The 69,127-nt window shown below is 49.8% G+C and overlaps 3 protein-coding genes across 10 annotated transcripts; 2 read left to right on the forward strand and 1 right to left on the reverse strand.

The window, feature by feature from the left end:
* The first annotated feature begins 930 nt into the window (after positions 1–930).
* SNIP1 (Smad nuclear interacting protein 1) lies at positions 931–13,774 on the forward strand. Its single transcript, XM_025991729.2, has 4 exons — positions 931–1,286; positions 2,547–2,649; positions 8,541–9,139; positions 10,042–13,774. Exons 1-4 carry the CDS (start codon positions 1,060–1,062, stop codon positions 10,304–10,306), a joined length of 1,194 nt encoding a protein of 397 aa, XP_025847514.1. The 5' UTR covers positions 931–1,059; the 3' UTR covers positions 10,307–13,774.
* Positions 13,775–17,793: 4,019 nt separating this feature from the next.
* Positions 17,794–42,980, forward strand: MEAF6 (MYST/Esa1 associated factor 6). 6 transcript variants are annotated; one of them, XR_011994779.1, is made up of 9 exons: positions 17,802–17,958; positions 21,503–21,618; positions 24,946–25,033; positions 25,189–25,234; positions 35,916–36,108; positions 40,012–40,041; positions 40,147–40,204; positions 40,827–40,860; positions 41,405–42,980. XR_011994779.1 is itself a non-coding variant. In XM_072723799.1 (8 exons), exons 1-8 carry the CDS (start codon positions 17,869–17,871, stop codon positions 41,411–41,413), a joined length of 606 nt encoding a protein of 201 aa, XP_072579900.1. In that variant the 5' UTR covers positions 17,794–17,868; the 3' UTR covers positions 41,414–42,980. The 6 variants fall into 6 exon arrangements, 2 of the variants coding, with proteins under 2 accessions (XP_072579900.1, XP_072579899.1); XR_011994782.1 differs by having other exon boundaries at positions 36,741–40,041; positions 41,405–42,264; XM_072723799.1 differs by lacking the exon at positions 40,147–40,204 and having other exon boundaries at positions 17,794–17,958.
* A 6,291-nt stretch (positions 42,981–49,271) lies between these two features.
* Positions 49,272–57,853, reverse strand: ZC3H12A (zinc finger CCCH-type containing 12A). Of its 3 annotated transcripts, none has more exons than XM_072723802.1 (6): positions 57,720–57,853; positions 56,172–56,646; positions 51,873–52,012; positions 51,395–51,629; positions 50,785–50,891; positions 49,272–50,702 (listed from the first exon to the last, which is right to left on the reverse strand). In XM_072723802.1, the coding sequence occupies exons 2-6, from the start codon at positions 56,564–56,566 to the stop codon at positions 49,843–49,845; spliced, it is 1,737 nt and encodes a 578-aa protein (XP_072579903.1). In that variant the 5' UTR covers positions 56,567–56,646; positions 57,720–57,853; the 3' UTR covers positions 49,272–49,842. The 3 variants fall into 3 exon arrangements, with proteins under 3 accessions (XP_072579903.1, XP_072579901.1, XP_072579904.1); XM_072723800.1 differs by having other exon boundaries at positions 57,708–57,843; XM_072723803.1 differs by lacking the exon at positions 57,720–57,853 and adding an exon at positions 56,726–56,873.
* Positions 57,854–69,127: the final 11,274 nt, after the last annotated feature.

Consider the following 69,127-nt stretch of genomic DNA (forward strand, 5'->3'; position numbering starts at 1 on the left):
GCCGCCAACTTTGTCACCTGCAGAATGGGAGCCCTGTGACTCCTCGGTGGAGTCTTGGGAATCTGCAGATTCCCAGACGGAGGCACCTGCAGCTCCCCGTTTTTTTTTTTTTTTTAATTTTATTTATTCATGAGAGAGAGAGAGAGGCAGGGACACAGGCAGAGGGAGAAGCAGGCTCCTTGCAGGGAGCCCGAGGTGGGACTCGATCCCGGGACTCCAGGGTCACGCCCTGGGTCAAAGGCAGGCACTAACCGCTGAGCCACCCGGGGATTCCCGGAGCTCCCTGGTTTTCTTTTTAAAAATTAAAAAAAATTTTTTTTGCTCCCAGTTTTAAAAAGTATTTGTGTTGGGGCGAGGGGCACCTGGCTGGTTCAGTCAGTAGAGGGTGAGACGTCGATCTGGGGGTGGGGAGTTCCAGCCCCACCGCTGGCTCTAGAAAGGACTTGAAAATAAAAAGTAAAAAAAAAAAAAAGAAAAAAAAAGTAAATAAATTAAGAATTCATTTTTTAAATTAAATGGAGAAGTGACAACATAACACGAAGCTCAGGACTAGCAGGGAAGATAGTAATGACTTGCCCCCACTCCCCGGGAGGCTAGTCAGTGATTGCATTTCCTTCTCCATCTGTTTCCTCTTTTTTTTTTTTTTTAATATTTTGTTTATTTATGAGAGACACAGGCAGAGGGAGAAGCAGGCTCCATGGTGGGAGCCCAACGTGGGACTCCATCCCAGGGCTCCAGGATCCCGCCCCGGGCTGCAGGCGGCGCTAACCGCTGAGCCACTCGGGCTGCCCGGAAGTGTCTCTTTGACGTTTAAAACTCCCGCCACCCGAGCGGCTCCCGACAGCCCCTCCCGCTTGCAGGGTCGTGGTCACGTGCTTCGCTCGCCGCCGCAAGGGTTTCTGGGAGAGCGCGCACCCGGAAGCGGAAGTGCGGGGGGTCAGGCCCGTCATTTCCTTTAGCGAGAGGAGCGCAACGGATCTCTCTTTCTCTCTCTCTCTTTTTTTTTTTTTGGTTTGTTTTGTTTCCCTCCCCCGCTTCGCTCTCTGCTCGTATCTCAGCATGAAGGAGGTAAAGAGCGAGCGGGAGCGGGGCAGCCGGCGGAGGCACCGCGACGGGGACGTGGTGGCGGCGGCGATGGTGGTGAAGGTGAAGCAGGAGCGCCTGAGCCCGGAAGCCGCGCCTCCCGCCCACCGCCGCCCCGAGTCCTCGGGCGGGAGCGCGTCCCCGCCGGCCGGCGACCCGGGCCGCCCCGGGCACCGCGGGAGCCGAGCCCGCGGATGCAGCCGGTAAGTGGGGAGGCGCCCGGGATGGGGACTTGGAGGAGGGGCGGGGCTGGCGTCAGAGCCCCGTTTTGGGAGCCGAGCGCGGCTGCTCGGGTTTCATGTCAAAGGGGGTGAGAGGGGTGAGCAGGTGGTGCTGTGCGGGAGAGCGTTTACGGCGGCCCCTGCCTGATGCGCAGGATCCCGCCCCCCTCATCCCTGCGCCCGGCATCTGCCGGGACACCGCGCATATGGACCCGAAATAAAGGCTCCTCCGCATCTGCCCGCACATGGGCTGCCGGCCTACTAGGCCTTCCAGACGTCTGCCCCAGAAGCCCTCCGCCTTGGCAGCCCAGGCGATCCACCTGGTAGGCAGTTGGAAGAAAAACCATCTCTTGCTGGACTGCTCCGTGTATTCCTTCGACTTAAGTTGTGAGCGCGTTGCTAAAGGAAGAAAGACAGCCGTCGCTCCTGGGGCCTCGTGCGGCCTTTGCCCCGGCGAAATGGAGTGGGTGTGCTCCCGCCTCGAGACAGAGTAACAAGGCGGATAAAATAGTTTCCGTATGTAACAAGTATTAAGAAGCGGCTCCAACCGGAGGTGTGAGAGAAAGCCTTGGAAGAAAGCGAGAGAAGGAAGGCCCCTCTGAAAACGTGCGGTTTGCGTTGAGACCCGAACGATAAGGATTGTCCAGGCTGGGGAAACCCATGTGCGCAAAGAAGCTGAAGCCCGGTTAATGTGATTGTTCTAGATGTGGGAGGGCGGGGTGGGGGTGGAGAGGGGTCGTTTAGGGATCAACGGAGGGGAGAGCGGTAGGGGTGAGGCGGGAGAGAGGCGATCTAGAGCCGGAGGACTGACTCGCTGTCGCTGTCGGATTGACGTGGTTGTTGCGGGAGGGTGTTGGGAGCTATTGGTGGGGAGAGGAAAAAGGAGTCAAGGGGGGTTTTCTAGGTTTTTTGGGCTTGAGAAGCAGGGTGGATGGTGGTACCCGTTACTGAGATGGCAGAGGCTGAGGGAGGAAAGGACTTTGAGGGGTTGGGAAGCAAGAGTCAGGCTCTGAGAACGCTCCAGAGGAAGCTGTGTGTGTTGGGGGGGGGGGGGGTTCTGAAGCTCAAGGAGGGTGTCCCCGGCTGGAGAGCGAAGCTCCCCGCCTTCCTTGGTGTGAAAAGCAGAGCCCTTCACGGATGTGCTGTTTGTATTGTTAGTAGGTAAGCCTGACACTTGACCGTGAGTGTATATGGGGTAAGGGAAATTGAGATAAAACCCTGTGTGTACCCTGCTCCGAAAAGGTCTCCAGCCAAGAGGAAAAACAAGTCCTCGGGGAGAAGAAGCAAGTCTCCTCGGAGTAAGAGAAGCCGAAGCCCTCACCACTCGACAGTCAAAGTGAAGCAGGTAAGCGGACCGAGATGTTTTGATACCAAGTCCAAATCTAGAACCTCTTGCCGTCCTGACAAATACATGATCCTAGGTGTTTACCTTTATCCACAGCGGGTTTTTCTAGAAACTGGGTTGTTGTTGTTTTTCTACTTGTTTTGTGACACTTTTTAAAAAAATTTTGAGATAATTGTTGATTTACACACTCAGTTGTTTTAAAAAATAAAAAATACAGAGGTACGTTCTTCACTGTGTTTTTCCCACTGGTAGCATCTTACAGAATTCCAGTGCAGTATCACCGGGAGAATATTGACATCGCGACAGTCAAGATGCGAACATTTCCATCCCCACAAGGACCCATCGGGTTGTCCTTGGATAGTCTCACCCGCCTGTCTCCCATCTTTAACCCCTCAAGTCCTGGTGACTTCTAATCTGCTTTCTGTCCCTATAACGGTTGTCACTTCAAGAACATTATGTAAATGGAATCATGTAAATGGAATCATCCGTCTAACCTTTAGGGATTGGCTTTTTTCACTCAGCACATTTCTTTGGAGATTCATTCAGCTTGTTTCTGTCAGTATTTGATTCCTTTTTTATTGCTGAGTGATACTCAGTGGGGTGGTTTTAAGCCTTTACCCATTAAAGGACAAGTGAGTTGTTACCAGTTTTTGGTTATTGTGTATATAAGGTTGCTCTGTAACATTTGTATACAGGTTTTTGTGTGAGCGGGTCTTCAGTTTTCTGGGACAAGTGCCCAGGTGTGCCATTGTTAGATGGCATGGTGATTGCATGCCAAACTGTGTTCCAGGAGGGCTGTGTTGGTTTTCTAGGGCTTCCATAACCAAATACCACAGACTGGATACCTTAAGCAACAAAAATTAATTTTCTCACAATTCTGGAGGCTAAAGTCCAAGGTCAAGGTGTCAGGAGGTTTTGTTTCTCCTGACGCCTCTTTCCTTGGTTTTCAAATGGCTACCTTCTTGGCTGGGTCCTCACATGGCCTCTCCTCTGTGGGCTTGTATCCCTGGTGTCTCTTCCTCTTCAGATAAGGACACCAGTCATATTGGATTAGGGCTTTGCTGTCAACTTAATCATGTCTTTAAAGACCTTATCTCAAAAAAAAAAAAAAAGAAACCAAAAACGGATGCCTGGCTGTCTCCGTTGGTAGAGCACTTGGCTCTTAATCCTTAATCAGGGTCGTGAGTTCAAGCCCCACATTGGGCACGGCACCTACTTTAAAAACCAAACACACCCCCCCAAATGGTTACATTCTGAGGATGGGAGTTGGAACCTCGACATATGAATGGGGGGAAGGGGCATGATTCAGTCCATGACAGTGGCCGTACCGTTTTCGATCCCTACCTGTATTGTGGGTGAACCACTTTCTCTGCATCCTCACCGGCATTTGGTGTTGACATTATTTTTTTGTTTTAGCTATGTAGATGTGTAGTGATATCTCATTGTGATTTTATTTACGTATTTATTTTTAATTTTAAGCAGGCTCCATGTCTAACATGGGGCTTGAAGTCAGGACCCTGAGATCTAGAGTCCCATGCTCTACCAGCTGAGGCAGCCAGGCACGTCTCTCATTGTGATTTTAATTTGCGTTTTCCTCCTGAGCATCTTTTCATCTTACTTGCCTGCCTTCTTTATGTCTTCTCAGGTGAAATGTTTCTTCATAGTCTTTTGCCTATTTTGTACTTGGCTTTTTTTGTTTTCTTAACTGTTGTGTTTATAGAGTTCTATGTATATTCTAGATACTAGGCCTTTTTGGGTATGTGGTTTGCAAATATTTCTCTCTGGTCTGTAGCTTGTCTTTTCCTTCACTCAGCAGCAGCACTTTTATCAGAGTAAAAATGTTAAATTGTCATGAAATCCAGCTTATCAGCTTTTCCTTTTATGGATTGTGCTTTCAGTGTCATGTCTAAGAACTTTTTGCCTAGCCCTAGATTCCCAAAGATAGGTTTTTTTCCTCAAAGTTTTACATTTAAGTCCGTGACTCATTTTGAGTTTGTTTTTATATAAGGTGTGAGCCTTGGATTGAGGTTCATTTTTTTGCCTATGAATGTTCACTTGCTGTGGCACCATTTTTTGAAAAAGCTGTCTTGTCTACGGCCATACCAGCCTGAACGCAGCCGATCTCGTCTGAAAAAGCTGTCTTTCCTTCCTTGAATTGCTTTGCTTCACCAAAAATCAGTCAGAAATATGTGTGTGGGTTTATTGCTGCCTCTCTATTTTGTTCCATTGATCTCTGTCATTCCGCCAGTAGCATAGTCTTGATTACTGTTGCTGCATAGTAAGTCTTGAAATTGGGTAGATGGATTCTTGTTTTCTTCTTCTTAAAAATCGTTTAGCTATACTAGTTCCTTTGTCTTTCCCTATAAATTTTAGAACAATCTTGTCTCAATCTGCAAAAAATATCTTGCTAGGATTTGGATAGAAATTGCAGGAAGTTATGTTTTGGGGAAAATTAGCTTATTATATCGAATCTTCCACTCCGTGAACACTGTTCAAGTCATTTATTTAGATTTTGGATTTCCTTTTTCAGTGTTTGTAGTTTTTAGGATTTAAGTTCTCTATATATTTTGTTATATTTACACAAAGTTTTTTTGGGGGGGAACTGATTATAACTGATACCTTATTTTTTTAAGATTTTGGTTATTAGAGAGTGTGTATGAGCAGAGGGGAGGGGCAGAGGGAGCTGGACAAGCAGACTCCCTCCTGAGCAGGGAGCCTGATGTGGGACATGGGACTCGAAACCAGGACCCCAGGATCATGACCTGAGCTGAAGGCAGATGCTTAACCGACACTGAGCCACCCAGGTGCCCTATAGGTGATACTTTAAATTTCAATCCACATGTTCATTGCTAATTTGTAGAAATAATAATTGATATTTTTGTCTTTCTTATATCCTATGACCTCACTGAACTCAACTTATTCCAGGCGAGTTTTTTTATAGATTTCTTGAGATATTTTACATAGACAATCATATCTTCACATAGGGATAGTTTTGCTTCTTCCTTTACAGTCTGCATTTTATTTCCTTGACTTGCCTTATTGTACTGGCTAGGACTTCCCGCACTATGTTGAATGAGAGTAGTGAGAGCAGACAACCCTTGCTTTGCCCTCAATCTTTTTTTTTTGCCCTCAATCTTGAGAGACAAGGGTTCAGTCTTTTAAAAGAAACTCTATGTTACAGTGTGCAAAGAGACATTAAGAAAACAGATTTTCCTCTTATTTTGAGAGACTGTGGGCCAGCTTTATAATATCTCAAAGATAGAAAGCCAGACAGCCTTGGTGGTGTGCAGTGTGAGTTGATCAGGTGCTGCTTCAGCTATCTCAGAATGCAGCCCCCAGAACCACACCACCCAGATGGGGCCTGTCCACCACTAGTGGTGGCTTTAGTTTTTGTTTTTTTTTTGTTGTTGTTGTTGTTTTGTTTTGTTTTGTTTTTGGTGTACAACTGGCAGCTCTATATCTGTGGTTTCTTTTTTTTTTTTTTTTTTTTTTTTTATCTGTGGTTTCTAAATGAAAATTTTATAATAAATTCTAGGGCTTTTAGAAGACAACTTGTCTATTTGTTACAGCCTTGATGTCTCTTCATTTGCGTATCTATGCTACTTTCCTCCTGACCTCAAATTATCTCTTTAAAAGCTAATTTCTGTGTGTTAATCAGCTGAAAACTTGGAAATGGCTTTCAAGCAAAAGGGCTTGACAGACAGTTAACACTAAGTGACTTTCACATGGGCTAATCCTAAGGAGGAATGCACACATCCTCTGACCGGAGCATGACTTGTGCTTGCAGACATTCTCTCTCCACACCTGTGCCACCATTTAAAAAATAAGTTTATTGATTGCATGCTCATTGTAATAACAAAGAAGTACATAAAGTGAAAAGTGAGAGTATGGTGTATGTAGTGCATGGTTACTTCTGTTATACCCCCCAAATCACCTGACTCCCCATCAGCAAACATTTCAGTAGTTTGATATTTATATTTCAAGGCTCTATTATGCTTATGTTTGCTTTTTTCCTTTATGTTTTAGTTACGCATCTCTGTTTTCCATGCAAATTTTTTAATTAAAAAAAAAGACCATATTATATATGTTATCTTATTGATAATTGAAATTTAGTTATTTTGTGTTATCCGGTTATATATCTGTCTTTTAAAAAAATATTTAATTTATTTATTCATGAGAGACAGCGAGGCAGAGACATAGCCAGAGGGAGAAGCAGGCTCCCTGTGGGGAGCCCAATTGGGACTCGACCCGGGACCATGACTTGAGCTGAACACAGATGCTCAGCCACGGAGCCATCCAAGCACCCCAGTTTGTCATATTCTTTTCCATAGTTTTCACTAATTTTGCCTGGTCTACACATCTTTTTAAATTTATTTTTACTTACTGTTTTGTGAGAGAGAGCACACGCAAGTGTGTGAAGCAGGGCGGAGGCAGGCAGAGAAAGAGAATCTCCTGCAGACCTCCCCACGGAGGGGGCTCAGTCTCACAACCCTGAGATCATTACCGGAACAGAAATAGAGTGGGATGCTTAACCTACTGAACCAGCCAGGTGCTACATCTTTAAAATGAAGACTGAGAATCAGTTGGTTGTTGGAATAGTGGATGTACAGAGCCTTATCGGGATTAGAATACAAGGGAGTTGAGGATGATGACCCAGAGTCTGTGGCTTCTTGTAGTGACTCATTTAATCAGGGATAAAGGGAATCATGAGATTAGTCCTGGTCAGTGGTGGTGGCAAACTTGGGAGTATCTTAAGGTTGGAGGAATGAGCATCTGATGCTTGTCTTTGGAGGCTACGAAGTCTAGAAAAATTGAGTTCTGCTCTGAGCAAGCAGCTCTGCACTTGACACCTATGTGTAGCAGGGATAAGGCCTTGGGAGCAGGGGAGGCAGTGAGATCTCAGTGCTCAGGATTTCCTCTTTACCCTTTCCAGGTGGGGTAGCCTTGCTCATGGTGTGTAGGGCTCCCTCTTGAACTCTGATGCTTTGGTTATTAGTAAGGATAAGCTTATTATGTTCGTGTGTTCTTTAGATATTTATTTCTTAGGAAAATTGTTACTATCCTTGCTAATTTTTTTTCCTGTTGAGTTGTCTTTCTTATGGATTTATTTTCTTACCATTATATTAATAGATGTTATTGTGTTGCATTTTCTACCAGGCTGATTTTCAATACTGAGTCTTTTTCAAGAAACCATAGTATGTTCATTAATTTTTTCAGATCTATCAGCAAATTTTTATAGGTTTCTTCTTACATGTCTTGGATATTTCTTAAGTGTAATACTAGTTATTGAACAATTTCTGTTAATTGTTGCAGTGAGATCTTTTAATATCATTACATTTTCATTTTGATGTAAGAGAAAACTAGCTTTTTTTCTTTACATGTTTATCTTGTACATGACTACTTAACTCTGTTAGTTACATTTTCTGTATATGCTTCCCTATAAGTGTGCCCCAGCTCCTCTTGTTTCTAGGGCTCTGAACCTGGGCTTGCAGTATTAGAGCTGTAGTCGGGTGACAGCATGGAAATAGTCTATGTAGCCTTGCAAGGGAATATAACTACCACTGGCAACCTTATTTCTGTGGGACATTTTGCTCTAAATGCCAAAGTCCAAGTCCCAAATGGATTTTTTTTTAATTTTTTAAAAATTTTTATTTATTTATGATAGTCTCACACAGAGAGAGAGAGAGGCAGAGACATAGGCAGAGGCAGAAGCAGGCTCCATGCACCGGGAGCCCGATGTGGGATTCGATCCCGGGTCTCCAGGATCGCGCCCTGGGCCAAAGGCAGGCGCTAAACCGCTGAGCCACCCAGGGATCCCCCAAATAGATTTTTGAACGCAGTTGTTCAGAGTGTGGACTGCCTTATATATACTGGATCTGTTTGGATTTCAGGAACGCGAGGATCATCCCCGGAGAGGACGTGAAGAACGGCAGCACCGGGAACCATCGGGCCAGGAGCACAGGCGGGCTAGAAACAGTGACCGCGACAGACACAGGGGCCATTCCCACCAGAGGAGAAGCTCTAACGAGAGGCCTGGGAGTGGGCAGGCTCAGGGACGGGACCGAGACATTCAGAATCTACAGGCTCAGGATGCAGAGCGGGAGTTTTACGATGCCCGACGACGAGAGAATCGCCAGAAGAATGAAGTTAATGCCGGTGGTAAGGAGTCTCAGGAGTTGGTTCCTCGGCCTGGTGGCAACAGTAAGGACAAAGAGGCACCCGCTAAAGAAAAGCCAAGCTTTGAACTTTCTGGGGCACTTCTTGAGGACACTAACACCTTCCGGGGTGTCGTCATTAAATATAGTGAGCCCCCAGAGGCACGTATCCCCAAAAAACGATGGCGCCTCTACCCCTTTAAAAATGACGAGGTGCTTCCTGTCATGTACATCCACCGGCAGAGCGCCTACCTCCTGGGCCGGCACCGCCGCATAGCAGACATCCCAATTGATCATCCCTCCTGCTCCAAGCAGCACGCAGTCTTTCAGTATCGGTGAGTCTGTTTGCGGGAAAAATCAGAAGCGTGGGCAGAGCTGAGAGTTTCAGGATTACTGATATTTGTGTACATGTATTTGCAGAAGAATCCCATATTCAGATCTAATCTTGGTCTTAAGATTACCAATCTAACTGCCCTTTGAATAATCACTTCCATTTCTCTGAGAGCGTCGCATTTGGTGTCCGAAATCCAGATTTTGAATCCTGCCATTGCCACTGCCACCTTCCAGGTGTTTGACCTGGGCAAGCCATTTTCTGGGCCTCAGTTTCTCCCTATCTCATAGGGCTGTTTTTAGGGTTAAATGGAAGTATACCTGAGAGTGTCTGGCATGTGTGCTTTGTTAATCTGTATTTGACAGTTTGTGTAGGACATCTGTTACTGTTTGATCCTCACAACACTCCTATGAGGAGGACAGGTCACTTGTTAATATCCCCATTTGACAAGTGAGAAGACTGAAGCTCAGCAGAGCCTAGTAAATGATCTGGTTCAAAATTAGCTCCCTTGACTCTGAAGTCAAAATCCACTGCTTTATTCTCATTGGGACAGGAGTTAAAATATGTTGAAATACAGGTGAAAGAAGCATTATCTTGATTGTAAACAACACAAATATGTATTTTCTTAATCGTGGCAAGAGATCTTGGATTCTGATTTTAAACTTTTGGTCTTCCATGACTTTCCCCTACCCCCTAGCAAGCAGTTCCAAGTTTTTCTACTAAGTATATTTACTTACTTGCTCCCAATTTCCAAATCCAGGGCCATACTTGCCCCTTGGTTTCCTAGAGTTTGGATTTGAACTGTATCAAGCCAGGTAATTTACATCATCTTGATTGTGTTAGCGAAATATTGGATGGTCTGAGATGGGATTTTGCTCACAAGTTTCTCTCTTTTATCTCTGCTAGGCTTGTGGAATATACCCGTGCTGATGGGACAGTTGGCCGAAGGGTGAGGCCCTACATCATTGACCTTGGCTCAGGCAATGGAACGTTCTTGAACAACAAGCGTATTGAGCCACAGAGATACTATGAACTAAAGGAAAAAGATGTACTTAAATTTGGGTTCAGCAGCAGAGAGTATGTCCTGCTTCACGAGTCCTCTGACACCTCTGAAGTAGACAGGAAAGAAGATGAGGATGACGAGGAGGAGGAGGAAGTATCTGACAGCTAGCAAACTAAGAAACACCCCAAACTCTTGAGACCCTTTCTTTCTTTAAAGGTTTTGGGATTGACTCAGAGCACCATGGTGCTCTCTGTATTGCCTCTTATTGCCTTAAGTCTTTCTTCTGTTGCCGACCATCTTATGTTATAGTATAAGAAAACTGACTTCTATTTGGTTGAACTTTTTTCTGTGGCACGTCAGCCCCTTGCCTGTGGGCATTTGTTTTCAGAACAGTGTCACCAACACATTGTATTTCAGTAGAAGCATTGTGGCTTTAGTTGGTGCTTTCAGAACTGCCGCCTAGGAAACTACAAACCCTTGGTTCAAGGGGCATTGTGGCTTGTTCTCTTTGTACAGTTACTTTATTTATATAGTTGTTAAGCTCTGTGGACTGGGTTTGTTTTTATTTGTGGGGCAAACCCCTGAACAGAGAATCCTATACTAAGCTTTGGTTGTCACCAAAACAGCCTCCAGTATATACCAAAGCTTTGACCTGGTTGAGCTCTTGAGTCACAGAAGTTGATTTTGCACTTCATTTTTGGGGGGGTGGGAATTTACCACATGACCTCATTATTGACTGTTGGACTTAAACAAATGCTTTATGGAAACTGCTTAAGCATACGACTGTACAGGAAGGAAGATCCTGGCTACTGCCAGTGGGTGCTGATTTAACGTCGCAAGAGGCCGAAATGGGTCATGGATCTGTTTCCTTGTGAGACAATTCTGATTTTTCCATAGGGCATGTGCATAACAATTTTGATCATCTTATCTGTTCAACTTTGCATTTTTATTCAAACATTATCTCTCCTCTTTTCAAAACAGTGGCATTTATGTAGCAGGGTCCTTGTTTTATTCTAACAGCATTGTATATGTGTAAAGGAGGTTGTGTAGTTTACACATTTCATCTTTTTAAGAAATGTTCAGAGAGGTTGTATTTACCTTCCCAAGGCCGGAAAGCAAGGGAGTTGCCCTATTTCCTAATTTCCCATCAGAGGAATATGTGTAAGTAGCAAAGTCGTAACTACTTACATATACTGTGTGTATGTGTGTGTGTGTGTGTGTGTGTGTGTATACATAAAAGTGTGAGCGAAAGAACTGCATATACTGATTTTCATACGAGAATGTTTTGTGATGTAAATGTAATACTACATTATAGGCGAAGGCCTCCCTGCATTTGAAGAGCAGGTTTTCATTTATATGTATTTTTGGGATAAAAAAATAATAAAATTTGTAAATATAGCCCCATTTCAAAGGGTTATCCTTTTCCTGGCAGAGAGGACCATGTGTTTATAGGTTCATTTGCAGCTACAGGAATCTTTGTATCAATATTTTTGAGGTAAAAATGGGTCATTGCAGAGGGTGTGCTGGGGCGAAACCAGGAAATGGTGAAGTAGGGCCAGTGGCAGCTCTAAAAGCCAGACCCTCACACCTCGGTGAGTGCTGGTCCTGTTGAAGCAGAGGCGTTTTCACAATTGGCAGTGAAGAGGTTTTCCTTTCCAGAATAGTCCTTTGGGGCTGGTTCTAATAGCAGGTCTTGCACCACTTGATCCCTGGTCCCTGCAGGGTTGCTCTCTGATGGGGGGGAAGGGATGTTGTGATGCAACTTGGTGCTGCTGCCCCCATTCCTCTTGGTAACTTAAGATGTTGTGAGATTGTCTTTCTTACCATTGGTTTTCCTTTAAGGTCCCCCATGTGGACTCTGGGCTAGGTGCTGAGTAGTGTTTATGCAAAAGAAATGAAAAGATCCCCTTGAAGAGTGAATACTTAATGAGATCAGTTAGATGTAGGGAGGCTCCAACAAGGAAAGGGCAGTTAGCATATCCACACCGCGCCCCCCCCCCCTCCCCCCCCCCCGCCCCCAGTGTACTCCACACTGGCTACTGTGACTGCTACTTTCCTAATCTAATTCTCCTATCTGCCATTAGACCTCCTACTACATACATGCATGCCTGAAAAGGTAGGTTTTGCTTAATGGATCTAGACTGATGGCTTTCTCTTGCTCAGATTAGGCACTAACCTGGCCTCCCAGGCCTCCTGTTCATTTTGTGCTCCTACTACTGCTTCCAGATAGCCTTGGGCTTCACTGCAAACACCATCCTGCTGGGCAGCATGATAGATGACCACTTGGCCTAAGTTCTTCAGTAAGAGGTCCGGTTGTGATGTAAATTTGGTTAAGTGAAGGAATAGTTTCCTGCATTAATAGATTCTTTGTGCCAAACATCTGGAAAGGTGCCCCCCCTCCCACATATGGTTTTTGTTTTGTTTTGTTTTGTTTTGTTTAAGACCTGTTGGGTTAGGAGCAGCCCGGGTAACTCAGTGGTTTAGCGCCTCCTCGGCCCAAGGTGTGATCCTGGAGTCCTGGGATCGAGTCCCACATTGGGCTCCCTGCATGGAGCTTGCTTCTCCCTCTGCCTGTGTCTCTGCCTCTCTGTGTGTCTCATGAATAAATAAAATTAAAAAAAAAAAAAAAACCAGGGTCAGGGCACCTGGGTGGCTCAGTCGGTTAAGTGTCTGACTTTGGCTCAGGTCACGATCTCAGGGTCCTAGGATGGAGCCCTGCTTCAGGCTCCCTGCTCAGTGCAGTCAGCTTGCCCCTCTCCCTCCACCCCTCCCTCGCTGCCCCTCCTCCCCTCTGTGCACGCACATGCATGCACGTTCTCTCTCACTCTCATAAATATGGGGGAAAAAAAAAGAGGGTCAAAGATAGCACCCATCTCCAAAGCCAGATATCACTGGTGGACTTGTCATTCAAAGTTGACATAATCCTAAAGCTTTCTTCTTGAATTCTTTCCTTGGAAACTCCTGTTCCTCCTAGCCATTTGCAACTTTCTTTTTCTCCACCTCCCCCCCCCCCCCCACTACAAATCATTGGTGTAAAACCAAGCTATCTGCAGAACAGCCCTTTGTTTCTGAGCCCCTGCCCCAAATCCTTTGTGGTGGTCCACAATTCTGAAGTCTAGGACAGAATCTTCAGGTTTCCCCATCCAACCTCTTTCTAGTCACCTACTTCTCTCATTTGAACATGGACAAAGGACACCTTGTTAAGAGCAACTGGTACTGTAGCTTTCAAATACTTTTATTGTATCCTGGTGATAAGTAAAAGAGTAGTCAATTCAGATAATGAGTTTTTTTTTTTTAACTTGCGTATTAGTGTATGGAGTATGCCAGTATACAATAAAGCTTGGTTTTAAAAGACTTAGAATTGAAATGTATAATTTAGGTTAATAATTATTTGATACAGTGCACACAGTTATATATTTTTTTACTATATTTCCCTTCGTGGAAATTAGTTGTGGACGTGAGGAATGAGGTGAAGGCATGTTCATGAAAGCCACAGTCTGATTTGCACACCGTAGCCAGCAGCGTCTGCTTATGTGATGGCGTTCCGAACCCGTAATGTTGCTGGCTGGGTATGTGCATTTATAAAAGCAGGAAACCTACTTGATTTAAATTAAAGCTTTGGAATTTAAAGCTTCATCTGGTCTCTTGGGTAAATTTTCCATTTATCAAGGGGGAAACAATTGAAAAAGACTGTTGATTTGTTCACATTTAAAGTTCAAATGAGTCAATCCAGCAAATGATTGCGTAAGTTTATTGTGCTAACAGTTGAGTTACAGCTGTAAATTAGAAACGGAGCAGTCATCTGGGATTGGGATGTACTTGTGCAAGAGTTGGTATTTGCGATGTGCTTTGGAGAACAGGTTGATTCTGGACCAGTAGAAGAGGGCACTGTTACAGACTGAGCAGTCTGCAGGACAGCAGGACTGGAGTTGGGGGTATGTGGAAAGAGTTCTGTAAAATGAAGTTGTTTACTTGAAGTCCCACATCAAGGCAGGGGTAGAAGCTAGGATGAGAAACCACCTCAGTCCTGGTTCAGTGGTCTTTGCTCTAGACTGTTCCCTCCCAGCTCCCCAGCAGTGCTTAGTGGACAGATTTGAGGGGAAAGATAGCTGGAAAAGATAGCTGCTTGATTGATCACAGTGGATGGGCCTTTCAGGGCCATTCACCTCACCAAGTCAGAACTGCTTGGAAATCATCATGTTGATTCATAAAAATGTATAAACATTCAATATTCATGTACCTAACAAGTAGCATGAGTGAGACTTTGACAATAAAGCTGGCTAATACTTAGGAGCACTTTCTAGGTACAGGCACAGTTCTCATAGTTTCACATGAGCATTTATGAGGCTTGTATTATTAGTCTATTTTGCAGATGCAAAAACCAGGGCACAAAGAGATTAAGGGATTCAAACTTGCCCTGGGTCCAGGTGCCACGCTCTTAGCCACTGTGATCTACTGCCTCTTATGTAGTTATGAGATGTATAAGGTCTGGCCCTTGCAGAGCCGTTTAACTAGCAGCTACAGACAGTGCTAGATAGGAGAGGCGCTGGGGACTATGGAAGCAGAGAGAAATAGGATTTAACAAAGCCTCACGGGTCAGGGGAGAATGAACAGTTATCCAGAAGAGGTCAGTGGGGTTGGGGAAAAAAAAAAAAGAGTATTTCTAGGCAGAGAGGCTAGCACTTCGAAATGCCTGAGGTGAGAAACTAATGAGGTTTTGGAAGCACTTGAAGTTCAATAGGGGAAACAGTCATGAGACTTCTGGTTTCTGTTAATGATGGACTAAGTTATTTTGTGTATGTATGTGAATCCTCCTGCTGCAAGAAGCCAAAACTTCTGGATAAAATATAAGCAAAAAAATTTATGAAAGCCTCCAAGAACTGACAAATTAGTAAAAATGTTATCAGGCCTAAAGCGAAGATAAACAAGAATTCAGGGAGAAATGGAGCACAGATGCCTGGAAACCACATTTGATTCTAGCAAATCAGACCTGACCCGACGCTGAATGGGACAGAATCAAAACCCAGAGCCCACGTACAATGAATAGACTGTTAGAAGATGTTTCCCACAAAAAGCTGCCATGCCAAATGGGCTATCCTTTTCAGAATAAAAGGGGTGACCAGAAATCAAATCCTCCCAGGGATCTGCAGCCTAGGAGCTCAGGAAAATTCAAGCCTTGAACTTGGTTTAAGATGACCCTGTACTGGGATCCCTGGGTGGCGCAGCGGTTTGGCGCCTGCCTTTGGCTCAGGGCGCAATCCTGGAGACCCGGGATCGGGTCCCACGTCGGGCTCCCGGTGCATGGAGCCTGCTTCTCCCTCTGCCTGTGTCTCTGCCTCTCTCTCTCTCTCTCTGTGACTCTCGTAAATAAATAATAATTAAAAAAAAAATTAAAAAAAAAAAAAAAGATGACTCTGTACTATTGATGCCTCCAGGTATATGATAGAAGTAAATGAAACTACTTTTTGGAGGAAGGGACTTTTTAAATCTGCCCCCCTCGAGTTACTTCCACGTTTCTTTTCCTGTGAAGATACAATTATTTTTTAAAAGCATGCCGGAAAAGGCACTGTAGGTGAAAACCAACAGGAATAACAAACTGAATCTCAAAGACTTCAGATACTTGAATTATACTATAAAACGTTCATGTTACTATTCTCAAAGAAGAAAAACTTGAAAATACATGGAACAAGAAATGGCTTTTAAACATGAAAAATACAACAACTGTAAACCCATCAGTGGGTGGCGTTAACAGAAGCTTGAGGAGAATTAGTGAACTGGAAGATGGAAATTATCCATGCACATAGATTTAACCAATGAAGTGGGCCAACTTCTCAAAAAAGTAAATTACCAAAATTGACCCGATACAAAATAATCTGAATAGTCCTATAATTATTTAAGAAACTGAATTTGTAATTTAAAAAGCTTCCAGGGGTGCCTGGGTGGTACAGTTAAGGGTCAAACTCTTGGTTTCAGCTCAGGGGGAGGTCTCAGGGTTGTGAGATCAAGCCTCACGTCTTGCTCTGTGCTCAGCACAGAGTCCGATTGAGATTCTCTCTCTCTCTCTTCCTCTGCCCCTCCTGCTTGTATTTTCTCTCTAAAACAAATTAATTAAAAATTAAAATAAAAAGCTTCCAAGAAAGAAATATCCAGGCCCAGATGGTGATGGTCTCACTGAAGACACCTACCAAACTTTAAGAAAAATTACCACCATTCTATACCATCTCTGCCAGAAATTAGAATATCAGGCAATACTATTACTTTGATATCAAAGCCAAATAGGACAGTACAAAAAAAGAAAAGAAATAACCAAACTCTACAGACTAATATCCCCAAAAATTTAGCCACAAAAATTCTGGATATTAGCAAATTGAATCCAGCCCATATAAAAAGAATTATACAGGGCAGCCCCGGTTGCCCAGCAGTTAGCGCCGCCTGCAGCTGGGGGTGTAATCCTGGGGACCTGGGGTCAAGTCCTGTGTCGGGCTCCCTGCATGGAGCCTGCTTCTCCCTCTGCCTGTGTCTCTGCCTCTCTCTCTGAATAAATAAATCTTAAAAATATATATATAAAGAATTATACACATGGCCAAGTGAGGTTCAGCCCAGATATGCAAAACTGGTTCATAATGGAAATAAATCTAGATAATCCACTATCCCAAGACACTAGAGAAAAAATGATCGTGTCAATGGCGTAGAAAAAAGCATCTGACAAAGTTCAATACCCATTCATGATAAAAACTCTCAATAAGCCAGAAGTAGAGGGGGAACTTTCTCAGCTTAATAAAGAGCATCTAGAAAAACAGTATAGCTAACGTACTTAATGGTGAAAGACCGTGACCTCTCTTAATGTAGAACTGGAAATCCTGGCCAGCACAGTAAGGCAAGAAAAAGAAATAAGCATACAGATTGAAAAGAAAAGAAAAAAAATCAACCACCTTTATTTGCAAATGAAATTACGTTAAAAAAAAAAATCAAGGAATCTAAAAAAAAAAAAAAAAAAAAATCAAGGAATCTGCAATAAAACCCTCCCAGAATTATAAGGGAGTTCAGCAAGATTTCAGGTTACAAGATCAACATAGGAGAGAAGTTATCCAGAATGCAGCAGAGAGACAAAAAAAAAAAAAAAAAAAAAGGCAACAAAAACCAGTGGGTGAAAAACAATAATAAAGGATTATTACGTTTGATTTGAGTTCCAGAAGGACAGGAAAGTGAGGCCCAGGAATACCTAAAGATGAGAATGTCTCCGAAGCAGAGGAAGATCAGCGACCCACAGGCTGTAGAAGCCCAGACTTCCAAGCAAGGGGGGGTGGGGGGTGGGGAGATGAAAAATGAAAAAAAAAAAAAAAATTCCGGGTCGTGATGGTGACATTGCAGGACCCTGGAAGGTGCCAAAGGCGCCGGTAAGCCCTATTACTACCTGCACTTCGCGGGCCCGGCCTGGACCGCGGGGGAGTCGGCCCCGGCGGGTCGTGACCTCGGCCCTGAGCACGCTGCCCTCCGAGGGGCCGCGGCGAGGTCTACACCCGCGGCGACACCCGCCCGCACTCTCGGGACCCGGTTCTGCGGGGCGGGAGGAGGGCGGAGACCTGGGCGGGGCCCCGGAGGGGGGGCGGGGCCGGCGCGCGCCCCGGAAACCCCGCGCGCAGGCGCAGTGCGGCGCGGGCGCCCCCTGGCGGCGAGGGCGCGTAGGGCCCGCCCCCAGCTCGCCGCCGCCGCCGCCGCCGCAGCCCAACATGGCGATGCACAACAAGGCGGCGCCGCCGCAGATCCCCGACACCCGGCGGGAGCTGGCGGAGCTGGTGAAGCGGAAGCAGGAGCTGGCGGTGAGGCGCCGGCGGCGGGGCGGCCCTCCGGGGCCCCGCGCCCGCCCCCGGCCCCGGGCCCCGGCCCGATCACGCCGCGGCCTTTACTGCCCCTGCGCCGCGGCCGGGAGCGCGGAGCCGGGAGCCCGGAGGCCTGGGGGCGGCTGCGCCTTCCGCGGCCCGAGCGGCCTGGCTGGGGGCGGGGGCGGGGGCGGGGGCAGGGCGGGGGCGGCTGTGCGCTGGGCCTCCTGCGGACCCGGGGCTCGGGGGCGGTGCGCTGGGAGGGGGGCTCGGGGGGGGCCTGCGATGCTGGGGGCAGGTGAGGCCGAGGTCCCGGGGCTCCGGGGGGGGGTCCTGCCTGCGATGCTGGGGGCAGGTGAGGCCGAGGTCCCGGGGCTCCGGGGGGGGGTCCTGCCTGCGATGCTGGGGGCAGGTGAGGCCGAGGTCCCGGGGCTCGGGGGGGGGGGGGGTCCTGCCTGCGATGCTGGGGGCAGGTGAGGCTGAGGTCCGGGGCTGGGGGGGGGGGGTGCCTGCCTGCGATGCTGGGGGCAGGTGAGGCCGAGGTCCGGGGCTCGGGGGGGGGTCCTGCCTGCGATGCTGGGGGGCAGGTGAGGCCGAGGTCCCGGGGCTCAGGGGGGGGGTCCTGCCTGCAATGCTGGGGGGCAGGTGAGGCCGAGGTCCGGGGCTCGGGGCGGGGGGGCGTCCTGCCTGCGATGCTGGGGGCAGGTGAGGCTGAGGTCCGGGGCTGGGGGGGGGGGGGGGCCTGCCTGCGATTCTGGGGGCAGGTGAGGCCGAGGTCCGGGGCTCGGGGGGGGTCCTGCCTGCGATGCTGGGGGGCAGGTGAGGCCGAGGTCCCGGGGCTCAGGGGGGGGGTCCTGCCTGCAATGCTGGGGGGCAGGTGAGGCCGAGGTCCGGGGCTCGGGGGGGGCCTGCGATGCTGGGGGCAGGTGAGGCCGAGGTCCCGGGGCTCCGGGGGGGGGTCCTGCCTGCGATGCTGGGGGCAGGTGAGGCCGAGGTCCCGGGGCTCGGGGGGGGGGGGGGTCCTGCCTGCGATGCTGGGGGCAGGTGAGGCTGAGGTCCGGGGCTGGGGGGGGGGGTGCCTGCCTGCGATGCTGGGGGCAGGTGAGGCCGAGGTCCGGGGCTCGGGGGGGGGTCCTGCCTGCGATGCTGGGGGGCAGGTGAGGCCGAGGTCCCGGGGCTCAGGGGGGGGGGTCCTGCCTGCAATGCTGGGGGGCAGGTGAGGCCGAGGTCCGGGGCTCGGGGCGGGGGGGCGTCCTGCCTGCGATGCTGGGGGCAGGTGAGGCTGAGGTCCGGGGCTGGGGGGGGGGGGGGGCCTGCCTGCGATGCTGGGGGCAGGTGAGGCCGAGGTCCGGGGCTCGGGGGGGGTCCTGCCTGCGATGCTGGGGGGCAGGTGAGGCCGAGGTCCCGGGGCTCAGGGGGGGGGTCCTGCCTGCAATGCTGGGGGGCAGGTGAGGCCGAGGTCCGGGGCTCGGGGCGGGGGGGCGTCCTGCCTGCGATGCTGGGGGCAGGTGAGGCTGAGGTCCGGGGCTGGGGGGGGGGGGGGGGCCTGCCTGCGATGCTGGGGGCAGGTGAGGCCGAGGTCCGGGGCTCGGGGGGGGTCCTGCCTGCGATGCTGGGGGGCAGGTGAGGCCGAGGTCCCGGGGCTCAGGGGGGGGGTCCTGCCTGCAATGCTGGGGGGCAGGTGAGGCCGAGGTCCGGGGCTCGGGGCGGGGGGGCGTCCTGCCTGCGATGCTGGGGGCAGGTGAGGCTGAGGTCCGGGGCTGGGGGGGGGGGCCTGCCTGCGATGCTGGGGGCAGGTGAGGCCGAGGTCCGGGGCTGGGGGGGGGGGGGGCCTGCCTGCGATGCTGGGGGCAGGTGAGGCCGAGGTCCGGGGCTCGGGGGGGGGGGGTCCTGCCTGCGATGCTGGGGGCAGGTGAGGCCGAGGTCCGGGGCTCGGGGGGGGGGTCCTGCCTGCGATGCTGGGGGCAGGTGAGGCCGAGGTCCGGGGCTCGGGGGGGGGGTCCTGCCTGCGATGCTGGGGGGCAGGTGAGGCTGAGGTCCCGGGGCTCAGGGGGGGGGGTCCTGCCTGCAATGCTGGGGGGCAGGTGAGGCCGAGGTCCGGGGCTCGGGGGCGGGGGGGGCGTCCTGCCTGCGATGCTGGGGGCAGGTGAGGCTGAGGTCCGGGGCTGGGGGGGGGGGGGCCTGCCTGCGATGCTGGGGGCAGGTGAGGCTGAGGTCCGGGGCTGGGGGGGGGGGGTCCTGCCTGCGATGCTGGGGGCAGGTGAGGCCGAGGTCCGGGGCTCGGGGGGGGTCCTGCCTGCGATGCTGGGGGGCAGGTGAGGCCGAGGTTCCGGGGCTCAGGGGGGGGGGGGTCCTGCCTGCAATGCTGGGGGGCAGGTGAGGCCGAGGTCCGGGGCTCGGGGGGGGCGTCCTGCTTGCGATGCTGGGGGGCAGGTGAGGCCGAGGTCCGGGGCTGGGGGGGGGGGGGTCCTGCCTGCGATGCTGGGGGGCAGGTGAGGCCGAGGTCCCCGGGCTGGGGGGGGGGGCCGCCTGCGATGCTGGGGTGGGGGCGGCAGGTGAGGCCCGCGGACCCCGCCCGGCAACTCAGGCTGTGCCCAGGCTCCCCCGGGCTCCGGGCACCTCGGCGGCAGCCCCCTCCCTGCGTCGCGGCACCGGCCGAGGCCCCGCTCACCTGCGGCTGCCCTTGCAGGTTTCCATGGCAACTGACGGGGGCGGGGGCCGCGGCTGGGGGGCTGCTCACCCCTTTCGGGGCCCCAACGGCGGTGCCTTTGTGCGTGGGGGTGGAGGCCCCTCAAGTCCTGCTGACAGCTGGCCTGCCACGAGCCCTCCGAAGCATATGCAAAATCTTGCACATTTTTTGGGGGGCAGGGAGGGACTCTTTTAAGATTTTTTTATTTTTTTATTTTTTAAATTTATTTATGAGAGAGAGAGAGTGAGGAGAGAGGGAGAAGTAGGCTCCATACAGGGAGCCCATCGCGGGACTAGATCCCAGGACCCCAGGATTGCACCCTGGGCCAATGGCAGGCGCCATACCGCTTAGCCACCCAGGGGATGGGGGGAAAACTCTTGACAGCCGCCCTGCCACGAGCCCTCTAAAGCATATGCAAAATTTTGCACATTTTTTGGAGGGGGGGACTCTTGACAGCTGCCCTGCCATGAGCCCTCTGAAGCATATGCAAAATTTTGCACATTTTTTGGGGGGGGGGACTCTTGACAGCTGCCCTGCCATGAGCCCTCTGAAGCATATGCAAAATTTTGCACATTTTTTGGGGGGGGCGGCAAGACACAGGCTCTCTGCATTCCCTTCTATTCCCAAAGGGCTCCAGCAAGACAGGTCTAAGGTTTGCACAGTGTTAACCTAAAGCAGCCTTCCTCTCCCCACAGCTGGTCTCCCTTCCCCTCCCTGGATGGTCTCTACTATAGGGGACCTCGAAGGTCTCAGGCTAATACTAAGGGTCTGGTCTGGTCAGAATTAACGTTTGCATTTAAAAGGTATTATCCATCCATGTCCTTGTCCCCCCCCCCCCCCCCCCCCGTCTCCCAGGAAACACTGGCGAACTTGGAGAGACAGATCTATGCTTTTGAAGGAAGCTACCTGGAAGACACTCAGATGTACGGCAATATCATCCGCGGCTGGGATCGGTACCTGACCAACCAAAAGTGAGTGTCACAGGTCTGTTGGTGTTGGTATTGTGCCCCCAGTCGTTATTTATTTTTCCAATTATCTACGTTCTTGGTAGCAGCTTTGGAGGGAGGTGGCGGTAAAGCGGTGGTGTGAAAAGCCGTCTGGGGTCCAACGTGGACTCTGGCTCAGCCTCTGCCTCACTGAGTAATTGTGGACAAATCCTACATCTGGGAAACAGGGGAAGTCGGGCCGGTGGTACAGGGTGGTGTGAGGCATAAACCAAACGCGGCGAATGACAGTACCTGACGTATCACTTTATTAGTGTTTCCCTTTTTTTTTTTTTAATCAGTCATGAGTTTCACCTTTACAGTATTTGCCACTCCTGTGTGCTGACCATATTACAATTTAGTGATAACTATTGAGAACTGTCTAAACGTTTTAAACATCTTCAGGTTTGACATTGAAATAGTACTGTGCACACTTGATGCCCCTGACCTGCTTTCATCAGTTGTTAACATGTTGCCACATTTGCTTTCTTTCTAATGTATATAAACATACACATATCTATACTTTTTTTTTAAGATTTTATTTATTTATTCATGAGAGACACAGAAAGAGGCAGAGACACAGGCAGAGGGAGAAGCAGGCTCCTTGCAGGGAGCCTGACATGGGACTTGATCCCGGGACCCTGGGGTCATGCCCTGGGCCAAAGGCAGGTGCTCAACCACTGAGCCACCCAGGGATCCCCACATACCTATATCTATACTTAAAATTTTTAGAGGCACCTGTGTGGCTCAGTCAGTTAAGCATCTGGCTCTTGATTTCAGCTCAGGTCATGATCTCAGGGTCATGGGATCAAGCACCATGTCGGGCTCCATGCAAGTCAAAAACTTTTGATGTCATTACAGATACATGGGAAGTTGCAGCAATATTACAGAGGTCCTGTGTACCCTTCACCTAGTCTTTCCCCAATGGTTGGGCTTTATGTAACTGTAGTAGAATATCAAATCCAGGAAACTGACATTGATACAATGTGTATGTGTGTGTGTAATTGTCACTGCCATGTAGACTCCTGCGTGCACCACCTGCATGCACCACTGCAATCAAGATAGAGAAGTATTTCATCACCACAAAGATCTCCCGCCTGCTACCCCTTTATAGTTATATCATCCCTTTCCTCCATACTTTTTTTTTAACCATTTAAGCAGATAGCATGACACTTTGCTATCTAATTATGTCAGCATTTACCTCCTAAGAATATTTTCTTTTCTTTTCTTTTTTTTTAAAGATTTTATTTATTTATTCATGAGAGATAGAGAGAGGCAGACATAGGCAGAGGGAGAAGCAGGCTCCATGCAGGGAGCCTGACATGGGACCCGATCCCGGGTCTTCAAGATCACACCCTGGACCCAAGGCAGGCACCAAACTGCTGAGCCACCCAGGCTGCCCTTTTTTTTTTTCTTTTTTTGAAGAATATTTTCTTACCTAACCACAATTACTGCATATAGAAAATTGCATTACATTAATAGTATCATCTACTATAGTCTTTATTCAAATTCCCCTAATTTTCCCCGAAATGCTTTGCTACCTTGTTTTGATCCCTTCAGTGTTCATGTATCAATATTCGGCTATTATGTCTCTCTTGTCTCTTCATTTAAGGGAGTCCCCCACCCTTTTTGGCAGTAAAGTTGTTCGTGACACTGTCTTGCAAAATGTTCCAATTCCAGATTTTTCCTTTTGTGATGAGAGATCCTTTAAGGATTTTTGGCGAAAATATTGCATAAGTGATTTGTATGCCTGGTGTGTTGTTTACCTCTATTTTATTGGGAGGCACATAGTGTCAGATTGTCCCCTTATTGGTACAAAGATGGAGCATATGATTTCTCCGTTGTAAAAATTTATTTGTTCTCTGTAATTTATAGGTAGTTTGGGGGCTGTACTTTTAGGCAGTGTGAATATACCGCTTTTCCAGATTTTTATTCAGTGGTTTTAGTGTCCACTGTTGATTTTTACCCGACTCATTTGATATACTGTGGATTCTGATTTTATTCTTCCTGGTACATGGATCACTGGTATTCAGAAAGAAGAATCTTCCCTTCATATCTTCTCGCCCTTTCGTTCTGTATCTCTGGCCTTCTCTCTTTAGTATCACTAGAGACCAATGGATTTTTTTTTTAAAGATTTTTATTTATTTGACAGAGAAAGAGGGAGAGGGAGTGTGCACAACAGGGGCAGTGGCAGGCAGAGGGAGAGGGAGAAGCAGGCTTCCCACTGGGCAGAGAGCCCCAGGTCCCTGGGATCACAACCTGAGCTGAAAGCAGACATGTAACCGACTGAGCCACCCAGGTGCCCCAAGACCAGTGCATTAAAAAAAAAAAAAAAAAAAAAAAAAAATCAGTGTGTGGGAATCTAGTACCGTTACTTTTTTATTGTGGAGATTTATTTTTTGCTATAAACTTACTGAAATACATGCAGAGAAGCACATACGTCATAAACATACAGTTTGATGACTTTTCACAAAGCAAACACACCCATCATTATCCTTTCCAGTGCTTGATTTGTCCCAAATGTGGCCAGAGGAAGCCTCCTTTGTCCTGCTGATGTGACCCTGTTAGACCCTGTTAGTCTTCAGGCATTTCGCTGCTTTCTGTCCTAGCAGGGTCTCTTAGCCTCACCTTGCTCTTTTCTTTTTTTTTTTTTTTTTTTTTTTTTTTAACCTTGCTCTTTTCTTATCCCAGAACTGAGACCAGCCATTTCCTTAAGGAACCCTGGCTTGTTCTTTAAATCTTTTTTAAGTTTTTTTTTCCCCCATTCACGAGAGACACAGAGGCAGAGACACAGGCAGAGGGAGAAGCAGGCTCCCTGCAGGGAGCCCGATGGGAACTCGATCCCAGGACCCTGGGATCACACCCTGAGCCAAAGGCAGATGCTCAACTCCTGAGCCACCCAGGTGTCCCTCATTACATTTTTTACATTAAGCTTATCTGACAAAACCATTTCATATCACTAGTCTATGCTAGCCGTTTTTAATAATAAGTATCAAATACATATGAAAATGTGAACGACAGTAAAAAAAAAAAAAAAGAAAAAAGAAAATGTGAACGACAGTGACCCAACTGAAGTAATGTCCCACAGTGGAGCACCCCCCTACGCCCTGGAAACCGTTGCTGTCTGGGTGGGCATTTAGCGTTAGGGTCCTGTCGGTCACTCCAGACGGTGTGGAGGCATTTCTGTCTGAAAGCTCGTAACTTAAAAAAAAAAAAAGACAGTGAGAGAGAGAGTTCCTTACTGTGCCCTGGGCCATCCTCAACTCGAGCCATAGATACAGCTTGGTGCTTATGAGTTTCTTGTGTGTGTTTTAGAAACTCCAATAGCAAAAACGACCGAAGGAACCGGAAGTTTAAGGAAGCTGAGCGACTCTTCAGTAAATCCTCAGTTACTTCGGCAGCTGTAAGTGAAGTGGGGGGAATCTTTCTGTGGCCCATTGGGGAGAAACCCCTCAGTTAAATTTCTGCTAGTTCCCTTTCTCCCTGCTGTCCGGGGGCTCTCCGGAGGTCTGTGATAATTTTTCTAGTAACAGGTTTCTTCTTTTTTTTTTCTTTTAGGCAGTAAGTGCATTGGCAGGAGTTCAGGATCAGCTCATTGAAAAGAGTAAGTTTTTTTTTTTTTTTAACTTCTTTATTATTTCATTTTTAGGTTTGTCTTTACCTCCTATCCGACTATGTCTCTGAAGACTACATCTCTTATACTCTTGCCTCTTTTTTCTAGAAATTAGGGAACCTTTTTAAGTCTCCTTAATCCTGTCTTTTTGTTGTTGTGGAGGAAGAAACCATGTCCCTCTAGCCTCTTCAATCATGCAGAGGTTGACTGTAGCTGTTCAAAGACACAGAGATATGTTTTTGCTGCTGATAAGTGTTAGGGAGTTGGTTTTTTTTTTTTTTTTTTAAATTTCAGACATATCTGGTAACTCTCCATGTCCCCACTTTAATAATTCTTAGGGGGGATCCCTGGGTGGCGCAGCGGTTTGGCGCCTGCCTTTGGCCCAGGGCGCAATCCTGGAGACCCGGGATCGAATCCCACGTCAGGCTCCCGGTGCATGGAGCCTGCTTCTCCCTCTGCCTGTGTCTCTGGCTATGTCTCTGCCTGTGTCTCTGGCTCTGTCTCTCCTTCTATCTCTCAAGAATAAATAAATAAAATCTTAAAAAAAAAAAATTCTTAGGAAAATCTGATCCTGTGAACAGAATGTACCTATGTGTTCTTAAATATAAAACATAGGGTAGATAGTATTTACTTTGTAAAGAAATTGTATCATTCTATGTAAGCCATACAGTCTAATTCTGTTCTAATGTCTGGTGATGGAATACAGATCTGTGCATTTATCTTTCTGAGACTCTGGGTAGCTGTATTGGACACTCTTCCTGTACAGTGGGTCACTTTGAAACATAACCTGCTTTTTGTATCATGGCTGTGTACTTCTTTCAGATGGTGTATCTTGTAGGGTTCAGTTCTTGTGTTTGCATTGATCCAGTGATTGGAGGAAAAAGGATATTGGTAGTTTGGGAATTAGAACTACTCAGTGACTTTGATTATTATCTCTGTGTTCAGATTTCTAAATAGAAAAATGTCTTCTAGTTCTTTCCACTCAGATATTCAAGCTCAAACATTTTCTCTAAAACTGAATTGTTCTGTTTCCTTCAAAACTTGTCTGCCCAGTTTTTCTGTTAGTATTTCTGGTTTCCCTCATTCAAGACTTTGTAGGCACCTTTGACTCCTTTCTGCCAGCCTAATCAATTATAACATTTGATCCCTTTGATTTTTCTTTTGCTACAGTTTAAATAAGTTACATCTTATTTCTCTTCAATCACTTGCCACTTCTAGGATGTAGAGCTAGTATTATCTGCTTTCTGAGGTCACAAGACCTGGTTAAGGAACACCCTGGACCTCAGTCCTGTGAGTTGAGGTGGAATGATGTCTGACTCCTCAGTTTCACGATAGCCTATAATCCTCCTGTTGGCTCAGTGGATAGTTCTGCACCTGTCCACAGAATGGCTGCACCTAGGTACTCGTGAAGAAACGACCCTTAAAGCCACTACTTGCAGAAGCTCAGCTGAGAGACAAGTACTGAGGTATTAAAGGTTTTCTGAAGCATGTGCAGGCCATTCATTCCCCTGAGATCTTCCCCTTGAATTGGGTCACATCCTGGGAATAGGTCACACTGGTGTTTCTTGGTCTTCCCTATAAAGTTTCTTTTGATTTATATTTTGGTCCTGCTAAATGTGCCACTCTTTTATACGAGAATGTTGTGCATGATTACTATCATTACTCATTACTTATCTTTTTCTTAAGATTTTATTTATTTATATATTCATGAGCGAGGCAGAGACACAGGCAGAGGGAGAAGCAGGCTCCCTGCAGGGAGCCCGATGTGGAACTGGATCCCAGGACCATGGGACCACAACCTGAGCCAAAGGCAGATACTCAACCACTGAGCCACCTAGGCATCCCTCATTACTGTGTCTTTTAGGAATAGTTGTTTTCCCTGAGGGGTGCCCAGGTGGCTCAGTTGGTTAAGTCTCCAGCTCTTGGTTTCCCCTCAGGTTATGATCTCAGGGTTGTGACGTCGAGTCTCCCATCAGGCTCCACACTCAGCTGGGAGTCTGCTTCTTTCCCTGTCCTCTCCTTCTGCCCCCTCCTCTTGTACCTGCTTGCACGTGCACACTATGACTCTTTATCAAGTAAATAAATAAATCTTAAAAAAAAAAAAAGAATAGTTTTCCTTGAACGAATTGATTTTTACTGAATATCTGTTAATGGACTGTTTCTTTGTATAGGTGCTCAGTTGGTCAGTGTTTCTCGTCTAGAAAGCAAGTCTGAATTTATAGCCTATGTTTTGGGAATGAGTCTTAGTACTGCATCCAGCTTATTAAGTCTTCTATTCCTCTTTGTTTTACTTGTCTCATTTTAAATGTATTATATTGGATTTTATTATATGGATCTTGGTAAACTGATTTGAATTCTTTTTAGAATAGAGAAGTACATAAATACTGGAGTTCATGAATTCAAATGATCAGAGCTCCTTTAAAGTAATTCTGTTGAGTTCTGTTTCACGACCTCTCATCATTTCCTCCTCCTGGTTTCTTTTTTTTCCAGAGAAGGGGAGGGGCAGGGGGGAGAGAGAATCTCAAGCCGACTCCCTGGGAGTGCAGAGCCCAACATGGGGCTTGATCTCAGGACCCTGAGATCATGACCGGAACCGAAATCAAGAGTCAGATGCTTAACCCACTGAGCTATCTGGGCACCCCTGTTACTCCTTTTTTTTTTCTTTTTCTTTTAAAGATTTTATTTATTTATTTATGAGAGACACACACAGAGAGAGGCACAGACACAGGCAGAGGGAGAAGCAGGCTCCATGCAGGGAGTCCAATGTGGGACAGCCACCCAGGCTTCCCTGTTACTCCTATTTTTTAAGTTTATATTCATCTTGATTTTCTGCAGTCAACTACAATGTGTCTAAGTATGAATTTCTTTTAAATTATCTGGCTTGGGTTTCATTGGACTCTTTGGCTTAATATTTTTTCATCAGTTCTGTTACCTCTTCAGATACTGCATTTTCTCTGGGCTCTCTCCTGTCTCTTCTCCTACTCTGCTTACATGCATGTTAAACTTTCTTATTATATCTTTATGTCTGTTATCAGCCCTTGCATGTCTTCTGTCTTTGTCTTTGGGCCACCTGCCAGCTCACCAATTCTTTCAGTTGAGTCTGACTTGCTGTTAAACCTTCCTTGATTTTCAAATTTTTTGTTACTACATTTTTAATTTCCAGAAATTCCACTTATTTATTTCTAAAATCTACTATGTCATTTTTCAGTAGCTTTCTCTGCAATTTTTAAACTTCCTTTTGCTTCTTTAAGCAGAGTAAACCCAGTTGTTGTATATTCTGTTTAAATTTCAATCTCTGAAGTCTGTTGTCTGTTGCTTCTGCCGGTTATTACTCATAAGGTTTAATTTTAATTTTCCTGTGTGCCTTGTTATTTTTGACTGTGTACTGCTCATCGTAACTTCAAATATTTTTGGAATAATTTGAGAGTGAGGGTAAAGGTGCCATCTTCCAAAGACTTCATGTTTTCTTCTGCTGGGTGCTTAGATCTCTTTAAACCAAGGTGAGGGTCCTTGAAAGACCCAGGTGTTTCAAACCAAGGTTTAATTCCATGAGAGAAATGGTCTACTTCACCTGTTGCTCTTTTTCCTTTGTACAGAATCTCTCCAGTGTTTCAGAATTTCTGCATAACAAATTTGTGGAATGACTCTTGTGTTCTTCATTTTTGATGGTGATGAACTACACATTCTTTTCTCTTAGAATTTTGAGTTGCACATTTTTAGATCTCAAGGATCTTGGAGTTTGGCATTTTTGGCATTTTACTTTCAAACCATTCTGGAAAATTTTCTTTAAAAATGCATAACTTTCTGCTTCCTTTGGCTTATTTACCCAAACTAGAATGAGAGAGAGGATTAGCAGGGTCCCCAAAGGGGAATTTTATGCAAATCAGTGAAGCATTGTATGTTTTTGTAAAAAGAATAAAAGAAAAACAAACAGGCAGATTTTATCCAGTTTTCTTTAAAGGATCAGCATAGTTTCTGCTGTTTGTTTTATCAGACTCCTCTGAAGCTTTCATTAAACTAGATCTTTCCTCAGCATTTACATCATTCCAGTGGGTAAGGAAATGGCTGTGTGAAGCACTGTTGGATATCTTTCTTTCCTCCTTTAAAGTTTTTGTGTTGATCACAGTGCCTTGGCACTATTCAATAGGTATTTTGGGTTTTTTTCTTTAAATAAGGAGAGTGCCTTGTTTGTAGGTGTATTACACTTCCTCAAAATCTGACATTCTTTACTCTAAAAACAGGGTGCTTACTTATATGTCAACGAGGAATGAACTTAGGTGTATTTTCCTCGTGACAGTGTCATAGGGGACTGACTCGCTGCTGCACTTAGGGGTGTCGTAACGCACCCCTTTTGCTCTCACCCTTCTGCTTCCATGAGCCAAGACAATTATTTTTACTTTGTGGTCGCACTTTATATTTTAACAGTGTTTAATCTCCCTGGCTGCAGTCCCTGTTATAAACCACGTCTAGCCCCATAATCCTAAAACATGGGTTTAGACAGAGAGTTCAGGAAACATTCATTGTTCAATGTCACATCTCTGTTTAGAAATACTTGACGACTTTGCCTTGTGTCCTGTTAGCAACTATCTTACAGCAAACTGTCTCCTGTTTAGAATTTGACTTGGCATGTTTGTATATCTCAAGGATATCGAGACTTGAACACTGTGTTCTAGACACATTACACAGACGCTTGTATTTATCTCATCTATTCCTTAGAGCAACTTCTTGAGGATAGGTACAGATTATTAGGTTCCTTGAAAGTAAGAGAACGTTGCTGTACCTCCAGTGTCGAGCCCACTGCTTTGTCCATAAGAGATATTCAGGGTAGAGAAAGATTTCCTATTTTACAGATGGGGAAACAGGGTCTGAAAATTGAAGCAACAAGTCCGTTCTTTTAATCATCATCTCACATTGTCTCCCTAGGTCAGATCCTTTAAGGCTCCTTCAGGCCCCTCTTATTTCTCAAGCCTTTTGCTTAAGAGATGTTGTTTGATTCATTTGTCCCAAATGTACCTTGTGTTTTCTCATCTCTGCGCTTTTGCTTGTGCTATTTCTTGTCCTTATTATGGCTTCTCACTTATCCAGTCCAGTTCAGATTCCACCCCTCAGGGAAGCTTTTCTTGCATAATCCACTCTTTCTTCTCTGGCTCCCGTGAAATTTAATATCCATATCAGTCCTTTGGGACATCTGTTACTGCCTGGGATGTTACTTTCTCAGAGAGGTAACACAGGTGGATTCTCCATTCATAGGGCTTTGATTTGATTTGTGTTGTTTTGTATGTGTTTGCACGTGGGTGCTTATAGAACATGACCGCCTCATCCATTTACTCAGTACTCCCATAGCAGCTGGTCCAAAATGAGGAAACAGTTGATTTGGTTCATTAATGTCATTTAATAGAATTGTAGTGCAGGCAAAATTTGCTGTATCTAACTTGCCTTTCTTACTTGTCTCCCACCTTTTTAACTAATCCTCGGTTCCTGCCCAGCGCCTACTCAGTCCTGTGCCCCTTCTCTCATCTTTTCTATAATCCAGAGCTTTTGTGACCTCATGCTCCATCAGCCTGTTCCCTTCCTAACCAGTGCCTCCACCATTTGCAGTTTTAGAGATGACATTTTTTACCTGCATAAAGATAGGACTGGCTATGGGAGAAGAAGGCTTTCTGGATTGTTCCTTCTCTACTTTAGACTCCTCTTTCTGTATTTTGTTTAAGAGGCTTTTTTTTTTAATTAGAAAAGTAATATATTCTTTTTTTTTTTAAAGTAATATATTCTGATTGTACTAAGTAAAACTATTTAGAGGTGAATATGAAATAGGTTAATTACCTTGTAACCAACATCAACAGCTTGGCATTATCCTAACATACACACACACAGATACACAGAGGTGGGGATTTTTTTTAACTTGGAATTTTAATTATGCACATAAAAGGGATTGTTGTTTTTTTTTTTTTAAAGAAAAAAATTGGATCCAACAATACATATTACCTGCTTTTTCACTGATCACATAGGTTCCTGCAGGTTGAGTGCATAGACTAGGATATAGAGTAGTGATATGTTGTGTGGGCTTTGGAGCCAAACTATCTTTGAGTGAATCCTGACTTCACCTTATTGGCTGTGTGATCTTGGGCAAGTTTCTTAAACTCCAGCCTCTGTTCCTTCTGTCAAATAGTCATCACAGTTGTAGAGGTTTCTGTGAGGGTTATGGCTATGATACATTTAAAGTGTAGAGAACAGTGCCTGGCTTCTAGGAAGGACTCTCTGTTAGCTATTGTTAAAACCTCATGTTCTTTTCAAAAGCTGAAAATACCCAGCTGTCTGGTTGTGCCTCCTCTTGGTGAGTATTCACACTGTGTCCATTTTCCCCACTGTAAACAATGTTGCAGGAAAGTTCCTTGTATACTTGGTTGTTTGTAATGGGCTTTTTATTTCTATATGACTGTCCCAGAAGTGGCATTACTGTGTCAAAGAGTGATTTTCATAAATACAGCACAGTTTCTTAGATTTAATGGAAATATATATTTGACCTTTGTCCCTGGTCTGGCACACAGCTCCTAAAACTGTTGGAGTCTTCTGAGTGGTAAGAATGACTAGCATATACTAGCATACAAAAGAAATTTTTGTACGCTAATGGAGATGATTCATTGGCTGGTGGCCCCTAGAGAGCTTCAGGCTTAGAACTTTCAGGCTTACCCCAAACCTCAGAGAGGGGAGAGGGGCTAGAGACTGAATTAATCACCGGTAGACAACGACTTAATATGAATCATGACCGTACAATGAAACTCCCTTAAAAACCCCTGAACTATGGATGGGCTCAGTCAGTTAAGCATCTGACTTTGGCTCAATTGGTTAAGCTCATAGGTTAAGCCTCCAACTTTGACTCAGGTCATGATCTCAGGGTCCTGGGATCAAGCCCCACATCAGCCTCCCTGCTGAGTGGGGAGTCTGCTTCCCCCCCCCACCTCCCCCCAATTGTGCACACTCGCTCTCTCAAATAAATAAATAAAATTAAAAAAAGCAACAACAACCCCTTAAACTGTGGAGCTTTTGTTGGTGAACGAGGTAAGGTGCTAGGAGGGTGGTGTGCCCAGAGAAGGCACAATAGCTCCCTGCCCCTCCCCATACCTTGCCCTAGGCATTTGGCTATGTTTGAGTTGTGTCCTTTATAATAGATTTTTAACAGTAGGTAAATTGTATTCCTGAGTTCTTAGGGCTATTGTAACAAACCTGGGACTTGAGACTAGTATGTATGTATGTATGTATGTATTTATATTATTTATATTTTATCCATGTACTCATGAAAGACACAGAGAAAGGCAGAGACACATGCAGAGGGAGAAGCAGGCTCCCTGCAGGGAGCCTGATGTGGGACTCGATCCCGGGACCCTGAGATCATGCCCTGGGCCGAAGGCAGACACTCAACCACTGAGCCACCCGGGCGTCCCGAAACTAGTGTTTAAAGTGGGGGGCCCACTTCTGGATTGAGCCCTTAATCTTTGGGTCTACCCTAATTCTGTTAGTAAGTGTCAGAATGGAGTCAAATTGTTGGTGTCTGGTGAATCAGGGATTGGTTTTTGGTTTTGGAAAATATCCTAGACTTTCCAAAAAGAGTATCACCGTTTATACTAAAAGCCTAGCTTGGGAAGGCCTGTTATAAATATTATTGGGATAAACTACAGGGGAAAGAAAATGGTTTTTAATTCTTTATTAAAGTGAATTTTTAAAATCTGTGCAAATAAAGAAGGTAAAAAAAGAAAAAAAAACCATGTGTATCCATCACACTGTCCCAATCTCAGACCACTGTCAGTGCCCTGTCCACGTCTAATCTACACTCTCTTCTACCCCCTGTGTTACATTGAAAATCCTGGACATCATATTTTCTTGAATGCGCGTTTCAGTATGTATCTCCAAATGATAGGTTTTTAAAAATTGTGGTAAGAACACTAAAAACAAGTTCCATGGTTTTGCTTTTTTTTTTTTAAAGTAGGCTCCACACCCAGCATGAGCTCGAACTCATGACCTGAGATTAAGAGTTTTGTGCTGGGATCCCTGGGTGGCGCAGTGGTTTGGCGCCTGCCTTTGGCCCAGGGCGTGATCCTGGAGACCCGGGATCGAGTCCCATGTCGGGCTCCCGGTGTATGGAGCCTGCTTCTCCCTCTGCCTGTGTCTCTGCCTCTCTCTCTCTGTGTGTGTGACTATCATAAATAAATAAAAATTAAAAAAAAAAAAAAAAGAGTTTTGTGCTCTACCGACTGAACCAGCCAGGTGCCCTGACTGCCACAGGTTTTTAAGTGCCTGATATGATGCTGTTAACCACTGGTACAGTATTGTACAGCACATCTCTAGGGCCTGTTCATGTTGCGTTACTGAAACTTTCTACTCTCCATTTCTCCCTCCCCCCGGCAGCCACCATGCCTCTGTGAGTTTGACTATTATAGATACTTCGCCTAAATAGAATCAGACAGTATTTGTTCTTCTGTGACTAGTTTACTTCATTTAGCATGATCTCCTTCCGGTTCATCTGTGTTGTAGCATATGACAATTTCCTTCTTTTTTTATTTTTTAAGGCTTAATTATATATTCCACTATATTTATATACTGCGTATTCTTTATCCATTCATGCATTGGTGGACATTTATGTTTTTTCCACACCTTGGGTAATGTGGATAATGCTTCGGTGGACATAGGAATGCAGGTATCTCTTCAAAATCGTGATTTCAGTTCTTTTGGATAATTACCCACAAGTAGGATTGCTGGGTTGTATGGCACTTCTATAAATGATAGGCTCTTACCACAATAATAACAAAGCATGTATTACTATTACATTTCTTTTTAATGCTGAATAGTACTCCACTGTATGGATATACTACATTTTATTTATGCATTTATCAGTTAGTGCTCGTTTGGCTACCATGTATAGTGCTGCTGTGAATATTCAGGACAAGTTTTATGTGAACCTGTTTTCATTCTTCTTGGGTTTATACCTAGGAGTAGAATTGCTGGATCATTTGGTAACTGTATCCTTAGCCTTTTTAGCAAGTGCCAAACAGTTTCTAAGGTGGCTGCGCCCTTTTTTGTTCCCATCAGCAATGTATGAGGTTTCCGTATTTATGTATTCTTTTCTTGTTAGGCTTCCTTTTATGGTCATATCTAAAACTATTTGCCTAATCAAATGGGTTCTAAGAGTTTTATGTTTTTGGCTCTTCTGTTTAGGCCTGAAATTTTTGAGTTAATTTTTGTGTATAGTGTGATAGGGGTCCAGCTTCGTTCTTTTCTTTGAGGGTGTCCACTTGTCCCAGCATTATTTATCAAAAAAATGATTCATTGAATTGTCTTGTCATCCTTGAAAGCCATTTGACCCTTAATGTATGTAAGGATTTGGGCAGCCCCGGTGGCGCAGCATGATCCTGGAGACCCGGGATCGAGTCCCACGCCGGGCTCCCCCTCTGCCTGTGTCTCTGCCTCTCTCTGTCTCTCTCTGTGTTGCACATGAATAAATTAATAAAATCTTAAAAAAAAAAATGTAAGGATTTGTATCTGGACTTTGAGTTCTGTTGATCTGTATGTCTCTTCTTATGCCAGTACTGCGCAGTCTTGGTTACTGTAGTTTTGGGTAGTAAGTTTTGAAGTTGGTGAATTTTTATATGAAATTGGTTTTCCTGGGGATCCCTGAGTGGCTCCGCGGTTTGGCACCTGCCTTTGGCCCAGGGCGTGATCCTGGAGATCCGGGATCGAGTCCCTCATCGGGCTCCCTGCATGGAGCCTGCTTCTCCCTCTGCCTGTGTCTCTGCCTTTCTCTCTCATGAATAAATAAATAAAATATTGAAAAAAAAAAAAAGAAATTGGTTTTCCTGAACCTTAAAAAAGCAGGATTCATAAGCATACTTTTTCTAGCTTCACAGCTGTAGAGCTCCCTCTTCTGTTGCTTTCAAGATATGTTCAAAAGTAGGGTTCCATAATTTCTGAGATCTGATTCTGTTTCTCTCTTCTGCTTTTTGGGGACCATTTCTTTTTTTGGGGGGGTACCATTTCTTTACCTCTTTTACCCACGTGCTACTGCATTTGACATCCCTTCCCAGAGCTTTATAGTACAGTGAAGATACAAACAGAAGAAAACCGCTCCCTGGTCCTGTTGTCCACCTAACCCCTTCTGACAATTTTTAGGAACAGTAATACAAAAAGGAAAACCCATGTACATTTGTTGGACTCCTCCAGTAGTTGAGTAAAGTGAAAGTATTTTTCTGTCCTTATCTATTATGGTTTCAAGAAATTCCTTTCAGGAAAAAATAGATATTCATTTACCATGGAACCCAGGCTTCATGTGTAATTATTAATCCTATTAGTGTATTGGCTGCTTAAATGACCCTTGCGCAGCCAGGAAGAGGTCCTCATGCTCCTGTAGCCCCATCCCCCAGCTGTCCTTAGGGAGATTGCCTCTGGTTATACTGTTTCAGATTACCTGTGTTTCCGGAACTCTGGTAACTTTGATGCTTCGACTGTATATATATCTTCTGTCAGCAAGTATTTTCCTTACAGTTAGAATGTATGGTCCTGGAGGATGGGAAGTAGTTTCTTTTTTTATATATTAGTGCTCAATAACCTCTCTCCTGGCTGACGGACAGACTGCCTGAGGAGTGCTGCTGATGCTTCTGGGACTTGTGTTTATTCCCTCCAGGGGAGCCAGGCAGTGGGACGGAAAGTGATACTTCTCCAGACTTCCACAATCAGGAGAATGAGCCCAGCCAGGAGGACCCTGAGGATCTGGACGGATCTGTGCAGGGCGTGAAGCCTCAGAAGGCTGCTTCTTCTACTTCCTCAGGGAGTCATCACAGCAGCCATAAAAAACGAAAGAATAAAAACCGGCACAGGTCAGTGGCCGGGGACCCCCCCCCTGCAGCCCCCCTACCCCCTGCTCCCCTGTCCAGAGCTTCCATGACCACTGCTCAGTGAAGGGACTTCTCTAGAGGAAAAATTTGTCAGGATTGGCACCATCTTTCTGTTGCTGAAGGGGAGAAATTGCTGTGGTCCCAATGAAAGAGGCACAGTTTTCTCCAGTAGAATTTCTACTTAATTTAATGGTGGGCATTAGAGTAACAGCGAAGGAAGACAGCCTTCTCACTGTATCCAGTGTAGAAGAATTTCATTCCCTAAAAACATTATTTCATATGGTGAATTTGAAGCAGAAAAGGGAAAGTCTGTATAATAGTACTTGGAAAATGGCACTAGGACGTGTTGGGAAGCTGCAAAGTGGGAGAGAGTCTTTTGCTGCATATCCTGATCCCCGCCTATACTTAACTTCCTCGTGGGTGGACCGAGCTGATCTGATATGCCTTTTTTTTTCTTTCTCTTTTTTGATTGCTTATGATTTCTTTGTTTTATGTATCTCTGTAATATGCTGATTGCAGATATCAGAGAGGAATAATGTAAAGTCTGTAAGATATGAGAGTGCCTTTCTAGGTAATATTTGTCCACTATGTGTGTTTTTGTTTTTTTTTTACAGTGCGTAATGAGATAGGAATGACATCAGTGGACAGAGAGGTCAGGTGTCACCCAGAGAGGATTTTAGCATTCACTCTGCCTGGGGTTTGTATGATGATGCCAGGGCCTATTAACTCAGATAATTGGAAATTACACAGCTGCACTCAAAGTGGGTAATGCATAGTTTCTAGAGTGAGCAATCTTGCTCTGATCTCAAACTTCCTTCTGGCAGGCATGAAAACCAGGTATCCCTAGGCTGGCTTTTGTCCTGCTCCTCTTGGGAACTCGTACTGAGATGAAAGGACACAAGCAAGAAAGGGGCGGGATTCCCTGTCCCCCAGTGCACTTCTGGGTTAGGTTGCCTTACAGACCTGTGGGATAACCAAGGCATTCATGTTGTTAGCTTCGTGGTAATGGCATATGGGGATAATATACAATGAACTTGAACTAGTTGAAGCCTCCTATAAGCATCAGCAGATTCTCTAATTCTTTGAAGAATTTTTCTTGTCAATGGCGGTGGTGGTTTTTAGACTGCAGAAATAGTATTTCCTCCAAAGAGTAACTCAAGATCGCTGCTTAACGCTTTCCTGCAAACCAAAAGTCACTATGCCAGTCTTGTAACGGCAGTAAGAAATAGCAAAAATTGCACATCTTATTTTGTGTGTAAAGTTATAGGCTGTTTAATCACTGTGGTAGGACTAATGTTAGCTTATCACAAACAATAGCAGGGAACCAAAGTCTTAAAATATTTTTTTTTAAGTTCAGATAATTAAATATCGGGCTCTGTGTCACTTTTATGAAATTTATTTCAGTGTCATTTTAAAGCAATAATTCTTTTCCTATTTCACAGTGTTTAGAGCAGGGGGACAATTCCTTGAAAGTTTCTGGGACATTTTTTCCATTAGTGATACAATAGAGAGCTACCACTTATTGTAGGTGACGCTTCCCTTTTTTTAATGCCATCATCAGTTGACTGATAAAAGGGAATTAGGCAGGAACTGAACTTCCTCCTGTACGTTTCTAGTAGAGTTCCATAAGAACAGCACTTCTTCCTACCCTTTTTACTCCTGGCTCCCAGAGCTAACTCCTCCCAGAAAAACAGAAGGATTTCTAAAGATCATGGATGTTCTTTATTGCTTTCACAGATGGTGTTTTCTGTTTGGAAGGCTGACTCCTTTTGTCATCCTCCTGGTTTACTATCTGGCTGGCCTTCTCCCTTGGCCATAGGCACATACGTGCCCTCAGGGAGCAGAGTGGAGCTGATTTACCTTCTTCCTGTGTAAAAGGCTCTGTGCTCCAGAGTGGCGTCTCAGTGGCCAGTTAAGGTTCTACATTCCCACCATCTTCAGTCAGGATCTGTCCAATCCCCTTGCCCCCTCACTCCTATCCTTGTGGTTCTATCAGATTGAGTGAGGGTGGGGCACTTTGTTCATACACATTTGTACATTTGCATCTGGTACAGTACTTGTTTCTGCTCCCAACACACCACACCCCATATACTCAGATAAAGTCAATAGTGAATTATTTCAACAAATGTCTGACTACCTACTGCATGCCAGGCACTGTTTAGGGGTGAGTAAAGCAAAGTGGGAATAGGTACGGTACTGTAGCAAAAACGAATAACTTGGATTTCTCCTCCTTAGGAATATGAACACTTGTCAAATAATTTTTTAGCATTCATAAATGATCACAGTGTCCTAAATTCTTATATTTTACATGATATCTGAACCTTAAGTCCCAGGACTTTAAAGAAAAAAGTTGAAGTAATAACTTATAGCTACTCTTACAGGTTTTCCCTAATATACAAAACTCTAGAATTCTTCTATGTAGTTTGTGATGTTTTCATTAAGTAGGTACAGTCTGATTTGCAAAAGAAACTAAGTTAGGCTGGTGCGCCTGGATGGCTGTCAGTTAAGCAGCTGCCTTTGGCTCAGGTCATGATCTCAGGGTCCTGGGATCGAGCCCCATGTTGGGCCCCCTCCGTGGTGAGGAGCCTGCTTCTCCTCCCTCTGCTCTTCCCCCTGCTTGTGCACTCCCGCTCATGCTCTCTCTTTCTCTCAGATGAATAGATAAAATCTTTTTTAAAAATAAAATGTTTTTAAAAAATTGTTATGCTTAAAGTTAATTTTTAAAATTTAAGTCTTATTTAAGTAATCTCTACAATGCGGGGCTCAAACTCAAGACCCCAAGATCGAGAGTCACATAGATGCTCTTCCAGCTGAGCCAGCCAGGCGCCCCTGAGATTTAAATTGATAGTTCCTGGTTTGTACACTGTGTACTCTTCCCCAAGTGACTTAAGTGAGGCAGTTGCATAAGAGATTGAAGGTACACTTTGCTTTAGCTTCACTCTTACAAACATGGGCCAGGAGGAAAAGCGAGTATTTTGCATATTGTTTTAGCACCTGCCTACAGTGTGAAAGGTGTTGAAGCCAGCCAAAGAGTGGTATCATGCTCAGGGTTGATGTTTGCTTTGGAGGCCTGCCCAGACCATGGTCTGTCAGCAGCGATGTCCGAAACAGCCTCCTCCGCTGCACTGTTCCCTTCCAGATCCCTGGGGCTCAGGTGCTTGTGGATGTCAGCTCTCCTTTGTTTTATTTAGTAGGGATGCTGTACATTGGGGTGTTCTTAATACTAGCCCTGACATAAACAGTTACCTGCCATCACCAGTTCAGGGGCAAAATGATGTGGCTCTGCAGTTCTCTGGAACAAGACTGTCACCAAAGTTTATTCATTTGACCCTTGGCCTCCAGGATGAATGCTCTAGAAAAAAGAGTACCATGTTCCCTGGGCATTCCTAGAATTTATAACTTTAAGTTGAGTTAAAAGCTGCAAAATGTTTTCTTTGAGAAAAATTTATAATGTTTTGATCTTTTATGTCGGTCAAAGTATATTGTGCTGAATTGTTAGTACTATCTTCAAAGCACCTTTCATTATATGACTAAACCCTTCTTTCTCTGTTTCTTCTAATGTCCTATTTATATTTTTCACTACAATTACGTATTTTAAAAGTTCTAACTCTGAATCTGGCACCTAATAGACGGCCTGCAGGTCCCTCGTTTTCTAATGAAATAACTTTTCCTTTCATAGTCTGTTCTTCTGATACAAAATCCAGTGAGGGAAGGAACTCTCCCAACCACAGAATCTTTGGTGCTTTGATATTTGAAACTTTATGGCTTAAGATTCTTAAAGCTGATTTTGTTTCTACGAATCTTGCTAGGGTGGCTAATCGACTAATTTATTCAATTAGTATATTAATTTCTATTGCTTTCTTCCTTTCAAATGCTGCCCCTCAGCCCGTCTGGCATGTTTGATTATGACTTTGAGTAAGTTTGATTTGAATTAGTATTTGTGCTGTGTTGTTTAGTGTGTAGAGACCAATATGCCTTTTTGAGACCTTTCTAACCCATAGTTTATCTGTTTAATTGTAGGTATGTATATTAGGTTAGGCTGGGAAGTTTTTTTTAAAAACAGAAAAACGTGATGGAGGTAACATTTTATTTAATAACTTAAGCAAAATTAAGTAAACTTCACTTTTATGCGTTTTAATTTCTTTAAAAATAGATAACCTTTACTTTAATTCACATTTAAATTGATTTTCTGGCTTTGCTTCATAAGGAGATTAATAGTTTAAGATCTTGATATTTTGCTTTGGAAAGATTTGAAAATTGAAATTTGTTTAATTTCTTTTGTGTTTCATGTCCAGAAATGCAAACTCCTAGTCTCTTTCATGTTCTTAATCATTATGTGTCTCAGTGATTATCAGTGATACAGTTAAAAAGCTAATACATTAACATAGAGCATGCCCTCTTAATCCAATCTCTTTAACACATAGTTTTGAATAGCTTTAAAATTATATGGCTTTTATTACTGCTGTATATTTCTTTTTGTCATCTAAGTTTGCCTTGTGGCGAGAGTATCTGCTTATGTTTTTAAATACTTGCTTAATAATATCTGGGTAAACAACTAAATATGACATAGTCTAATGAAGAATGTGGGTTTTACTTAACCAAATAGTCTTTGTTATAGCTTGTGCCCTATGCAGTAGCTGATTCCTGGCCCCTCTTTCCGTACATTAAAATGCAAATATCTTTTATCTTTTCTATCACAGGATTGATCTGAAGTTAAACAAAAAACCACGAGCTGTAAGTATCAGCCAGACCATTTCAGAGAGGCTGGTGATTTTGTAGATGATTAGAAAAATGTGTTTAAAGTTATGCTTAAAGTTAATTTAACTTTAATCTGAGTCTTCAGAGCTGAGTGTTCTTAATCTCAGGTTACGCCTCTCCTCTTAAAGGCTGGGGTTTCCGTTTGGATACACTTCAACCTTCAGGTGTTACTTACTTTTTGGTATATTTTGGATAGAGAAAGGGGTCACACAGTTTTACTGAAGAAAAAGTCCCTTTGCTTAAAGAATGAATTGTTAATACCGGTTTCTTTAATTTTTATTTTTGTTTTGTTTTTGATTGGTGAGCTCAGGGGGCCTACCAAGGGCAGAATTGAGGTTTTGGTTCCTCTGTGCCCTTGGAAGACGGGACATTTTCAGATGTGAAATATTGTCTGTTGCATCTGAAGTAGAATCTTTGGCTACAGAACAATCCCCAGCAGGGTTGTAAATGAGTTTTTTTCTTAGGTTCCAACTAATGTTCTGCCGAGAGTAAGTTGGGACTTGTGTTTTTCTCTCTTTAGGACTATTAGAAGACTCATTAGTGCAGAAGCTTCCAGGCTGTAGAGCCCTGCTTCCCTCCTCCAACCTCACAAAGATAAATATCCCTCACCTGAGTGTGCAGCCATCCACCTCTGCTTTCCCAGACCCAGTGCCTGTGACTCTGAATAGTTTGTTCTGAAACGTGGTGACAAGTCATTTCTGTAAGACCACACTGGATCATTTACTGTGTGTCATGTTTAGTAACAGAACTGCAAGAAGACCAAGACATGGTTATAATTCCAGCAAGTTGCTAACTCTGCATTTCTCCCTTCTTGGAATGAATGTGTGTCCCCTACCCCCCCACCCCCAACCCCCGCCCCAAAAACTGGCTGGCACCAGCTTCATCTGTGATACCCATTGAGAAATGTTTTCTGGTTTTGTTTATGCTGAAGGTAGAACATAGGTCACGTTTCAGAGGGAGGCTGTAAATATCTGGCATTTTCTTATTTTGTTTGTGTTTTATTATTTTTCTATTGTTTTTACCATCTTCTTTTCTTTGGGGACTTTTTGTAATGCCGTTGTACAGCTCATACCTTCCTGCCAACATATCTGATAATCTGCTTCATGCAGTTGCCAACATTCTTAACTGAAAATAATCTGGTTTATCATAGAGAAAATGGGGAACTTGGCTCTGTGTTTTTGCAGGGGGAAGGTAGAGAGGGTTTATTTAATAATTGCCTATCTTAAATCTTTCTGCATTGGAAGCAGTTTCGTGTTCAAGGAACAGGAAAAGCTGAAAAAAAAAAACTAAGTTTAAATCAATCCTTTTAAAATAGATATTTTTATTCTTTTATATAAATAAAATTTCACAGGTGTTGACTTCTCATGCTTTACTTTTAAACCTGAGATTGTTTTTTCACTTATTTTATTTATTCGTATCATGCCTTATGGAAATTTCTCCCTTTTTCCATTTTTCTCTCTTTGCTGGTATCTGCCTGACTAAACATTGCTCTAAAAATCACTAAGGCATATGGAAGGGCTCAACTTTGCACCCAAAGCTGGTAATGCCTGGAGTTCTTGAGCAGAGTGAGAGATAGGATCCGCGAGAGCCAGCAATGCCCAGCAAGACGACCCCCCCCCCCCCCCACCTTCCTCCCAGAGCCAGCCGGGCTGGGGAACTTGCAGATTTGTTGAACTCCTGCCTCTTGAGTGGGGCTCTATCTCAGCCACTCATGACTCACCTGGGAAGCTTACAGACCTACTGATGCCTAGGTCCCCACCCCCAGAGACTGACTGGGGTACAGTCTAGTTCCTGGGATTTCCTGCCACAGAGGATTAAGAAGCCAGGTTGAGAACCACTGCATGAGGATTGTCTGATTGAAATCCTATGTTGCGAATCAGTCTAGGGGATGAGATTTGGGGCCCCGCCTTTCTTTCGATGCTGTCCAGTCCTAGTCCTCGACTTAGGCCCATGTCTTTGTTAGAACAAGTATGTTCCGTTGTGATAATATTGGTAGAGCTGAATACGGATGGCGTCTGTTAGCAAAACGCGTCTACCTTGTCAGATGTGCAAAAGCTTTCACTCTTGTTCTCAAATAAACTTTTTTTTTTTTTTGACTCCGTGGCTAATTAGATGTCTTTGGTAGCAGAACTCCAATGTCAAAGTTTTTAAGAAAATAGCTGCTTATATTTAGATTGTTCCTTAAAAGAAAAAAAAAAAACAGCTATAAAGTTGAAAACTGAGGACTAGAAGATTTCTGTACCCTCCTTTGTCAGTTTTTATCTCTTTTCCCGGGAGAGAGAAACGGGGCTTCCTGCAGTCTCCGTGACCCAGAGGAAAGCACACAGCAAACCTGAGAATATTTATCTCATAGTTGGATATTTGCTTGAGATACGGTGGGATTGCTCTTAAAAAACTGTATTATGTGAAGACATGCCTGTGTATATGACTACACACGTGTGCATATGATCCTGGTTAGAGGCAGGCCGCTTGCTCTATACTCATTTCCCCTGTAAAGTTTTCAATCATTGATGAGGGGACCTCCCGGTTTCCTTGTAAGCTGGCCACAGACTGAAGATACTTAAGAGAGACTGCTTATGTTCTCTAAATTGGGAAGGTTTAAGGAAAAAAAAAAAACAAAAAACAGATGCTTACCATGCTTGTGATATTCGTGACTTTGGTTATTGGTAACTATGTTATTCTGACAAACTGAGACCTGACCTGTGACCCTGCCAGAAGGGTTGCCAGGACCCCTTCCTTCTAGGCAGGCCTTCACCAGATTATTTGAGTCAGGAATAGTGTTTTACTTTAGGCCTTTAGCCTTCTCATCTCCACACTGGGAAGAGGTTGTCCTTTGCTCCTCTTGGTAGTGATAAGACATTTTTTAAAAATCCAAGCACTTGGTAGTTGTATTTTATGTCTCCTCCTGGGAGGATGGTGTCTGGACAAAGCTCCCAAGGGAGTCTCAAGTATGCTTGCTCTTCCAGGGGCTTTGAGGAAATAGTTTATTTTGTCGAAACTCAGAATGTTCTGAATAGCACCAGACCCTGCAGGTTGAAGACAGAAAGCAGGGACAACCCACAAAGCCAAGGATGGGCAGCTCTGTAGGGCCGACGGGAGGGACTGGGGGAAGTGCCCGGATTTGGGCAGGGCCGGTGTGGGCTGAGAGCAGGAGCTTTCGAAGCTGCTGTACGTGTCTTAGGAGCCTTCGGATTGCTTTGAGAGATGGAGTCTTTGGGCGCTACAGAATAAGTCTCCTGCTACAGAATAAGTATCCTGCAAAGAGTACCCTTGATCCCTTGACACGTGCAAGTGAATAAGGGAATTGAAACAAGTATTTCAATGGCCTGACTTTGAAAAGAGTGAATACACTGTTTTGAAACACTCTGCAACCCAGGTTTTGCTTTTATTATGACTTCTCTGCCCCTCAGCCTCACTCCAAAGTACTGAGGCATGAATTACTACATTTAAAAACTCAACGTCTGAAGCCCGACGCCAGGGCCACTGCGCTGGTGCCACCTGGAGCAGGAGCACAGGTGTGCGTCCTTGTTCGCATGTACCTCCCCCAGGCTGCTGCCCTGCTCAAGGCCTGGGAAGGTGAGGTGCATGAAGACACAGAGATGATGCGAAGGAACTGGGGTTCTCCTGTGTTCTCGTAAATGTTACTGTGTCTGGAATTTTCTAAGTGGTAAGCTTCAGGATTGGAAACAGTTTGGGAAAAATCCTTCTGTAGAGTAAACATTTTCACTGCTAAGATGGGCTGTGGTGTTCATACTGACCCCCCACTTGAGTGCAGGGGCGCCGGTCCCCCCACAGAGGATGGCTTGTGCTGGGGGGGAGGTGGGGGGACGACATAGCAGGCCTTGCATTTGCATTTATTTTCTGGCTCAGCCTTTTTGACTTGTCACTTTGTGTTAAATAAACACATAAACGCTCATCAGTACGTGTGGATAACTGATAAATAAATGTTAGGTTGAACCACAAGCAACTGCTGCTATTCAACCATTTTGATCCTCAAAACGGACAGTGGTCATGATTTACCAACACGTCAGGGGTGTGTATGCTCAAGGTGCTTACTATTCGTGTATAAGAAAAACCTTTGGAGGCCCCCTGGCTGATGTAACCCTCCTCAGATCCCCACCCGCACCCCCAAAGCTTATTTCTGTACCCTAAGTGGCTTTAAAAGATTGAATTCGAATAAATAATTCGTATGCCAGTGGGCATATATTCCAGCAGTACAGGAGAATGGTCAATGAAAAAAGTCCACGTGGCCAGTTGTCCTTCCCAGAGGCTGAGCTTTGCACACACAGGAGTGATATGCACACGTGCATGTGCCTTTTCCCACCTGGTAATAGAGCTTAGAAAGCATTCTAGAAATGCAGCTTACAAGCCTCATTTCTGTTAGCCACCAAACATTCCTTTATATGCGTACAGCACACCAAAATTTATGTAACTACTCCTCTACTGACGGCATTAATGCTGCTTTTCATCTTTTGCCATTTCGGGCAGTGTTGCAAATATGATTCTTAGTGGTGGGATTGCTGCGCCGTGGGGAAATGCGTCAGGGATCTCACTGTGACTTTATGTCGCCCAGATCACTCTTTTACACGAAAATACTTGTGTTTTTTTTTTTTCTCCTTGTCCATTCCTTTTGATTCCTGCAGCTCCTGAGGATTTTTCTTGGGTAATCTGTTCCCCTTGGGTAACAGTTGGAATATTCTGGAGCTTTCAGCTTTGTAAAAGGCATGACTCTTGCCTCTGGTGTTGCTTTCCAGGGTGGAGCTGCAAATGCCATTAAGAATTCCCCTTGTAGGGGATCCCTGGCTGGCTCAGTCGGTAGAGCATGCGACCAGATGTCAGAGTCCTGAGTTCAAGCTCCACGCTGGGTGTAGAGCTCATATTAAAAAAAAAAAAAACAACAGTAAACAAAAATTCCCATTTTTGCCTTAGCGCTCTCCATATAATTCTCTTTAGAGTCTTGTTTTGGGACCCTGTTGATGATGCTTGTCTCCAGGCGCTTCTGTGAGGCCAGTGCTGCAGGCCCTGGGGGCCCAGCTGCCTCCTGCTGCATAGACGGTCGTACCAGGAGGCGCCAGCAGGTGGCAGGCAAAGCCCCACAAGCGCCGCGGCCTCCCGGGGCTCTGATCTGGGGGGAGGGTGTTGGGGGGGTGTTTGGGGTCACCTTATCCTTTTCCTCCACCTGGTTTTGCGGCCGTTTCGTGAGCGGGTGGCCAGTTTAAGACGGCCAGCAGCTGCCGTGAGATGGGCTTCGAAAGGCCGCATCCCAGCCTGACAGCCTGGGGCCTCCTCCCCATCCAGGAACTAGCTGGAAGGATTTACATACCGCGGCCTGGGATGGCTTGAGTTTCCTTAATTGCAGGGCTCTGCTTCCTGCCTCTGAGCCAGATCCCCCACACCCTTCCCATGAACCGGGAGGTCCCCAGAACCGGCTCTTACCGCCCTCGACTCCACCCACCGAGCTACGGTCCTGGGGAAGACACTGAGCCAGAGGTTTGAGAGGCCCTGGAGCAAAAGTGCTAGGATCCCGGGACTGCCTTATTTGGGGGGCAGGAGCCTCTGGGGACCAGCTGGGCTGAGGGCTTGAGGTGCTGGCTCCATGTCCCCCGCCCCTCAGGTCCTAGATGTGTCCTCCCCAGTTTCTCTGCTGGAGACCCCTCCAGCCTCTCCTTCCGGGCAGGAGTCCTGCCCTTCTGTGTGCAGGAAGAGATGGGGTGGGGAGGGGGGAAGGAAGCCGTCTGGGTGGCCTCTCCCTAGTCACTGCCCCGCACCAGCACCGGGGCTGAGGGTTGGGGGAGCTGGGAGAGCGACTCCCCTGGAGCCCCAGCGCCCTCCTGCTCCTGGTTGAAGTCCCCCAGATGGACCTTGAGGGCCCTCTGGGCTTCCCTCAGGCAGGGAGGTGGGGTGGGGACACCCAAGGGAGGGTTCCAAGTTTCATCCACTGGGGCCCAGTTGCTTCTCTGCCCAGGGAGGCCAAGGTTTCTGTAGTGACCCTGGCCCCTGGGGAGGTTAACCCGCCTCTGGGTCAGGCCGTGCTGGCCAGAGCCTGGGGGTGGGGGGGGTGCTGGCGCTCCGGGAGCTCCCCAGGATCATTTCCCAGCAATGCATGGATTTGCATACTCCCTGGTTTCCCCGTTGGCTGCTTGGCCCTGGAGGCAGGAAGGCGGAGGAGGAAAGGGCAGCAGGCTGGCCCTGTGGGCTGGGTCCCCTCGGCACCGGAGCTTGGGGGTCTCTGCTGCCCTCCGGGCCCCAGGAGCCCGCGTGAGACGTGCTGCCACAGCCTGGGGCTCAGCCGTGGAGCCCGGGCCTGGAGGGGAGGGGGCTGCGCAGGCCGCATGGCCAGGCCCTGCCACCCCCCCACCCCGGCAGGCCCCAGCGAGCTGAGGGGTCTCCTGGTCGGCTTGGAGTTGCGCAGGGACCCCTGTGGCCCCCCTGTGGGTGGTGGGAGCACCCAGGCCCTGGGAGGGAAGGCGCTGCAGCGGGCAGGATGCAGGACGGGGAGGCCCGGCCTGGGGGCCAGGTGGCCCGCGGCTGCAGGTCCTGGGGGGGTAGCGGTGCCGAAGGGCCCCTGCCTCCTGCCTGGATGCTCCTCACCCACACCCCACATGCTGCGGCCCTCGGGGCTGTCCCCTGGCTGGCGGGGTGGCAGGGGCCTGGCGGATGCTGCTGGGGCGGCCCCTGCTGATTAGGTGGCTGGGATGGCCCTGCCCCCCTCCCGGGGCAGTAGGGCTTCTGTGGGGGTGCCTCTCTCCCTCCCTCAGAGCCTGCGAGCCCTTGCAAAGCAAACCAGCAGCGTCTGGAGGCCTTGCTTCCTCAGCTGTGTGGAGCCGGGGGCCCCCCACCCCAGGGCCTCCTCCAGCCTGCCCTGTCCCTGGGATCTCCGGCCACGGGCTCGGCCTTGCCTTGCTGGTGGCCTTCCCTGGCCGTGCCAGTGGCTGATAACGAACTGGACAGTCTGGTCTTTTAGCTTCCCGTCCCAAAAAAACAAAGACCCATAAATAGCCTTTTAATCTGGAATACAGTACGTGATTGGAAAAAAAAAATCTTATAAGGCAATGACATTTCTTTGTGCAGCTAAAACCTTCCAAAGAGGCTGGAAGCAAAGGGCATGGAGTGCCCCGAAGAGCACGAGTGGGGGCTGCAAGAGCTCAGAGCGTTCCCACCTTGCCCCTGGGTTCCCGCTTCAAATGCAGGCTTCTACAGAACGGCCAGGGTGGGGGCCTGGGTGGTGCAGTCAGCTGAGCGTCTGACTCTATAGATTTCTGCTCTGGTCACGATCCCCAGGTCCTGGGATCAAGCCCCAGGTCAGGTTCCCTGCTCAGTGGGGATCTGCTTCTCCTTCTGCCCCTCTGCACGCCCCACACAACTTGCTCTTTCCCTCTCTCTAAATTACAAAAAAAAAAAAAAAAGTTCAGGGTGAAGAACGCAGTGGGCGGGGGTGGGGGGCCAGCGCGCAGGGAGATGACCAGTCTGGCGTTTTCTTCACCAGGCTGTGCAGCTGTTCTAAAAGCAGTTCCTAAAAAAAAAGAAAAAAAAAAAAAGAAAGAAAAAATACAGATACTGTAAAAGCTTCACAATAAGTACAGATTAGGTGCGGTGTCCAAATATAGAATGATTAAAACTGTATTTTTTCAAAAAAAAACCCTATTTTTTTCCATTTTCTCCTACTGATAGTGTTTGTTTCGGGATCATTTCATAATCCAGCTTTTCACTTAAAATATTTAACCTTTAGATTTTATTTATCTGAAAAAAAAAAAAATGTATGTCCCTGCCTGACTTCCTTCCTCCTAGGGGCTGCTAAGAGGGTCAGGATGGTGAGGTGAGCACAGCCTGCAGCACTTACTATGTGCCAGGCACTGGGTCATGTGCTCAACATGCATGCTCCCCGCTTCACAGATGAGTAAACTGAGGCCCACCCAGAGAGGTGGATAGTTGCCCCGGTGACAGTTGGTGGCAGGCCAGTTCCTGAGTTGGGGAGCAGGACCCCCGACCTCTGAGGTGACGCTGGCATCACCTGCCTGGGAGGAAGGGGCTGGAGCCAAGCACCCGGTCCCCACCCCCGCTTGTCTCCTCAGCTGTCCTGGAAGCCCTCTTCTCAGCCAGGTGGTTTTCTGTCCTCGGCTCTGGTCGCCAGAGAGAAAAGGGGAACAGACCAATCCTGCCCCCAACCCCTACCACCCCCTCCCCACACCACGGCCTCAGGACTTCAAGCCCTTACCTGCTTCGACTCTAGGACCTCCCCCACCAACCCCCAACCCCGCCTGTGGGTCTCCCCCTCCACTCCAGGCCCTGCCCCCAAGGGGCTGAGCACTTTGGGTGGGTGCACATCTGTGGACCCCCCATTGCCCAAAGGCCCTGGCCACGCCCCAAGCACAACACAGGGCTCACACTGAACTTTATCGACATGTTAAGAAAGGCAAGGACTTACACTTAGGATAGTGCACGTTACACCTGTACAGGTACATACACGCACCCCACCCCCGCGGGAGGGCGAGAGGACCCCCAGCACAGAGGGTCGGGGGCCGGGACACGGCGAACAGAGTGGGACGGAGGGGGTATTAAGAAGCATCTTGCTTACTGACATGAAGCCAGGTGCCCCGCGAGAGCACCCAAGAGGCCTCATTGGCGTACAGGAGGGGCCCTTGGAGGGCAGGCACACGGTGCCTAACTAGCCAGCCGAGGCCGGCGTCCCAGGGACGGGGCGGAGGGGGGGCCGCGCACAGGGCCCCCAGCCCAGGCCTCTGCTCCCCACCGCCGCCCTCCCCGCCCTCCGAGAAAGGAGGGTTTGGGCTTCAGCCACGACGCCTTAGGGCAGCGTCTCCTTAAACTACAGATACAATGTGCATCAACAGGGTGATCGCTCCTGCCCCGCGACGGCGCCGCCGGGCGGGGTAGGACCAATCCTACAGTATCTTTGGTTTGTGGGTTCCCTTCCCTACTTCGATGGCCCCTCCGACCGGCTCACTGGCTGGGGTGCTGGGGCTGGTAAGAGAGGATCTCCGCCGCCAGCCGCTGTGGGTCCAGCAGCCGCGGGAAGCGCCCCATCACGGCCTCTACCAGGTGTGGGGGGAAGACCCCGCACAGCTTGGTGTACACGCTGGCTCGCTCCTTGGCCAGGCTGCCCGGCGCCCCCCACGGGCCCCCCTCGGCTGGCCCCGGGGGCTCAGGCAGGACAGGGGTGGGTGGGGGCAGCGGGTAGGGCTCCGACCAGTACTCCCGGGCCGGGAAGGTAGCCGGCGGGGGCGCATAGTCCGCGGGGACGCTGAAGTGGCCGCCACCCACGGGCCCTCCGAAGGCCGAGAAAGCCCCCCGAGGGGCCGGGAGCTCTGCCCTGTAGGGGCTGTAACCCGCGTAAGGGCCGCGGGCTGGGCCCGGCTCAGCAGGGCCTCCGCCGCGGACGCCCCACAGTTCCGACATCTGGCTCTCCAGGGAGCCGATGCCTGAGTCCAGACACTCCTGGGACGTGTACGAGACGGAGTCGAGCGTCTGTGGGAACCAGTCTGTGCGCCCACCCGGGCCACCCCCGCCAGGTGGGACGCTCCTGCCCGCGGGGCCCAAGGGCGCCGGGGGACCCTCTCGCTGCGGCCCCGGGGTTGCCTGTGCTCCCAGTGTCCCGTCCAGGCCACATGGCTCAGGCTCTGTGGGCACGGAGCCGGGCTGTGAGGAGGGTGAAGGCCGCCGGCCGCCTTTGTCCTTGCCCGGGGCCCGCGGGGGCGACAGGAGGGCATTGGCACGGAGCTCGTCGGCCACTGAGCGCTGGGGGCGGCTGGGCCGCTCGGGGTGGAAGAACCGGCACTTGATCCCGTAGGTGCACTTCCTCCCTGGAAGACAGGACGGGGTGTCAGAGCGGGGGGCTCCCGCTCCGGGGCTGGGACAGGGAAGGGGCCCCCGAGGGTCTCTTACCGTAGGGGCACGGCTGCTTCCTGTGCTCGGCTGTCAGCGGCTTCTTACGCAGGAAGTTGTCCAGGCTTGGGCCGTGCCGGCCCAGGGGGTCATCGGGGGGCATGAACCTAGGGAGCAGGTGGGAGGCATGGAGGGGCTTCCCGGGGAGAGGCTGGACCGCGACCCCACCAGGGACAATGGGAGGGAGAGCAGCCCCTAAAACTGGTGATCAATCGTCCTGCAGGTCGTCCCTGGCCGCCGGCGTGAATGCCCCGAGGGGGGTGGCCAGGGGGCCCGGCTGGAGGGGCCCTCAGAGCAGCCCTCAAGGGGGGAGCTCTTGTGGCAGTGGGGAGGCCGGGCTCCCGGAAGTCTGCACCTAGGGCGGTTGGTCCCCAGGGACCCAGTGCTGAACCAGTAACCAAAGCCCCCCACACCCACTTCTGCTCCGCCCCCTGCCCGGCCTGGCCCAGCCCGACGCCCCCTTCCACCTGGCGACAGATCCTTCACCCCCAAAGCTGCCCAGATGCGAGGCCGTGGCCCCAGCAGAGCTGCCCCCCCCACAGCAGCCCCCCACGCCCGAGGACGCGTCTGCCTCCCCCCGGGGACCCCGGACCCGAGGGCCGGCACGTACTTGTCGTTGACGAAGGAGTACATGAGCAAGCGCTCCTCAATGAAGCGCTTCCACTCCTGCCGCTCACCCTGGAGGTCCCGGTAGGTGTCGTTGGAGACCACGACCCCGTCAGACTCGTAGGCCAGCTTCACGATGAAGCGGTCGTCGTAGCACACCACGCGCTTGCCCCCCACGCGCCGCGACGGGGTGAACACCAGGATCTTCTTCTTCTCCAGCTCCCGCAGGATGTGCTGGTCTGGGAGATGGCAGCACAGGTCAGGGCTGGGCCTGGACCCCTAGCGTCCTGGCGGCCAAGGCCCAGGGGCTCAGAGCCGCAGGTGCACCAAGGCAGGAAGGGGCAAGCTGGGAAAGGAGACGCTGGTCCCTGCTTGAGGCCTAGGGGTGGCCGGTCACACAGCCTGAGGGTCTTCTCTTGGGCAGAAGCCCTGCTGGGGCGGTGAGGCCACCCCAGGTGAGGCGGGACGGGGGTGCCACTCACCTGTGATGGGCACATCGGGCCGAGGCTGCTCCTTCCTCCAGGACGGCACAAACACCGTGATGTCTGTGTGGCCCCGCTCCAGGAACCAGTTCACTGCCAGGAGGATGCCGCGGCAGGAGAACACCTCCTTGTTCCCGTGGCTGCAGGACCAGGAGGGTCGGGGTCAGCCTGCGAGGGGCGGCCAGCTCACGGGCCCTGGGCCCTGGCCAGGCGTGTGGAGGCGGGGCTCAGCCCACTGCCCTCTGGCCCCAGGCCCGCATTCCCCGCTGGTTCCCACAGCGTCAGGGATGGCCACACCAGGGACTTTCCCTGAGGTTCCATCTCCCGACAGTGAGGAGCCGCCCAGGAATCCAGTGGCACCCGCTCCCCATGTGGAGGAGGGTCAGGCCGCTTGCAACACACCTGGGGGTGGGGGAAAGGCTGCGGGAGCCTTCTGGTTCCTGCCCCACCCCAGGGGGGGGGGGGCGGGGAGGGGGGGCCGGGACCACGGGGACACAAACGTACTCAGGCTCCCTGAGTCACTGCTCCGCCCTCGCCTGCTGGGCGGTGCTGGCGGTGGGGGTGGGAAGGGACAAGCTAACCAGAGAGAAACCAGATTGCTCCGGATTAAACGTGGATTAAAGTTCAGTCCCACACAGGCCCCAGGGCTCAGGAGTGAGGACAGCTCAAGGGAAGGAGGCAGGATCCATGGTCCAAACCGGGGCGGGTGGTGACAGTGGGACATGGCTTAGGAGCGTTGCAGCCTGAAAGTGAAAGAGCTTCCTCCCGAGGCTGCCAGTTCCCCCAAATGCCTGTCCCGGGTCCCCTCCTCGCCCCTCAGGACGGCGTGATCTGAGGCAGAAAGACCATCTGGAAGCAGCCAGGGGACTGTTAGCAGGAGGGCTGGGAGAGGGGACATCCGCCCTGCGCGGTCTGATGGCTGGATGTCACCTCATCCAAACCTGGCTGGATCCAGAAGCCAGACTGGCAGGGCCGCTGGCTTGCTCTGGCTCAGTTTCCCTATCTGAAAAAACGGGCCTGTCCATCTGTAGTCTCGTTAGGAAAAGCCCGTGTCTGTGGCCTAACTTTCCTGTTTCCTTGAGGCCAGAGACAGCCCCACAAAGTAGCGGAAGTTCCCACGGGCTTCCTGGGAGGGTAAGAGGGGGCTGGGGGTTCCCGGGGAACACTGGGTGTTGTCAGGGGGGGGGGGGGCTCCAAGCCCCAGCTGCAGCTCCCTCCCCAGCAGCCCCTGCCCCTCACAAAGCCCTCCTCAAACAGCCCTGACGTTCCCGTTTGGCAAATAAGACAGAATGAACGTTACACAAAAGAGGCAAGTCCACGAGCGACCACATCCTGTGGGTGGTGGTAGTTGGAGTCCCAAGAGAAGGCAGAGATGGGGGTGGGGCCGCCAGGGGGCACAGAGGGCGCTGGGTGGGGGGCACAGGCCGGGGCCCCCAGTCTGAAGGTCTCCATAGACTGTCGGGGAGCCAAAGTCCAGCGGGAGGCAGCGCCCGGGGCCGCCGCTGCCCACCAGCCTGCTCCCAGGGCACGTTCACGCATACCGGGGGCCGCGAGCAAGGCCCTGACCCAAGAGCTCAGCGTGCACCCCTCAGCGAGCCTCCGAGGAGGGTCCTGCACGTAAAGGCCCTTTTCCCCTTCGTTCCCCTGACAGAACTGATCCAGAGCAGAGCACAGCAGGTACATCGATGGGGTCAGGGGGACGGAGCCTGTGCTCACCTCCGCCCCCGGTGCTGATGCTCAGACAGGTACAAGCACCAGCCCTGGCGGCGGGGCCAGGTGGGCTGAGGGGGTCCCGAGCTCCTACGGGAGGCCACACGAGGCCCATGCCTCCTTGGTCCTTTTGAGGCCACCGCGAAGGAACCTGAGGAGCTGCAACTCATTTACGGTCCCCCGGCCAGTGGTTAAGAGACAGAGCTTGCACGTCCGGGCCCCAGAGTTCTTACAGCAGAGAGGGAAGCTCCCAAGTGTGGAATAGGGGCAGGCAGGGGACAGGGCACAGGGGACGGGAGGCCTTTGGCAAGCTCCTCCTCTTCCTCCAGACCCCGAGCCAAATGGCACTGCCTCCAAGAAGCCTTCCGGGACCTTCCAGGACAGGATCCCTGGTTTCTCTTCACAAAGCCTGGTGCTCCCCCCGCCCCCCATCACATCCGCACTCCCTGGGCCTCTGCGGCCTCCCCAAACCCCCAGCGTGGCTCTCTGGCTCGGGTAAGCCGTCGGCACACGTACCCACCGCGCCTGCTTCCGTACACACGCGTGTACGTGCCTATGCCCCCTCCCGGCCTGCGTCTGCAAGCCCGGGACTTTACTGGGACACCCGAGCTTCCAGGAAGGCGCCCTGCCTCAGGCATCCAAACGCTGGGCCGGGGACAGGTCTGCTTGCAGCTGCCCTCGCTCCCAAAACACTCGCTAGGCAGGTAGTGAGAGCCTGGCTCTTAGGAGCTGAACCCACGAGGCAGTTCCTCAAGTCGAGCCGGGCCAGGAGTGGCTCCTTACAGCCAACTTGAGTCCCTCTTGCTGCAATGGAGGAAGCTCCACTGGCACAGGAAAACCAGACATCCTCCCCACCCCCGTGCAGTCCGGTTTGCCCAGAAGGTCACCCCTACCCCCCCTCCCGCCCCCAGCCTGGCTAACTAGGCTGGCTAAGTTGTGGGAGGTCGTAGGGGACTCGGCCGGGCTGCTCCCACCCCGGGATCCAGGGCAGGGCCCGGCCAGGCCGGCCAGGTGAAGAGATCAGCCTGGGCTGGGCCCAGCGAGAGGAGAAAAATTCCCTTAGAAGGAAACAGAGGTGAATTTCCCCACGATTTGCATACGGTGGGGCCGGCCTGCCCTGGGGGGGGGGGGGGCAGCAGGGCAGGAACCGCCGCGGAGACAGGAAGTCAGAGGCTGGAATTCCCCTCCTGCTACCGCTGGCTCAGAAACCCCCTCCCTCCGGCCCCCCCTCCTCTCGCCCCGCCCCGCCTCCCCCCCTCCTCCCGCCGGGATACAAACATACAAAGCACATGGCAGGCCCCGGGGAAGAAGTCACAGGCCCCAGAGAAGACCCCCTCTCACAGCACAGGCAGTGACCTGCTGCCGCTAGCAAGTGGGAACGGGCTTTACCCAACCTCCTGCCTCGGCTCAGCCCATTTCAGAGACAGGAAGACCGATCAAGGTGGGGCGGGCAGGGCGGCCTCCACACCGGGGGAGCTGGGCCTGGAGCAGCCTGACCGCTGACTCGGCCCAGCTGGGTTGGGAGTGGGAGGCGCCCACCTGGAAGGCCCCTGGGGCAGCTGGGGGAGGGGCCCTGCCCAGGCTCACCCACAAGGGTCCGAGGGTCTCCCTGACCCAGGCCACTGGGACTTTTCCTGGTGAAGGATCCACCCACCCTGACCCAGAGGGCGGGGCCTGGACTGAAGGGAGGTCTGGGCTCCCGAGGGTCGAGGGTCGAGGGTCGAGGGTCAAGGGTCGAGGGTCGGCCCTGGGCCCGGCTTCACTTGGCCCCATTCCCTGTGACAGTCCTCTCGGAAAGGGGAGGTTCAGTGGGGTGGACTCCTGGCCCCAGGGGGAGGGGGTGTGCGGGAGCCCAGGCCCAGTGCAGCCCAGATGGCTGGGCTGTAGCAGAGGCGACCCAAGTCACTGCTGACCTGCCCCCCCCCACCCCCGCCCCACAATGTAAGCCAGATCCTCGAGGTCACTCTTGGTCACAGCACCCAGTCCTGCCTCCTCGGGGGTCCAGGTCTCGGACAACAAGGCCTCAGAGGCCCCAGACCCTAAGTAACAGTGGCGCCAACTCCCGCTTACTGAGCTTGCGTTTCTCTCCAGGCTTTGTGCCTCCACTCCTCACAGTGTCCCCGGAGCAGGGGTTCGCTGGGTCTCCCTGACCGAGAGGGAAAGCTCAGAGGCCTGCAGTGACTGGCTCCCACAGGGCGAGCTGGCCCCACAGCCTGATCCCGTACCAGCATACGGCCTTGGGTTGCAGGAGAAGGACCGAGAACGAGCGCTGGTCTTCAGGGAGAGACGAAGAGCCTGTGGTGAACGCCAGGCAGAGAAGGACCCGAGTGCGAATCCCTGCTCTACCACTTCCCGGCAGCGTGCTCACGAGCGCATCTCTGAGCTCCTATCCTCACTCCAAAACATTCCTAACCCACTTCTAAGAAGCCATCAGGATTAAGGGAGAGCCTCAAGCAAGGGCTTTCCCTTCCTCTAGAGCAGCCTGTGAGAACGGGTCAGACTCCTGCAAGCCCCTCTACCAGAGACAGAAGCATATGGCCACCGTTCCTGGCCGCAAGCCCTCGTCTCGGCCCCAGAAACGACACGTACCTCATGGCCACGTTACTCCCGTCGATGACCACAGGTCTCAGGTCACTGCCCTCCTTGTTCTCCTCCGGGGGTGAGGGCTCCAGGCTGGGAGCCTTGGGGGTGCCCCCACCCCGGGGGACCAGGGGGGGCTGAGTGCAGGGGTCCAGGGAGCTCTGGCGCTCCCGCTCGGGTGCTGACCCATGTTTGACCAGCTCGCCCAGCACTGTGTTGGTGTCGGCCTGCACCCCCAGTTTCTGCAGGGCACTGTGGATCTCAGCTGACGAGTAGCCCAGCTTGCGGAAGAAATCAACCTTCATCTGCATCTCCGCAGCCGCCGCGTCGTCGTGGGTGCTGGGCTCCTGAAGTGGTCTGGGGGAACCTGGGCAGCTGCGCTCCTCAAGCTCCCACAGACTCATGGTGGGGCCGGCCTCCTGAGCGGACCTCTCTCCACGTGCCAATCACAGCTCAGACGGATGGAAGACACCTGTCACAGCTCCTGTAGGACCACGGAAGGAGTTAGAGATGCAGGGCTGGGGGCCGCTCTGTCCCACCCGGCAGGTCGAGGCCACACTGACCCGGTGGCACCAGGCAAAGCCATCTGCATGTGTCGCCTCTCCTCCCCCTCTCAAAAGCCATCCTGGCTGGGAGTTGTCATCCCCACTCTATAAAGGATGAACCCAAGCCACAGACTTTCAAGAACTGGCTTCAGGTCATCCATCCAGCTGTTAGCTGGTGGCAGCAAGGGCTTGAACTCGGGCAGCCTGGCTCCACCTCCCACCCTGCCCCCCGGCCCCACGGCGCCCCGGGGGACCCAGAGGTCCCAGGCGGCCTCGCACGACGTCGCCGCGCCCCCACCGCTGCGGGGCGGGGCCCCGGGATGGAAACCCGGGAGGGGGGAGGAGGGGGGAGGAGGGAGGAGGAGGAGGAGAGGAGGAGAGGAGGGAGGAGGAAGGAGGAGGGAGAGGAGGGGGGGAGGGAGGAGGAGGGAGGGGGAGGAGGAGAGGAGGAGGGGGGAGGAGAGGAGGAGGGGGGAGGAGAGGAGGAGGGGGGAGGAGAGGAGGAGGGGGGAGGAGGGAGGAGGAGGGAGGGGGAGGAGGAGGGAGGGGGAGGAGGAGGGAGGAGGAGGGAGGAGGAGAGGAGGAGGGAGAAGGAGGGGGGGAGGGAAGAGGAGGGAGGGGGAGGAGGAGAGGAGGAGGGAGGAGGAGGGGGAGGCGGGGGGAGGGGGGCTTCCCCGCCGAGGCCGCCGCCTCCGCTCGCTCGGCGCTCGCAGCCCAGGCCCAGGAGGGGCCCCGCGACCCGACTCCCGGGCCCGACGGAGGAAGTTTCCGGGGCGACCCACCGGCGGGAAAAGTTGCTGGGAAACTCCGGTTGGGGTGTCCCGCAGGCGCCCCGAGCGCCGCGCTCCCTCGGCTCCCCGGGACCCTGGGCCTCCCCCCGCCCGGCCGCCCCAACTTGGGCCAAGTCGGAGGAGGGAGGGGTTCCCGAGGACCCGCGGCGAGCCGCCCCGCGCGCCCCCTCCGCCCGCCCCGCGCCCCGCGCCCCGCGCCCCCGCCTCACCCCGCCGAGCACCTGCCGCGGCCCGCGGCGTCTCCATGGGGCCGAGTCCCGGGGGCGAGGCCGGCGGCGCCTTTATACGGAGCGGGCAGGTGGCGGTCGGCACCGTGACGCGGAAGCCGGCGGGGAGGCGGCCCGCGGCCCGGGAGCAGGGGGCGGAGCGGCCACCGCCCCTTCCTGCTCCGCCCCGGTCACGCCCCGGGCCGCCAGGCCACGCCCTCGGCGCCACAAGGCCCCGCCCCCGGGCCGCCAGGCCCCGCCCTCGGCGCCACAAGGCCCCGCCCCGGGGCCGCCAGGCCACGCCCTCGGCGCCACAAGGCCCCGCCCCCGGGCCGCCAGGCCCCGCCCCCGCAGCCCGAGCGCGCTCGCCGGCGGGGCCCGAGGTCGGGGGGCGGGGCAGGGCCGCGGCGGCCGCTACGTGCGCGGGGCGGGAGCGCGGACTCCCCGGGGTGCGCTCGGCGCCGCGCGACACCTACGCCCCGGCGGCCTCCGCTCGGCCACGGGCGCCTCGAGTGACCCGGGTGCACGGAGGTCGCCCCACCCGCAGCTGGAGGTCGGTCCGCAGCGGCAGACCCGGCTCCCCCGCCCCCCCGCCCCCGACCGAGCCGGGAACACGCAACAGGTGCACCGGGACCGCAGCGGGGACACGGCGGGGGGGCGGTGAGGACACTGGCCGGGATGGACCAGCACAGCCAGGAAGTACCCTCGATGGGGGTGAAAAAGCAGCAGAGAGGTGCTTACAGCGGTCACCGTGAGTGTGCACACTGTGCTTTGCACACGCATGCACACACACACACCCACGGGGAGGACGCTTTCGGGGCCGGGTCAGGCAGTCCTAGGCTCTGAGCGGAGCACAGCGCTTCCCACTACCCACCCCTTGGGCTTAGGTGAGGAAGACAGACAGACTGCGGTGCCCATTGAACCCCCCAGAAGTTCAGAAAGCGCTTAATTGCCCCATCTGGAAAGGTTTGGGACTAGGGCCAGAAGCTCCTCATCCAGGGACCAGCTGCCACCTTTGCCACTTTTGAAACCACCAGTGAGTGACTCTGGGCAGAGGGGAGACTTGTGTGTGACACGATGGGGCCTTACCCCTGCTCTCAAGTGTGTGTGTTTATTTTTTCTTTTTAAGATTTATTTATTTATTTATGATAGACATAGAGAGAGAGAGAGGCAGAGACACAGGAGGAGGGAGAAGCAGGCTCTCTGCCGGGATCCTGACGTGGGACTCGATCCCAGGACTCCAGGATCATACCCTGGGCCAAAGGCAGGCACTAAACCACTGAGCCACTCAGGGATCCCAAGTGTGTGTGTTTAAAAAGGGAACACAGAGATCCCTGGATGGCTCAGTGGCTAAGCATCTGCCTTTGGCCCACGGTGTAGCCCTGGGGATCTGGGATCAAGTCCCACATCAGGCTCCCTGCATGGAGCCTGCTTCTCTCTCTGCCTGTGTCCCTGCCTCTCTCTCTCTCTGTCTCTCTGTCTCTTATGAATAAATAAATAAAATCTTAAAAAAAAAAAAAAAAAGGGAACATAACCCACAAGCTGGAGGACACAGCCTGAGCCGCCCTACCTACACCAGCTCCCTTTGGAGATGGGGAAACAGGTTCAGGGAGCGGGGGCCCCATAGGGAATTAGTGGGACAGCGGGAAGCTTCGATGTGAAGACACCATATACGCTGCACGGGGACAGCTGAACGGATGATAGTAACAACAGTAAGATATTCGCATGTCCACTAGCTCATTACAAAATGACACCCAGGACCTCTGGGGGGCTCAGCAGTTGAGCGTCTGCCTTCAGCTCAGGGGTGATCCCGGGATCCTGGGATCAGGTCCCGCATGGGCCCCCTGCATGGAGCCTGCTTCTCCCTCTGCCTGTGTCTCATGAATAAATAAATAAAATCTAATAAATAAATAAATATATACATTTATATAAACAAGACCTATACCAGTACCTTTAAGACCTTCCACTTGCCTCCACTTCAGCCTCCTCCCTCATCCCGAAGGACGACTTTCCTGAATTTTGTTTTAATTATGCTAATCATTTCCTCGATGTTTCTCTTAGTTTTACCAACCTTGGTAGAAATCCCAAGATAACATGTTGTTTAGTTGGGTTTTGCTTTTTGGGGTGCAAAGGACATCGTTCTATAGTTATATGACTCCCCTTTTCCACACAGCATTGTTGTTTTTTTTTAATTTAAACTTTTATTTTCAGCTAGTCTCTACACCCGATGTGGAGCTCGAACCCACATCCCCAAGATCAAGAGTCACAGGTTTCACCGACACAGCCAGCCAGGCAACACCACATTGCTTTTTAAAATACATTTCTTGGGGCGCCTGGGTGGCTCAGCGGTTGAGCGTGTACCTTTGGCTCAAGGCGTGAACCCGGGGTCCTGGGATCAAGTCCCACATCAAGCTCCCCGCGGGGAGCCTGCTTCTCTCTCTGCCTGTGTCTCTGCCTCTCTCTGTGTGTGTCTCTTGTGAATAAATAAATCAGATCTTTTTTTTTAAAAAAAAAAAGAAAGAAAATGCCTTTCTATTGCCTGTATACCTATAACTTACTCATTTGGTGATTGAATAACATTCTATTTTAGGAATATACCACTGGTCATTCAGCCATTCTGTTACTGGATGTTATTTCTGGGATTTGTTATTTATTTACCTATGTGGCTATTACCAGGAGTGTGCTTTGGATATCCTCGTACATAATCTTAACTAGAGTCGCAGAAACAAACAGAGTGAAGTCACTGGCCCAGGGGCCCGGAGCTAGTGGGGCTGGGATTTGCAGAGCTCTGAGGTACCCACCTCCAGTACCTGCCTGTCTCAGGAGGTCACGGAAGACCCAGGGAGGAGGGAACGTGCGTGCATCTCTAGCCAGGCCCTTAAGCTGCTCCTCCAGACTTGCCTGACCCCATGTACCCAAGTCCCTGCTTTGTTACCTACCTTAACTCTAAAGATCCCAAACGGTTCCCTCCTGCGCCCTCCAGGCATAGCAACCCCGGGGGCTGACCCCAAGCCAGGCACAGAGGGCAAACAAAGCCCCCTTTCCAGGGGGGCCCACAGTGGTCTCTGCTCCTGTTGAGCACCCTGTCTGCTGTGCCCCCATCTTCACGGGAACCCTTTTAACATTAAGCTCAGTGACATTAGGCGTTTACTTGGCCTCATAACTACTTTTAAGATAGTAAAAATATTGAGAAACAAGGCCAGGTTGATCACCGTAATGATGATATGTCAACCCCAGCGAGAATGCCTCACATTTGGGGATTGCTCGCTGGGCGGCAGGCCCCGGGCCAGTGCTCTGCACGTGCCTCGTCCTTGGCTGGGAGTGCCCTTGCCTCCTTCCCGCCCCTGACGGCTGCCTGCCCGGTTCCATTCATCTTTTTTGATGATGTCACCTCCTCCAGGAGGCCCACCGAGACTCTTCCAGCCCTCCTCTGCTCCCACCACGCCCGGCCCGTGTCCCTACGTTCTGGATTGTGATTGCCCGCAGGGGACCTCCTCCGGGAGGTCCGGCGCTGCACCAGTTGTAGCCAGCACGACCGGGTGATGAGTCACGAAGCTCCGTCCCCTCCCAAAGCTAGCCGGGCGAGCCAGAGTCTCACTCTCTTCCGGCTCAGGAAGGCGGCTCTTTCCTGAGAAGCTGACTCTTCTGCTGAATCCAGAATCCGGGGAACCCCTGCTCCACTTACAGCTGGATTTTGCAAACCTTGGCCCTGATTCCCGGGAGCATTCTGGATGTGATGATGCCCAGCCCACGCCTGCGTCTTGGAGGCTGGGCTTGCCGGCTTCCTTCCCGGAACCTGCCTGCTTTCTTGCCACCTGCCTGCATCTGGCCCGCCTGGGTGAGGTCTTCAGGGGTCCCAGACTGGCCCACCCCCTGGGCGAGGGATGGGGGACCCGGAGAGAGAATTACCTTGGCTTTTGATGGTTCCACTGGGCAGCTCATGGGGGGGGGTGTTACCTGTGTAGGAAGGGTGGGCAGGCTGCCCCCAAGGCCTTGGCAGAGTGGCCACAGAGGTTAAATTCATCCAGGACTTACAGAAGCAGAGAAAAAAATCAGGTCCCTCCCATGTTTTTTTGATGTTCCTCATATATTTTTTTATTTTTTTTATTTTTTTCTCATATATTTTTTTAAAGTTATTTTTTATTTAAAAAAAATGTACGTAATCTCTACATGGGACTGGAACTCACAACCCAAGGATCAAGAGTCACGTGCTCCTTTGACGGAGCCAGCCCGGCACCTCATTTCCTAGTATATCTTAAGAAGACATCACAGTAGAGCTACAAAAGGATTGAGGTATGCTTTAAACAGCAGTGGAAAAAAATAAATAAATAAACAGTAGTGGAACGAAGTAAATTTTTTCATCATGTGCTCAGAGGCAGTGGGACTACTGTACACGATATATCAGCAGGATCGTTTTTTTTTTTAGGATTTTATTTATTTATTCATAATAGACATAGAGAGAGAGAGAGAGAGGCAGAGACACGGGCAGAGGGAGAAGCAGGCTCCATGCAGGGAGTCTGACGCGGGACTCGATTCCAGATCCCAGGACCACACACGCCCTGGACCAAAGGCAGGCGCTAAACCGCTGAGCCACCCAGAGATCCCCAGCAGGATCGGTTTTAAAGAAGATATTGTTTCCTTGGAATAATGGCTGACTGTAGGGCTGGGGCCAGAAAAGGGTGAGCCTGGAGCATCTGGTGGGCCCAGAGTTGGCAAGTGCTCAAAACACAAAAGGATGGGGTTGTGTCAAAGGGACCCAGGAGCTAAATCACTCCAGTGGCCAAAGCAGCCACAATTAGAGCCATAAAAGAAATAACAGAATATTAGATGATAACCCGAAGCATAAAATACATATCCATGAGTCCACACTGGTAGAAATAAATTATTGAATAGATAGCTCACCGGGAAGGAAGAACTAAATCTTCCTTACCAAAGAATTCGAAATAATCTATGTCGATTGTCCAGGAGACAGAGCTTGATTAACCCACCCCCTTACCCTTCCCTTGACTGTGCACTAGACTTTTTTTTTTTTTAATATTTATTTATTTGAGAGAGAGAGCACAAGCAGGGTGAACGGGAGAGGGAGAAGCAGGCTCCTCGAGGAGCAGGGAGCCCGTGCGGGACTCGATCCCAGGACCCTGGGATCACACCCTGAGCCGAAGGCAGCTGCTTAACGGCCTGAGCCACCCAGGCGCCCCCCTTGCTTCTGAGCCATAGAGCAGGAGACGGGAAAATAGAAACCTTGCGGTGGAGAATCCTCGTAGACACCACATTGACCAAGTCTCTAAGGTTGACATCGCCTGGAGTGAGCAGAGTGGATCGCATGCTTCCCCGGGGTCGCCTGATGAGAGGCGCACGTCCCTTCTGTGATTTTCTTCCCCCAAACTCACGACCCTAGAGGATGCCTCTGGCAGATGCCAACCCAAGGACCTTTTACAAAACCCTTGCCCGGGACGCCTCAGAACAGAAAGGATTCTAAAAAGCACGGCTGGGGGGACACCTGGCTGGCGGTGAAACGTCCGGCTCTTGATTTCAGCTCAGGTCACAATCCAGGGTCGTGAGATCGAGCCCCTCGTCGGGCTCCACGCTCCTTGTCGGTGGTAGGGGGTCTGCTAGAGGTTCTCTCTCTCCCTGTCCCTCTCCCCCTGCTTGCTCTCTCTCTCTCTCTCTCTCTCTCAAAAAAAAAAATAATATTAATTAATTAATTAATTAATTAATTAAAAAGCCTGGAAAGACAGACACAGTTACAGCCCCCAGGGGACTCCGGAGAAACCAGCCAAGTGGATGCGACGTGGTTCCCTGGGTGGGTTCCTGGATCAGGGAGAGTGCTAAGTCCGCAGCAGAGCTGGACTTCAGTGACAGGCTCGCATCGGGGCCGTGTCGTTTTAGCTGTCACACATGGGGCCAAGATGAAGATGTGTGAGATGAAGATGATAACATTAGGGAACCCGAGCCCGAGTGAGGGCTGTACGGGACCTCGACACACTCTTTGCAACTCTTCTGTAAATCTAACATCAATTCCCAAAGTGAAAAGGTGATGAAAAAAAAACACACCTATCTATCTAGACCTTCATGGGCCTCAAGGGCCGTGTGTTTTGGCAAGGGGCCGACGCCGTCGTCCGTTTCCACGGCTCTGTGCGTATATGTGCTGTGACCGAGTGTGTTTCCATTGGGAGATAAGTGTCCAAAGTCTACACTTGGGGACTTTCTGTTTATGGGGCCCTGGCCAGATGGCCCTTCTGCCTGCCTCCTCTTTTCCCTGGCTGGTCCTCCCCGCCCCCCCCAAACTCCACTACCCCAGCTCCCTCTTTTCTGAACTTTGAATTCTGCTCACATTCTGCGTGGTTAGAGCTGGAAAGCCCCAGAGAGACTCTATTAGCCGGGAACCTTTGCTGTGTAGATGGGGAGACTGCCAGGGACAGGGACTTGCCCCCGGCCACGCAGCGAGTTAATTTGGGCACAGCTGAGCATGGGACTGGCCGGGCTTTCTCCATCCCAGGCATCCCATGGCCCCGTTTGCTGCAGACCTGAGGTTCAAACCCACGCAAGTGCTCGGAAGTCCTGGTGACTCACTTGGGGACTAGATCGGGGCAGTGCCTAACCCGAATGAATGGTCGCATCGCAGATGTCTGTCACAGGGAATGGGTGCGGCAGCTGTTTTCCCCTTGGCCCCACCGTGTGCTCCCTTACCTGGTGAGGCCCACCTGTGGGGGCTGAAGGGAGGCGGAAGGGTGAGTCTGCAGGCCCCAGCTCCAGAGCTACCACACCCAAGGGGAGTTCTGTGAAGCCTTAATGGTGTACACTGAGGTCGGGTCCCCAATTTGGGGTTGTATGTTCGCTCCCTAATCTATGCTGGGGAACACAACCGTGGGGATATCCTTGGAGCTGCCAGAGAGGCCCCTGGGCTTCCCTGGGGGCTGGGGAGTGAGGGGCTGGGCCAAGGTGGCCTTGCTGCAGAGCCAGTGTGCTGGGGTGAATGGACCCTGGGAGGGGAAGGGGCCTGGCCTTGTCCCTGGGTCCCCGTGCCTCCTACACTGTGTTCCCACCCTGAACCGTGATGGTCTGGGACCCCACTGTCCCCCCACCTGACTGTGGTTCCCCGGGACCAGACTGGGCACAGATGTCAGTAAGTACACGGTGACCCGATATGTGAGCGAGCCTGAGGGGCTCTACGGATGTTTTGCAGTGGGCATCTGTGTTGTACCTTCTTTGCCAAGTGTGGCTCCTAGGTGGCCCCTGGCGTCCTGAGAGGGCCGCCATGGGCCTGGGAACACGAGAGCTCGAGCCCCCCTCCCCTGGGGGTCTCCCCCTGAGCCCCCTGTGAAGGTTCAGCTGGGAGTGGAGAACTGGGAGGTGGACTTAGATGAGCTTGCATCTAGGCCACGTCTAACCACAGGGTCAGGAGCTTGCTGCTAGCCGAGCTGACGTCAGCTCACATGGTTAGCGTGCCCGCCCACGCACGGGGGTGTCATCTGGACCAACTCACAAGATCCCAGAGGTCACTAGAGTGGAGCTCCCAAGCCGGTCAGCAGTGATGGGCTGTCTGCGGGCTCGCTGGCTGATGAACACGCGGCAGGAAGCCAGCTGGTGGTCCCCACGGCGCCCCTGCCCGATTCCCCTCCAAACAGTACTGGGAATTTCCCAGCCATGTGATCTGGCCAGAACTGACCCCATTCCAAGGCAGGGCCTAACTGGCTTGAGCAAGTCAGCGTATCTCATTCTCCAGGCTCTAGTAATTGGCCAGGGAAAGGCACATGACCCCACGCAGGCCAATCGGGGTTGATGAGTCCGGGTGCCGGGTTTTTATTTCCAGCTAACTGGGGAGCAAGCTCTCTGGCTTTTGCCAATCGCAGATGAGTAAAGCAAGTAGTGCCAGGAGCTTCTGGAAGCTACCTTGTGACACATCACGGGAGGCAGAGCCAAGAGACTGAAGGAACATAGGTCCTTGGTTACCGCAGCCAGATCAAGCCTTGCCTGAAGCTATCCCTAACTCTAAGCCTTTTGGCTCGGCAAGCACATCAATTTTGTCTCTCACAAGCAAGAATATCCTTGATAATGGTGAACAGCAATTAATGACTATTAAGGATGTGATAATTGCCTAAAATACAGCTTCGAAGATAAAATTGTACAAAACCTGAGTTCTGTGAGACTGTTTAGAAATTACTAGGGCAGTCTCTCAGTGGTGAAAAGACGAGCAAACGGCCGAGCTAGTTCAAGGTCTGCTGTTTGGCACGTGGTGAGGCCCACAGAGGTCACCAGATTTGCTTGGGTTTTTAAATTTTTATTATTATTATTATTAATTTTTTTTTTTTTTTTTTTTTTTTGCTTGGGGATTTATAGCTGCTCAGTAGGACCTCTGGCTCCCTGTCCACTAATTCTTGATGTTTCGGGATCATTGGAATGCTTGAATTTCCCCTAATTCCCTGTGAAATCATCACTACCTGTTTTTTCTCCCCTCTTGCCTCCTTGTTTTTCTCCGAGTAGAGGGTAGGCGCATGGCAGGGTCCCCTCCTGTGGCCTCTCTGCTCAGCTCCCAAGCAATGACTGAGGGCCTTGGGCTGGTCAGGCCAGGGAAGGGATGGTAGGCCCTGGCGGATGGTCCGTCCCCCCAGCCTCAGGAAAACCAAAGCTGGGAGGCTCAGAGAGAGCCCAGGCCAGAGCCCCCACAAGGGAGGCCAACCCAGAGAGGTGGGGAACTGTGTGTGTGAGAATCCGGCCTCACAATCCTTGTGGCCCCAGCTCTGACACCTCCCCTCCCCTACCCAAAAGCCCTCCATGGCTCCTGACACTATCAGTAGTCATGGGATGGATATGCACAGCTGCACAGGTGGGGCACTGCCTACTGTGGAGTATGGTCTGAATGGCACCCCCTGGAGGTGTGCAGTCCACACACCGCTTGCACGACCATACACAGTGAGCCTAGGTTTCATTTCCCAACAAGCTTGAACACTGAGACTGGTTTCACAGCCATAAATGAGCCTGCAAATGCTTTTTTAAATGAAAAAAATATATAATAATTTCAACTTTCTTGCAAGATAAAGAAGATAAATGGAGAAAATTTATTTTCTTTTACATCCGTCTGATCCCAAAGATTGTACTAAAAAGTATCTATCAATTACGATTCCTTATGTTTTATTTTATCTTTTTAAATATTTTATTTATTCATGAGAGACACAGAGAAAGAGGCAGAGACATAGGCAGGGGGAGGAAAAGCAGGCTCCTCAAGGGGAGCTGGATGTGAAATTTGATCCCGGGACCCCAAAATCACGCCCTGAGCCGAAGGGAGATGCTCAACCCCTGAGCACCCGGGCGTCCCACGATTCCTTATTTTCTAAAGGTGACTTCGGATGCTTTCCTATTTAGTAAGTAATGCCCATTGTTTAACAGAATTTAAGTTAATTTTAGGAGAACAAGTCAGAGTTGTAGACGAATGAATTAAACACATTTTTCAGGCTTGGTTTGGGGGCTGACTGTATGCTGAAATGATCATTATAGATTGAAGTGTACATGCCGTGAATTAAAAAAAAATAGACTTTGCTTTTACTACATGTGAGTTTAGGATCCTTGCATTCTGTGCTTCATTTCGGTGATTTATTTAGTTATTTTAAAAACAAATTTTGTGCTTTGATTCTAAAAGAAGAGAGAGGAGAGGAGATAGGATCTCCTCAAATAACCCATTTCAGGGACAAATAGCTGTTATTTCCCAAAGATGAAAAGCTAAAATGGCTATATTTTCGCTTTTTTAGTATGGGTTTTTGAAGTATTAGAGCCATTTCGACGTTCCGCATAAGATTTTTTTTTTCTTTCTCCCGAACAGGTGATACATAAACAATGTAAAAGGTTCAAAAGGTACAGGTGTGTTTGTAGTAGAACCAAAGCCTCTCCTTCTCCCCGGTCCTTGAAGTGGTTCAGCTCTCCAGGAACCACTGCAGTGAGCAGTTCCTTAAACACCTTTCAAGACAGTCTGTGCATCTACAAGTGAATCTTTGCATATATACTATTTTGCTGGATCTCCCCTCATTTCTGCACAACCGACCACACTTGGCTTTGTGCGCTTCATAATAGTCGTCATAATTCCAATCGGTACATGTGATGCTGCCTCATTGCTGGTTATTCACCAAAAAATGTCCAACTGAAAACAATTGCATCATAAGGGTGCATCCTAATTTGTTTAGGCCATTTTCGGCTGCTAGACATTTGGGCCTTTCTAATTTTTTGGGGGGGTGGGCCTTTCTAATCTTTAGCTGTTGCAAAGCAATACTGCAGCCTAGAATCTGGGGTGCCACCGGTGCTCTGCAACTGCGCCCATACACAGCAGGATACGTTCGTCTTGTTGGGTCAAAGGGTGTCTTCGTTTGCAAGGGCTGCCGAAACCAAGCCCCACACACTGGGTGGTTCAACAACGGACACAGATTATTTCACACTTCCGGAGGCCGGGAAGTCCAAGATCAAGGTGTGGGCAGGGTTGGTTCACTCCGAGGGCTGTGAAGGCAAATAGGCCTTCTGGCAGTTTGCTGGCAATTTCTAGTGTTTCTTGGCTTGTGGATGCGTCACCCCATCTCCGTGTTGATGTTCGCATTCTCTCGGTGCATGTCTGCCGCCAGATTTCCTCCTTTATTTATTTTTATTTATTTATTTATTTATTTATTTATTTATTTATTTATTATTTTATTTTATTTTTTTTTCGATTTCCTCCTTTAATAAGGACATCAGTCCTCTTGGATTAGGGGCCACCCCTACTCCGGTATGACCCCGCTTTCACCGGTGACTTCAGGAATGACCCTCTTTCCAAGGAAAGGTACATTCTGAGGTCCTGGGGGTGAGGACTTCAACATATGAGGTTTAGGGAGGGGGACACAGCTCAGTCCAGAACCGCAGGTACCTGAGAGTTTACCTTTAGAGCACTTGTTGCTAAATTGCTCTTCCTACAAACGGTACCTTACGTTCCCATCAGCGGTGATGAAAATGACCCAGATGACATTTCTTTGGCAACACAGTGGGTCATCAGACATTGTGATCTCAGCCAGTCTGGCAGATGAAAAATGGTAACTAACTCGTGGGATGCCTGAGTGGGTGGCTCAGCGGTTGAGCATCTGCTGTTGGCTCAGGGCGTGATCCCGGCGTCCCGGGATCGAGTCCCCACATTGGGATTCCCTGCAAGGAGCCTGCTTCTCCCTTTGCCTGTGTCTCTGCCTCTCTCTGTGTGTCTCTCATGAATAAATAAATTAAAATCTTTAAAAAACAACAGAAATGGTATCTCACTGTAGCCTCAAAGGGTTCTTTTTTCTTACATTGAAGACCAGCTTACATTTTTTTTTTTTAGATTTTATTTATTTATTCATGAGAAACAGAGAGACAAAGAGGTAGAGACACAGGCAGAGACACAGGCAGAGGGAGAAGCAGCCTCCATGCAGGGAGCCCGA

Source organism: Vulpes vulpes, chromosome 10, assembly GCF_048418805.1.
Source record: "Vulpes vulpes isolate BD-2025 chromosome 10, VulVul3, whole genome shotgun sequence".
Taxonomy (NCBI): domain Eukaryota; kingdom Metazoa; phylum Chordata; class Mammalia; order Carnivora; family Canidae; genus Vulpes; species Vulpes vulpes.

Coding starts and splice junctions, on each gene's coding strand:
- MEAF6 (XM_072723799.1), top strand. CDS start 17,869: ATGGCGATGCACAACAAGGCGGCGCCGCCGCAGATCCCCGACACCCGG. Junction 21,619..24,945: donor CGGTACCTGACCAACCAAAA/GTGAGTGTCACA, acceptor TGTGTGTTTTAG/AAACTCCAATAGCAAAAACG. Junction 25,235..35,915: donor GGATCAGCTCATTGAAAAGA/GTAAGTTTTTTT, acceptor TATTCCCTCCAG/GGGAGCCAGGCAGTGGGACG.
- ZC3H12A (XM_072723802.1), bottom strand. CDS start 56,566: ATGAGTCTGTGGGAGCTTGAGGAGCGCAGCTGCCCAGGTTCCCCCAGA. Junction 51,630..51,872: donor GCCCGATGTGCCCATCACAG/GTGAGTGGCACC, acceptor GCCATCTCCCAG/ACCAGCACATCCTGCGGGAG. Junction 50,892..51,394: donor TACTCCTTCGTCAACGACAA/GTACGTGCCGGC, acceptor CCTGCTCCCTAG/GTTCATGCCCCCCGATGACC.
- SNIP1 (XM_025991729.2), top strand. CDS start 1,060: ATGAAGGAGGTAAAGAGCGAGCGGGAGCGGGGCAGCCGGCGGAGGCAC. Junction 2,650..8,540: donor CGACAGTCAAAGTGAAGCAG/GTAAGCGGACCG, acceptor TTTGGATTTCAG/GAACGCGAGGATCATCCCCG. Junction 9,140..10,041: donor CACGCAGTCTTTCAGTATCG/GTGAGTCTGTTT, acceptor TATCTCTGCTAG/GCTTGTGGAATATACCCGTG.